The sequence below is a fragment of the Lolium rigidum genome, chromosome 3 (assembly GCF_022539505.1).
Source record: "Lolium rigidum isolate FL_2022 chromosome 3, APGP_CSIRO_Lrig_0.1, whole genome shotgun sequence".
Taxonomy (NCBI): Eukaryota; Viridiplantae; Streptophyta; class Magnoliopsida; order Poales; family Poaceae; genus Lolium; species Lolium rigidum.
The window spans coordinates 322,562,728-322,634,206 of record NC_061510.1 but is presented as its reverse complement, the minus strand read 5'-3'; the positions used below and the strand labels follow the sequence as shown (position 1 = coordinate 322,634,206).

At 49.1% G+C, this 71,479-nt stretch overlaps 3 protein-coding genes across 5 annotated transcripts; 1 reads left to right on the top strand and 2 right to left on the bottom strand.

Annotated features, from left to right (window-relative positions):
- Nucleotides 1-24,299: 24,299 nt before the first annotated feature.
- LOC124699974 (disease resistance protein RPM1-like) lies at nt 24,300-27,098 on the bottom strand. Its single transcript, XM_047232185.1, has 3 exons — nt 25,433-27,098; nt 24,680-25,339; nt 24,300-24,619 (listed from the first exon to the last, which is right to left on the bottom strand). The coding sequence occupies exons 1-3, from the start codon at nt 27,096-27,098 to the stop codon at nt 24,300-24,302; spliced, it is 2,646 nt and encodes an 881-aa protein (XP_047088141.1).
- Nucleotides 27,099-27,797: 699 nt separating this feature from the next.
- Nucleotides 27,798-31,356, bottom strand: LOC124696974 (acidic leucine-rich nuclear phosphoprotein 32-related protein 2-like). Its single transcript, XM_047229631.1, has 2 exons — nt 30,385-31,356; nt 27,798-28,047 (listed from the first exon to the last, which is right to left on the bottom strand). Exons 1-2 carry the CDS (start codon nt 31,354-31,356, stop codon nt 27,892-27,894), a joined length of 1,128 nt encoding a protein of 375 aa, XP_047085587.1. The 3' UTR covers nt 27,798-27,891.
- Nucleotides 31,357-31,418: 62 nt separating this feature from the next.
- On the top strand, nt 31,419-35,817 carry LOC124703812 (protein WHAT'S THIS FACTOR 1 homolog, chloroplastic-like). Of its 3 annotated transcripts, XR_007003314.1 has the most exons (5): nt 31,419-31,528; nt 32,191-33,540; nt 33,941-34,011; nt 35,247-35,412; nt 35,600-35,817. XR_007003314.1 is itself a non-coding variant. In XM_047236048.1 (2 exons), the coding sequence occupies exon 2, from the start codon at nt 32,279-32,281 to the stop codon at nt 33,431-33,433; it is 1,155 nt and encodes a 384-aa protein (XP_047092004.1). In that variant the 5' UTR covers nt 31,419-31,528; nt 32,191-32,278; the 3' UTR covers nt 33,434-33,823. The 3 variants fall into 3 exon arrangements, 1 of the variants encoding a protein (XP_047092004.1); XR_007003315.1 differs by lacking the exon at nt 33,941-34,011; XM_047236048.1 differs by lacking the exons at nt 33,941-34,011; nt 35,247-35,412; nt 35,600-35,817 and having other exon boundaries at nt 32,191-33,823.
- Nucleotides 35,818-71,479: the final 35,662 nt, after the last annotated feature.

Here is a 71,479-nt window from a genome sequence, read left to right as displayed (position 1 = left end):
GACCTCGTGGTGCCAGGCCTACACGGGAGTGGGCCAGCGCCTGCCAGGAAAACCACCCGACGGAGGAAGAAATCTTCGTTAACGGTCAGGAAAGGGAGAGGGAAACGTGTAGGTTCATCATGAGGTTCATGATTCAGAATATTAGGGGGTTCTGTGCACCGGGGAGGCGCACACAACTCACTGACATCTTCAAAAATGAACGTGTGGACATTATTGGCCTTCAAGAAACAATAAAACATGATTTCTCAGACCAGGAGCTTAGATGGCTTGAGGTTGGGGGTCAATTCTGCTGGAGCTGGGTACCGGCAGTTGGACATTCCGGGGGAATGCTCCTGGGGTTCAGGGACGAATCCTTTGAGGTTGGATGCTGGAGGAAGGGATCCTTCTTCATCAGTGCGGACATTTGGCAGAGGAATATAAACAAGAAATGGAGGTTCATGTTGGTTTATGGACCAGCAGACCATAGTAGGACTATGGAGTTCCTGGGGAACTGGAGGGTGAGGTGGCTGCCTGCCAGCTACCTATTGTTGTGGCAGGCGACTTCAATTTGGTTAGACGGGCGGAGGATAAAAGCAATGGTACGGTCAACTGGCCCAGAGTGCGGAGGTTCAATGACGCATTGGCTGGTCTGGCGCTCAGGGAAATCTCTAGAGCAGGGGCTCGCTTCACCTGGACCAATAATCAGAGGAACCCGATTCGGTCTGTACTGGACAGGGTGTTTGTCTCGCCGTCATGGGAGACTCTCTTCCCCCTATGCTCGCTTACGGCCATCACTAGGATTGGCTCAGATCACTGTCCTCTGATTTTTGATAATGGCGAGAAGGGGCTCAAGAGAACGCAGAGATTCTTCTTCCAGACATGGTGGTTTGGGGTCCCGGGCTTTGGGGAGCTTGTTAAAGGGAAGATCTGTGCGGGGTTGAACGGGTCAACAACTCAAAGGTGTAGCATTGATCGCTAGCAGGGTATTGCCAGGACTACCCGACAGTTCCTCAAGGGGTGGGGAGCGAACTTGGGTAAGCAGCGGCGGGCTCTTAGGGTAGAGCTGCTCGACCAGGTGGCGAACCTGGATGGGATCGCCGACTCGACCGGTTTGGATGAGGACGGCTGGGCCCTCCGGTACCATTTGGAAGATCAGATTATCCATCTCGATAGCATGGAGGAGGATTATTGGAGACAGCGCAGCAGGCTCAAGTGGACACTCCAAGGGGACGCCTGCACGACTTACTTCCATGCCTTCGCCAATGGGAGGCGTCGAAAGTGCATGATTCCGCGCTTGATCACGGATGCCGGGGAGGTATCGGAGCAGCAGGACCTGGTGGAGCACATATATGAGTTCTACCAGGGTTTGATGGGTTCCGTGGGGGAGGATAGGGCGTTCTCGTTGGCCCAAGACCTGTGGCCGGCTGACAGGAGGGTCTCCGAGGAGGAGAACCTGGGGCTGGAGCTGACCTTCACTCCTGAGGAGCTAGACGAGGTCCTGGCAGGGATGAAGCCGGACTCGGCCCCGGGACCGGATGGGCTTCCGGTAGCATTCTTCAGAAAGTTCTAGGAGAATCTTAAAGGACCTATTCTTGCGATTCTTAATGATTTCGCCCTAGGGAGGGTTGATATTTCCAGATTAAACTATGGCATTATTTCTCTTATTCCCAAAGTTAGGGGGGCCGACACAGTTACACAGTTTAGACAGATTGCCCTCATTAACGTCATTTTTAAGTTTGTCGCTAGAGCGTACGCTACGAGACTTTCCCCGATTGCCCATAGGATGGTGGATCGCAGCCAGACTGCTTTCATTAAGGGGCGATGCCTGCATGAGGGAGTGCTGGCATTGCATGAGATTGCGCATGAACCGCGGGTCAAGAATCTGAAGGGAGTCCTCCTGAAGCCTGGACTTCGAAAAGGCTTACGACGGGGTGAGCCGGGAGTTCTTGAGAGAGGTTCTGCCTGAGAAAAGGGTTCTCAGCAGGAGTGGTTCATCGCCTGATGCAATTGGTGGTTGGAGGGAAAACAGCCATCAACATCAATGGTGAAATTGGGCCATACTTTAGGAACGCGAGGGGAGTGCGACAAGGGGACCCACTTTCCCCGGTCCTTTTCAAATTCATGGTGGATGCCCTTGCAGCTATGCTGGCCAGGGCCAATGAAGCTGGCCACATCCAGGGGCTGGTTTCCCACTTAATTCCTGGGGGGGTGACGCATCTTCAGTATGCGGATGACACTATGATTCTGGTTGAGCCAACACCACTGGGAGTGGCCAACCTCAAGGTGCTTTTGCTGTGCTTTGAGAATATGTCAGGGCTCAAGATTAACTTCACCAAGAGTGAAGCGGTGGTGACGGGGGTCACGGAGGAGGAGAAGCTCGGGGTGGCGAATAGCCTCAACTGCAAGCTGGGCTCCCTCCCCATGTCGTACCTCGGGTTACCGGTCTCCGACAGGTCTTTATCGGTTGCAGACTGGTACTTCCTCACGGAGAAGGTGGGTCATAGGGTTGACCCTTGGCAAGGGCTATACCTTGCCTCGGCAGGCAGACTGGAACTGACGAACTCGTGCCTTTCGATCCTTCCGATGTTTGCCATGGGGGTTTACCTACTTCACGAGACTACTCATGGTCTGATGAACAAGGTTCGGTCCCGGTTTTTCTGGGAGGGAGTAGGTAATAAGCGGAAATACCACATGGTGGACTGGGCCACGGTGTGTAAACCGCGGGAGTGTGGGGGATTGGGAATCCTCAACACGAAACTTATGAACATCGCGATGATGCTCAAATGGATCTGGAAGCTTTACCAGAATGCGGAGGGTCTGTGGGCAGATCTTCTCAGGGCCAAGTACCTGGGGGACGAGGAATTGTTCTCGCCTTTGGTGCCAACGAAAGGATCACAATTTTGGAATGCGATCCAGAAGGTGAAATGGTACTTCAAGTTGGGAGCAAGGTACCTTGTCCACGATGGACGCCGCACCTACTTTTGGCTCGACTGGTGGACGGGGAGGGGCCCATTACGGGAGAGATTCCCGTTGCTGTTTAGTTGCTGTGACAACCAGTTTATCACGGTGGCAGGAGTACGAAGTGCCGAGGGATGGCGCATCCGGTTTAGGAGAACCTTTGGGCTAGCTGAATTGGTGGAGTGGCACAATCTTTGCAGGATCTTTGACCTACACCCTTTTGATCCTGCGAGAGATGAGGTGTCGTGGGCCCTGGAAGCCTCGGGCCAATTCACCACAAAATCAATCTACTGCCGGCTGTCGCAGGGGGCGGCGGTTACACATTTTAAGGAGGTTTGGAGGGCTAGGGTGCCCCCAAGATCAAAGTCTTTCTTTGGCAGCTCATTAGGAGTAGGCTACCCTTCGGGGTTCAGCTGGCTAAGAGGAATGGTCCTTCTAATGGGGCCTGCCCCCTCTGTGGGGACACGGAGGACTGCGACCACATCTTCTTTGGGTGTCACTTGGCAAAGATGATGTGGGCGGGTATTAGGGATCTCCTATACTGCGACTGGAATCCAACAGGGGTTGGTCATTTCATCGCCATTGTCCATGGTCTCTCGGGGTCTCTTCATAGGCTAGCTTGGTTCGCCTTCGCGGCTCAGTCTTGGGCGCTTTGGAACATACGGAACAAGTTAGCGATAGAAGGGAAACTCATCAACAACCCCGCTGATGCTATTTATCATATGCACATGTACATGCAGAGATGGAGGGTTCTGGTCAGACCGAGGGACCGGCCGCTGCTGGACGCGGCGATGGGCGAGCTTAGGAGGCTTCAGGCGACTATCAGGACGGAGGCGGCTGGATGAACATGCCCCGGGCGTGCTTTTACCTTCGCCTTGATGTTGTGTGTTGTAATCCTTTTCATGTGTGTTGTGGACATGTCTGGACTTGTTAGAGCTCGGGTTTCAGTTATCGTGTTGTGCTAGTGGACTTGTTAGAACTCGGGTATCAGATATCGTGTTCGGCTAGTGTGCGTTGTATCGGATCTTATGGTCGTTGGCTTTATATATAAAGCTGGGCCTGTTGGCCTCCTGTTTAAAAAATTAGTGGAGAAGACAGGGGACATTCCGACGGCGGCGTGCGACGCGGCCAACCTCGCCACCCTGGTGTCACGGTTCTGCATGATAGACAAGCGCCCTGCGGACTGCTGCATGGCAGTGGTGCCCGCCGTTGGACTCACTGGCATCCCACCCTGCCTCTGCCGCGTCGCGGCAGAGCCGCAGCTCGCCGCAACGGGCCTCAACGTCACCGGCATCCTCGCGCTCTACGCCGGCGTCTGCCGAGGCCGGCAGCCTGTAGGCCCGCACCTCGCCGACAGCTGTAAAGGTTGGCACCTCCCGGCCCCTGTCACGACGGCTGCCGTCCTGCCGCGGCCGCGTGCCACGATAGCGGCATCGGCGTCGTGCAAGCCCGAGGCCCTCGCTCAGTTGATGGTCTTGTATGTGTACAAGGATCGCACCGTGCAGAGATGCAAGGACCTGGTGGCCTCCGTCGACCTCGGCGGCGGCGTCCCGTGCCTGTGTCGCACAGCGGTCGAGTACTTTACCATCAGCGCGGGGCTCAAAGCCACGGACCTCCTCGCGATATACAATGCCTGTGGAGGACTCCGCCTCGGAGGGGCCGACCACAAGGCCGCCGCCGCATCATGTGAAGGCATGCTATCCGCTCTGCCCGTGCTCATGTAGGAATTAGGATTCTGCTATGTTTCATCGACTGAAACTGTTCATTTGTTTTGTGTCGTTCCGGTGCAGGCGATGCCATCCCGACGCAGGAGCACGGCGGCGATGCCATCCACATCGGGCCGGACGCTCTGCCGGAGACAGCTACGGCTTGATTTCGTTGTGTTTGGAGTAGGGATCCAGGCGGTGAATTTAGGATCCAGTTCGTAGTTGATAATAATGCAGTAAGGCTCTTCGAGATTTGATTTCAGACCGTAAGTGCTATGTGTATGCCGATATGTCTCCTGGATCATAGTTTCTGCGGCATACCCGTACGTCCACGGTTTGTGGTCTGATCATGTGACCGATGCCAGCCGAATATCCAAGGAAAACATTCCATCTTTTGGTTTCTCTGGCAGCTCATCCTTTGTATGAACTGAACGCGTGCAAATCCCGTTCTTGCAAAGTGGCGCAAATCACAAACTGTATGTCCCAAGTAAAACTTTCGTTGCAACGGACTCCATGTACGAGAATCATATGTTTGTAACCACTACGGTTCTCAACATCTGATCCATCCATTTTAGGTTTGACAGAATCATATGTATATATGTAACCACTGCGGTTCCCAACATCTGACCCATCCATTTCCAGTTTGAGATCCGATATTTAAGTTGAATTCTAAATTTTGTAACTTAGTATGCAATCTACGCATTTTTGTACAAACTACAAATGTTATTATACATTATTTGATTTTCAACATTCCCATACACACTTCTAAATATATGGCGCTTACACTTCACCAAAAATATTTGGCGCTTACCAGCCTTAACCATGGACACATCATTTTTAGTGGTTTCCTAACATCACACTTAATTCTAACTCCAAAAAAGCTACCAGATAAATCATTGGACCTATTCCCTGCAGCTATCACTTCACCCACCTTCGATGCCAAGGATTCCAACATCGGTTTGAAACCATATGGCATGTCATGTATCTGAATCCATATTTTGAAGGTGTTCAACGCAATCTCCGAAGGTTTAGTGAAGCCATCATATGGTGCAAGGAGCACCGGGTGTCCCCTAAAACTCCATGGAGCTCTGAACTTAACCTCCTAGGCAAGATCTCATGTTGTTCTCATATTCTTGTGGTACCAAAAGCCACTAAATTCATGACCAGTGTGAACCCTAGCAATGGCGAGCCACATAGTGGACTCAACTGGCGGCGGTAACTCATCTTCCTATAACGCATCATCCAGATCCTCTTCCCGCAATCCTAGTTTCTTCATTAGATCATCCAGATCGTCCTTCCCCGAAGCACCGAAACCAGATGCGTTTGGATCAATCGTAAACCCCCGTATCGGCCTGTGCGACCAGACAGTCACAAGCGATCACCAAGGTTGGGAGACACCACGAGAGAGCCCTATCACAGCCTTAGCGCGATCTATTGGAGGGAGAAGGCGGAAGCCGGCGGTGGAGTGCTCGACGCCAACAGAATCGGCGCCGGGAGGAAACGCTAACATAAGGGAAAAAAACTGCAATCCACTCGTCTATTCTTCAGTACTACAGTTGAACTTAACACTATCATGGCAATGCTAAAGGTTGTACTCCCTCCGATTCATATTAATTGACTTCAATATGGATGTATCTAGAACTAGAATGTGTCCAGATACATTCATATTAGAGTCAATTAATATGAACCGGAGGGAGTATCATTTTTGTCATTTGCATCTTGGTTTGTTGGTCGATCCTAAATTGAAGAGCGGAGGTTGCATCATCTGCATTCTTGAGTGCCATAACTAGTTTGGGTAGTTGACAGCGCCCGATTCAAAATTCATATTACCCCTTATATCATATTTGAAAACTCAAATGATGCAAGCTTGACCAAGGTTTTACAAAAAATCAATAACATATAAAATATAAAATCATCGATACATCATCAAGTATATTTTCATATGATATATGTAGAATATCATATTTGTTGCTAGACTTCTCTAAACGTTCGGGCAAACTTTAGTTGCTTGACTTTTTCAAAATTAGATATAATCTTTGTTTATTAAAATGGGAGTTGGTATAGTACATGCTAAAGTTTCTGTTTCATGGAAAGTTAGTGAGTTCACGACTGAACTGCTTACATCAATCATGATAGAGTGCTGAAGGTGGCGGCAGTTGCGCTTACGTTTCATCGCGTGCCGTCTGTTTTCGCTGCAGACTCACAACACGTTGTGCGTGCCGGAGAGCAATCGTACGAGTACAGTACAGTGAAGATAAATGCGTGGATGGAGAAAGGATTCGTTGACCAAAGCCTCGAACAAGATTTCAGTTGGCTAGGAATTCTCTCCCTGGATCAGTTGCACCAACCATACAATAGACTCGATCCCCATGATCTTGCACAATCCCCGCATCGCCCCTGCTGGCGACACGAGGGTGAACCCTAGCACCGCCAGCGGGGCACCTCCATCTTCCTCCCTCTCCGTCGCTGCCGCTAGCCCCGACCGTTGTTGCAGCGAGCCCTATCCTAAAAGGGATGGGATGGGGAGGGGAAGGAGGGGCGGGGGGACTTCGGCCGGTCTCATGATGTCCCTGATGGCGAGGCAGTGGTGGCTGCGTTGTCCACTCGGGCAGCGTTGCCTAGGCCTGGAGATGATCTGCTCCGGTAGGCGGTGCGCACGTCATACCCGCGACTAGAGGTGTGGGAGCTTCTTGGCGTAGGTTGGCGGAGGCCAAGTGTTCTACTTCTGCCATATATATCGGCGATCTACCAATTGTTGTTGCCCCCCCCCCCCCCTAGATTTGGCTGCCGATGATTTCCGAACTTCTCCGCGGAAGATCTATTGGATTGGCTCTTAGCTCCACTTGATCTCTGGATTGGATGGGTTCTGGTCGTGCACGTCCATGTCATTCAATAGGGCGTGCATGAAGCTCTCGCGGTCGACACTACATTTTCATGGTGACTGAGGCGGAGAATGTTATGAAAGATTCAATTAGAGGGGCCACAAGGTTTTCATGGCTCATGTCGAGTTCAATACTGGTAAAGGGGGTGGGAGGTCTTGGTTGCGATGAAGAGATCCTGGTGTTCGATGACTCACATTAGCGGAATCGACAAATGGGGACGCCATCATTGGATGACTCATTTTTTCGGTGGTTCTCATCCAATACCGAGTCTCGATTTCTAGGGTGATACCCAAGGTCTCACCTTTCATCCCCACGTGACGGGATCTCTAACTGATGTAGATCGGCGCCCCTGGACGGCGAGGTGCACGTAGCGGAGATAGACATTGGGGCGGCGGCCCCGGTTTTCTTCGGCGACGTTGGCGACCGCTGTGGCCGCGAGGATGGCACAATGCCTGGTTGGGGGGACTCGGCGCGGCTAAGGCCCTCATCTCCGCGTTGTGCGGGTGGTGCTGGTGTCTGCTGAGATCTTCGGCCTGTTGTTCGGAGCCGACGAGCGATGACATGGGGGTCGTTGTTCTACCTAATAAAGGCAACATTCCTAGGGTTCATATTGCGCAGAGACGAAGATCTGCTTGATGCTTGTCCTTCTTGATCTGATCGGAGTGTCGAGTTTCGAAAGGCTCCGTCGACGAACTCCCTTGGATATCTCATGCTTGGATATTGCTGGACCAGATGGGACTCGGTCATTCGTAGCCATGTTTTTTTCCAACCGTTTGGTTCCAATAGGGAGCAGCAAAGCTCTGTTATCTGTTTGCATAATGGAACATGTCTTTTTCGTTCCATAGTGAAGTCTGATATGGAAAATGACATGTAAATCAAGATCTGAGGACTAGTTATGGTGGTTTGAGTCTTTGCGGCGACGTGGAACTTGCTTGGTGATTCAGGATTCGCAGCAGCAACATGCTAATGAGACCTTAACTGGTTGTGTGTGGCAATGTCCTTATTGAATGCATTATTTTTTAGAGCAGAGACTTTCTCCAGGGTGAAACCTAAAATCTTTGATTGGGCGACTAAGGCATTTGTGTTTCTTGGATGCATCATATTTTGAAAATTTGGACTTCACGTTTGTCTTGGTGGTATTTGTGTTGCTGATACAAGGACTAAAACACTATAGCGAAACCTTTTTTTAGCTTTTTTTTTCTGCTGTTGTATGCATCCATACTAATATTACGGTATTCGTTGTTAGAGATGCCGTGTGTAATTAATATCTTCACGATATTTAATATATTCCTTTTAAATAAGTGCTCTTTTGGAATCAGAAGGGTATAATTCTTGGTAGACTGTTGGTAATGCTGGGCTATTTGCCATTACCAGCAGGGAAGCTCGTTTGTGGTACTCCATGTAGAGTGGTCATTTGGATAGGAGGGAGTAGAAAATGTAACAGGCAGATCTTCGAAAACTAGCCCATTTACTAAATCGTTAAGTTTCAGGGAAGTTCACACATTTCTCTTCGGAGGTGGGAGTAGGATGCTCACACACTAGTGCTCTAGTAAAAAGTACGTTCACACATTGCTAATGCATTCATCCATCCACGGCGGTCCATGTACATATACCCATGCCGAGCAAGCCGATAAGCCATGTACTCTCCCGAGTCCCGAGGCACTGTCAAGCCACAATGGACCTCTCTCGCCTTCTCCTCCTCTGCCTGGTCGCGTCCGCGGCCGTGACCACCTTGGCGGCACCGCCAGCATCGTGCGCGCCCCAGACCCTCGCTTTCTTGATGGTCTCGTACTTGTACAAGGATCCCACCGCGCAGAGCTGCAGGGACGTGGTGGCCTCCGTCGACCTCGGGGGTGGCGTCCCGTGCCTTTGCCATGCGGCCGTCGAGCACGTTACCATCGGCGCGCAGCTCAAGGCCACCGACCTCCTCGCGATCTACAACGAATGTGGAGGACTCCACCTTGGAGGTGCCGAACACAAAGCCGCCGCCGCATCGTGCGAAGGTAATGTATATGCTCTGCGCGACTGCGCCTGTTCTTTGATTCTTGTACGTTCTCATAGCCTGAAGCGTATGCGTCATGCGTGCATTTGGTTTGCGCCGTGCAGGGTATGGAGTGCCGCTGCCGCTGCCACCGACCGGCAAGGCTCCCACCACCCCGCTGCAGCAGAACCACGACGGCGGCGCCATCCGCGTCGGCCCGGACACTCTGCCGGAGACAACTACGGCTTGATCTCGCTGTGTTTCGTGAAGGTGAAACTGCGATTTAGTAGTTGGTGAAGCAGTAATGCTCTTTCAGATTTGATTTTAGACCGTAAGTTGTAGTACAAATAATTTCAGCGGCGTGCGTCCATCGTGGTTTGTGTCGTGAGTCGTGACCCGATCTCGGCGTCCATCTTGCCGGACACAAACTGTGGTCGAGGAGCACATTGTATCTTTTGCATTCTCTGGCAACTCAACTCTCCTACCAACTGAATGCGTGCAATTTCAGAACAAAAAGTTTGGTGCAAATCACAATTTGCTCAAGCGGTCCTCTGGCAGTCGTACTGTTGCCTACCAAATGCTCCATGTGCTGCCTTGAGCAGACCAATTAGTTACAAAAAAAATTCGAGAGCACGGCTGAACGCGTGCCTTAATGTTATTATAGAAGGCAGAAGGTTATATACGAATGGAGCTGACCACACGACAATCGAAAACCCTAGCCCCTTAGCCGCTCCCGCGGGCGGCCTGGGGCTCCCGGCGGCGCCTCCCCCTCGTCTCCCTCCTCCCCCTCCCCTCCTCCTCGCCGCCGCCTCAGCGCGTCGCCGGGCGAAGCCCGTGCGGCGCCGGCGCCGGCGGGGCCACTCTCTCCCCCTCGTGCGGTGGCGGCGGCGCAGGCTGGCGCGGCCAGCGAGGGCGTCGTGCTGGCGTGGGGTGCGGCGGCGCGGTTCCTGCAACGGCGTGGCGGCTGCGTGGCCTGGGCGTGCTCGCGGCGGCTCTCCCCGGAGTGGTCGACGGCGGGCGACGCGAGCTCTGCGTGCGTGCGGGCGGCCTGGTGCTGCGCGGGGGCGTCGGGTTGAGGTCCAGCACGGCCAGGCGCGGTGGGCGTCGGCGCTCGTCCAGCCGGCCATGGAGGAGACCAGCATGCTCTGGGCTGTATGGATCCAGATCGGGTCTGGCCGCCTCGATTCGGGCCGGGCAGGGGCCCGGGCCCCTTCGAGCCCATCCATCTCTGCCCAGATCTGTGTGCTCCGGCCGCCTCGGGGGCGGTTTGGTGGTCGATCTAGCAGGGGGTGCTCTTTCCAGTGGGTCGGCGGCGGTGCTATGGCGGCCCGGAGTCCTTGGTCGGCATCTGCGGTCCTCGCAATGGTGTCTTCCGTGCGTAGCAGTTTGTTGTGCTCAGAGTTGGGTGCCGGGGCGGCGGCCCTGGTCGGTGGGAGCCATTTTGGTTGGCGGGCGTGCCAGTGGCTCAGGAGCTGGCCGGAAACCATGGTCGCGGGGGAGACGTGGTGGCCGGCGAGCAGCGTGCGGTGGCAGTGGATCGACCGCTCCGTCGGTCGGTGTCCTGTGTAGAAGGCGGGGAGAGTTCGTCGAGGGGAAACCCTTGCCCGCCCGTGCCACGACGGCGACGTCCGCGGACGCCGTTCCCTTCTTGAAGGCGTTGTTGAGGCTTCTCCCTGTCCTTCTACGTGCTCCGGGTGAAAGCCCAAGATCCTCGGATCGGGCGGTGGCGGCGCTCTCGTGCCGTGATCTTCTTGAAGACACCGCCTTGGAGTCCACAGTGTGCAGCTCTCCGTTGGTGGTGTGGCTGAGGCGCGATATTCGTCGAGCAAGGTGCTCCGGGTGAAAACCTAAGATCTGCGGATTGGGCGGTGACGGCGCGCTCGTGTCGTGTTCTTCTTGAAGACATCGTCTTGGAGTTTACCAGTGTTCTTCGGATGTCGTTGGCTCTTCGCTTGGCGACCTTCGGCAAGGCTTGCGTCCTGCCCTGCTTCCTCGTCGGGTTTCCATGGTGCTGCTTGTGGGGGTTCGATCGGTGGTGGTCGATGCACAGTGGTGGTCCGCCACTGGTGGCGCTTCCCGCGGCGGGGAGTTCTGTTGACGGCGTGCGTGTTCGATGGCTCGCTCTAGGGTGAGCTCTGGCCCGACACTGTTGCTGTCCGGTGTCTTCTCCGAATCTTCGTAGGCTTCGTAAGGGTCGTGATCACCGTTCGAGGTTCCGGTTGTAGCCATGTTGGCAATTCGTGTGGGTGTGTGGGTGTGTGTTGTAAGCTGGGCTCAGCTCTTTGTACCTTGTCGCCGTTGTGGCGTTATTAATTTAACGTCGGGCCTTTGGCCTTTGATTAAAAAAAAAAGGTTATATACACAAGATTGCCCTTGCTGTAGACAACTCGGACAACCTAGAGTCCTAGATTCAAGAAAAACAAAAGAGAAAGAGGAAAAAATAAATACTAATATAGAGCTAACTCCTCGCGATATGATCTAGGGCTCCGGCTCTAGCTCCTTTTGCTCTCATGGTCAGGTTGAACTCGACTTTGGTGACGAGCCTGTCCGGCGATAACTGCCTGGCAGGGTTTCTAAACGTCCGCGCATTCCTGTTCTTCCATAGCTCCCACCACATCAGGCTCACCAAGGTGTCAATCGCACGCCGATCCTGACGAGGGAAGCGTCGGCGGGCCAACAACCACTAGTTGGTCAGTACCAAGCCCTGCTCCGGTAGTGTGAAGGCGATCTGACTAAGATGTCTCTGCTGTGTCTCTTCTTGCTCGCAAACGAAACAACTCGCGGTCGTCTGCAGCCTGTGTCTCTGTTGGTGGTCAGAAGTCCAAATGCAGTGCTCGCCGCCAGCCACATGAACAACTTGATTTTGGGCACCGCTTTGCATCTCCAGAACGCCTCAGCCAGTGGGAACCTGATCCCGCCCACCATGAGCTTCCTGTAGGTGGAATCCGCAGTATAAGCACCCGATTCAGACCACGGTCATGCAAACACGTCAGGTGCATTGGGATTCAACGGGATTCCTGCCGTGGCCACCCAAAGCATGAAGCATTCGCGCGCCTCGGCTTCAGGAAGTGGCGCGTGCACAAACAGGTCCTGCGCCCAGCCAAAGTTGCGCAACCCTTGCTCCACCGTCCTGCTGTTGCGGGCTCTAGTTGTGACTAGCTTGGAAAGGTTTGGCGCAATGTCAGGCGCCGCCCTGCCCTGGATCCATCTATCTCGCCAAAAAAGAGTTTGTTTGCCATCGCCCACCAAGATACTGACGAGACTATCGAAAACCCGCCTCGCCTCCATGTCTTTGATCATCGGAATCCCCTGCCATGGTCTGTTGGGGTCCGTGCGCTGCAGCCACTCCCATCGTACTCTCAGCGCCATGCTCTGAATTCTCATGTTTTTGATGCCCACGCCACGGAGCTCATGAGGCTTGCACACATTGGGCCAAGCAACCACGCACTGCCCTCTGTTTGCTCTCTCCTCTGCAGCCCAAAAAAACCCCGCAAAGTCCTTTCTCTAGAATGGAACTTCGTCGTCTCGGCTCTGGCATGTAAAGAGTTGCATATCTCAACGCCTTCTTTCTCTGTCATAATCAATGGACGGTTATTTGACCATTTTCTCAGTTCTAGAGGAATAAGGCAAGGATGCCCTCTTTCTCCATATATGTTTGTCCTAGCTATAAATGAATTGTCCTTACTTCTTCAACAAGCTCTTTTAGAAGTTGCCATGGCAGGTATAAAACTTGGACAAAATTGCCCCCCCCCCCCCAATTTATTTCTTCTCTTTTCAGATGATCTTCTCATTTGTGGACAACAATCCTTGGAGGAAGCCCAACAAATAAAACAAATTCTTCAAAACTTCTGTAACCAATGAGGTCAACTTCCAAACAGGGATAAATTAGGGATAATTTTTAGCAAATCAGTGGATGTTAATACCCAACAAAAAATTAGGAACCGAAACTTTCATACATCTTGGTCACCCACTAATCCTACCGGCTAAAAACAGAACAAAAGCTTACAAATTTCATCTTGGAAAAGTTCAAATCAGAACTCTACTTACAAGGCTAATTCTCTTTCTCACGCTGCGAGGATTGAACTTATCAATTATGTGTTCTCCTCCATCCATGTTTATTACACGCGAATATCATTTTCTCCAAAAATTTCCTTGCCAAAATCACTTATATTATCAGGAATTTTCGATGGACTGGAGTAAACAACGATCAAGCATAAATACCCTTATACCTAGCAGCTTTGAAGAGAGAGGGCTTGGTATTTGAAATCTGACGATTGTCAATAATGGGCTACTTCTTGCCTCGACATGGAGAATTGCAGAGCAGCCCAACAACCAGCAGCACCAAAACCTAAAATCAAAATACTTCCCGGACACGTCCATCTAGACCACCCAAGCCCAACAAACCATAATCAACATTGTGGACCTCTATTCTAAAAATCTTTCACAAGACAACTCTTTCTATCAAATCTCTCAAGGTAAAACTCAATTTGGAGCTCTTCTTGGTGCGCTACTTGGAAAAAGATTCATGATCATCTTATCATCCAACCTGCTGGATTCAACTATCCAGCTCTGATCAAAGACCTTTGAATACCCAACACTAGGAACTGGAACATCCATCTCATTGACTCTCTTTTCCTACAACCAACTGCCTCAGTAATTAAGCAAACCACAACCATTTCAACTGATGAAGAGGACATCCTCTGTTGGAAACCAACCCCAAATGGGAAATGTAATTCTAAATCCACTTACAAACTTTGCTTGCAAGCTCTTTTTGATGCATGATCTCGAAACCAGAAGCACCGGATGGCGCAACTATGAGTGTCCTAAACAAAGTCTAGGAAAACCAATAGTTACTTCCAAGGATAAAAGCTTTTGCTTGGAGATTAGTAACGAAAGCAATGCCTACATGGGAAAAATGGTAAAGGTACTCCAAACATAGAGAGAATTCCTTATTTGACACTACTTAAAGTTTCAGTTACTTATTTGGCCCTTGAATTTTTTTCTTCCCTATTTGACATGTAAACTTCATTTTCTTCCTTATATGACACTACCGTCAATTCTATTAACTCCCGCCGTTATCATTGTTTCTCTTAGACTATTATACCCCTGTCTCAATCGACACCAAACTAGCGAAAAAAGGAAACACTTGCGGTAGTCCGTGACCGAGTCGAACTGTCGTCCCTCGCCGCTAGCCAGCTAGTTAATACTGTATCTGCGTACGTTGCTAGTTTAGATTTTTTGCTTCATTTCAAAAAAAAAGTTTAGATTTTTGCTTTTTCCAAGCGAGGTCCGCTTGCCGCATGCATGGGCGCACCTACCATCTACCTTCTATTGCTTTTTTTGGCTGCATGCACATGAATGCTCGCAGGCGCAGCTAGGTAGTTGCATGGACGCGCAGCTTAGCCCTTAGGAGCATTTTTTCTGTTTTAATTCACCCGTTATGCCTTTTTTATGTTTTTAATTGCTCTACCAATACTGCTCCCCTACATGCACAAGTGCAGATCAAGAACCGGATTCAATCAACTTGAGCCAACTCTCGGAGAGTTCTCCGCCAGATCCTGCTATTTTTGTCATGTAAAAAAAGCGTATTGAACTAGGGGTAGAAATGTCATTTTACATCCCAAATTAACACCGTTAGTGCTCACAATGCACTAGAGTGTCATATAGGGAAGAAAATGAAGTTTACATGTCAAATAGGGAAGAAAAAAAAAATCAGGGCCAAATAAGGAACTGGAACTTTAAGTAGTGTCAAATAAGGAATTCTCTCCCAAACGTATCTCCAAAATCTGTTCTATGTGGGGACTTCAAGAAGATGACATCCATTTATTCTTTACCTGCACATATGATAGAGGTTGCTTGGTTCCATTCTCCCTGACATCTTAGAATAGATCCCATTATTGGGAACACGTATAATACTGCCACTATCATCTCAAATTTGCTTGTTATCAATCCAGTCTCAACTGTGCGACATATTTTCACTTTCCTTTGGTGCATTTAGATAATGAGAAATAAAAAACTGTTCTCCAATAAAGAAAGTTTGCCAAACCAGGTTACTATTAGAACACAAGCTCAGCTAAATAGTCAACAATTGGAAACTCCTAAACCTACACCCATTAAAACTATTATTTTTTGGGAGGAACTGGCATATGCATGACCAAAAATCTTTGTTAATGCAGCATGGAGGAATCAAACTCAAGGGCGCTCATCTAAGGCATGATTTGGAATCTACATTACATGGCAACATAACTCTCAATTTTTTTGATGTTTTCATTCATGCTAGGGCACCTCATGTCTCATCACCACTTCAAGCCTAAGCAGAGACACTCGTCATGGCATCACAAATTGCTTCATCTTTCTTGCAGGAACCCATCTTCTTCACTGATAGCCTTGGACTCGCAAAAGTTGTAGCTGCATCTGGAGCAAAGGACCCATCATTTTTATGGGAAATAAGGAGGCAAGATCTGAAATTCCAGGACCTCACTCACCCGCTCAAAGCAAGAACCATTCATATCAACAGACAACTCAATGAGATAGCTCACTCATGTGCACAAGAGGCAATGCAAGCTTCTATCTGTTCTTGCAGGAACACAACTCGTAGCAATCTAGCATGTCCTATAGCTGTAGAAGTTTAGAGGTTACACCTATAAGGAATTGTAATCCTATATGTACAATGTCTATGAGTTGAATGAAAATTAGGGTGCCAGACACCCTACCCTTTTTCAGAAAAATTCCATCACATGAATGATTCTGCAGTTGCATATTGATACATACGACAAAGAGAAGAATTTTATTCATCATATTCCAACACATTGCCACTATAAGAGAGAAGAATTGCATTGCACATTGGAGAATCTTCTACACACATTGTCACTGACCAAAATCCTCTAGTAATCAAATCAGCTGCACCATAGATAATTGCACATATAAATACAACTATGACAATACCTAGTTCCTTCTTATTCCTTGTTCTCATCTCAATTCTGTGAATCTTCTCCGTCCTTTCCTCCTCCCTTTTCATCGGTTTGGCCTGCAGCTCCAATTCTGTCACTCTTGTCTGAAGAAATTCATCTCCAGATTTTGTTACATCTCCTCCAGATTTTGTGTGCAACACCTTATCTGTAGACAACTTCTTCTTTGCAGCTTCAGTGCTCAATTCCTTCTTCACAACATCGCCAATGATAGTGGCATCACGGGCAATCCATGTAAAGCACCTCACCAGTGACCACCCAACACTCTTCGTCACCGCCGCTAGCAATAGTGGCAACTCTCCTCGCTCCATGGAAGGCGAGCTCAGCCTGCAACCCCATCATCCCCGCTCCGCCTCCTGCACCGCTCAGCCTCCGGCCTCGGTCCATCCCATCCCACCCCCCTCTCTCTCTCTCTCTCTCTCTCTCTCTCTCTCTCTCTCTCTCTCCCTCCCTCCCTCTCTCCCCCTCTCTCTCCCTCTATCTCTCCCTCTCTCTCTCTCTCTCTCTCTCTCTCTCTCTCTCTCTCTCTCTCTCTCTCTCTCTCTCTCTCTCTCTCTCTCTCTCTCTCTCTCTCCAGATTTAGAAATTAGAAAAATCACCAAACCGGGTCCAAATTGCCACATGTTAGCCAACAGAGAGCCAAAACAAGAAAACAAAGATCAAAGTTATACCCCATTTTTCATATTTTTCTTAGAAACACCTTGATATACTAATACAAAATAAAGTTATACCTTATTTTGCAATGAACGAGGTGAATTGGAGAATATCAATTGAAAACATAACTTCTTCGTAAATACATAGGTGATGCCCTCGGATTTGCGAGGGCCATCTTGCTAGTTTATCGATATTTTTCCATACACCTGGTCAAAGTTTGTAAAGTATGACTTCGACTGTGACTTAACAATCCCAGATCATTTTTCTCACACAGCTGACTTTCCTGACTATCACATGAGGGACGTACATACCGACTTGGATGCGGAAAAACATAAACAAGTCCTGATCTAAAAAAAACCTAAGCAAGTCCGTCGACTGTGAAGGGAAAAAAATACGTTTTTCCAAATGCCAAAACTAGCTGGTGGTGTGTCGTTCGAAGAAGCTCCCTAGTCTTGGCGGCGGCACAACCTTGCCAAGCCGAGACATGCACTCAAATTGTGCGGCTTCCAACATTGCACAAAACGCAGATCATCAAAAACCGTCTAGGTTAAACCGTTAAATCGTTAAATTCAGGTAGGGCCGTAGGGGGAGTTCACACATTTTTCTTCAGAGGTAGGACGCTCACACACTAGTGCTCTAGAAAAAGTGTGCTCACACATTAGTAATGCATCCATCCATCCACGTACGACGCTGCATAAATGGATCCATGGAGAGCAGGCCAATCAGCTAGGCACTCTGTCTCTCGGGAGTCGGGAGGCACGTACAATGGGCCTCTCTCGCCTCCTCCTCCTCAGCCTAATCGCCTCCGCGGCCGTGAGCACCTTCGCGGCGCAGTCCAATCCAGCGCCGCCAGTGTGCGACCTCAGCATCGTCGCCCCAAAACTGGCGCGCCACTGCCAGTCCGACCCCGACGTGCCTAGCATCCTTCTCAGTCCCACCGTGCAGTGCTGCGACCTGCGAGGCACTGGCCTCTCTACCGGGGCAGGAAGAGATGGCCCTCCCGTGCCTCTGCCGTGCGGCGGCCGACCCACGGCTCGTCGCCGCCAGGCTCGACGTCCCCCGCATCTTCGCGCTCTACCGCCGCTGCGTCAAAGGGAGCTTCCGCAGAGGCCCCAGCTTCGCTAACCAGTACTGTGAAGGTATACACTCGTCACTTGCCATCACTGCTCCCTATCGGCTCCGTTTCCTCTGCTTTTGTTAGCCCCGCGAGTTCCTCATTGGTTCACTTTGCTTGGTTTAATCAGAGGAGAACATTGAGACGGAGAAGTGCAACGCCGCGAACCTCGCCACGCGGGTGTCCCGGTACTGCGTGATCAACGGCAAGATCACCTCGGCGTGCTGCCTGGCGGTAGTGCCCACCGTTGTACACCGCGGACACCCGTCCTGCCTCTGCCGCGTCGCGGCACAGCCGCAGCTCGCCGCCGCCGGCCTCAACGGCACCGGCATCCTCGAGCTCTACGCCGCCTGCGGAGGCACCATCCCCGTAGGCCCGCACCTCGTCGATGCCTGCAAAGCATGGAACCTCCCGACCCCTGCCCTGGCACCTCCTGCCACCACGACGTCGGCGACTGTCCTGCTGCCCACGATTGCGGCATCGGCGTCGTGCGCGCCCAAGGCCATCGCTTTCTTGATGGTCTCGTACTTGTACAAGGATCGCACCGCGCAGAGCTGCCGGGACTTGGGGGCCTCCGTCGACTTCGGCGGCGGCGTTCCGTGCCTGTGCCGTGCGGCCGTCGAGCGCGTTACCATCAACGCGGGGCTCAAGGGCACCGACCTCCTCGCGATCTACAATGCCTGTGGAGGACTCCGCCTCGGAGGGGCCGAGCACAAAGCCGCCGCCGCGTCGTGCGAAGGTAATGTATATATACATGATCTGCGCCTTCTCTTTGATTCTGGTACGTTCTCATCGCCTGAAGCATATGCGTGCATTTGGTTTGTGCCGTGCAGGGTATGGACTGCGGCTGCCGCCAAGCGACAAGCCTCCCATCACCCCGCTGCAGCAGAACCACGACGGCGGCGCCATCCGCGTCGGCCAGGAAACTCTGGCGCCGGGGACAGTTACGGCTTGATTTCGTTGTATTTGTAATAGTTTGTAATGCAGTGGTGCTATGCGAGGTTTGAGTCTGGACCGTACGTAGCATAGCATATCATATGTCCCCTGAATCAGAGTTTTTGCGGCGTAAGGCAATGTAAAGGTATTCGTGGCCCGACCACGTTGCCCTATGCCAGGGGAATACTACAAAACTGTGTTCGAGGAGAACATTAGAGCATCTCCAGCAGGCGCGCTATATCGCGGTGCGCTAAACCTCAAATTCTGCGCGCTGTAAACCGTTGCCGCGCGCCGGAGCGATTTCTCCCCTGCCGGACGCGTCATTTTGCAGCGCGCGTTGGCGCGGTAAAATAGCACCTCTGCCGGACGCTCCATTTTGCAGCGCGCGGGCGCGGCGCAAACAAGAAACACACACAAGTATGCATCCAACAAGATCAAACAATACATAAAAATTCACATAATAAATTGTACCATCGAAATACAATACATTGTTCACAACAATACTTCACACCAAATACAACACGTCCAACATACAACAATACAACATGGTTTTGATACAATACAACACATAGTTTTCAAACAAATACAACAAATATGCAACTATTGTTGTCCATTCCAATTCCACCATTCTTCCATGAGATCTTTTCGAAGCTCATCATGTGTGTCGTTGCACCGAATGGCATGGTATGAGGCAATGAATCGGGCAATCCTATGTGCGGACCTCCTCACTTGCACAGGAACCCCCATCAAGTCGTAGTGGGTATGATCCACATCTTTTTCGCATCCTCTATAATCATGTTGTGCATGATTACACACGCGGTCATGATATACCAAAGGCATTCTTGATCCCAAAATCTAGCCGGTCCTCTAACAATGGCAAATTGGGCTTGCAAAATCCCAAATGCTCTCTCTACATCTTTCCTAGCCGCCGCTTGTGCATTATGGAATTGGGTTTGCTTCTTACCTTTTGGTTGAATAATTGGCTTCACAAATGTTTGCCACCTTGGATATATTCCGTCGGCGAGGAAGTAGCCATAGTTGTACTTGTGGCCATTTGCTTCAAACTCCACCAATGGACCTTCCCGCATTGCAAGTCTTGTCATTAGTGGTGACCGTTGAAGAACATTGATGTCATTGCAAAATCCGATCATTCCAAAGAAAGCATGCCATATCCAAGTCTCTTGGTCGGCCACCGCTTCAAGTACTATGGTGGCATCCTTATTGTAGCCTTTGAATTGTCCATGCCATGCCGCTGGACAATTCTTCCAACTCCAATGCATACAATCAATGGAACCAAGCATACCGAGAAACCCCCGGTTGGCGTTGATCTCCAAAAGCCTTGCCGTGTCTTGAGCATTGGGGGCTCTCAAGTATGTGGAGCCAAAGACATTGACAATTGCAACGACAAAGCGCTTCACACACAAGATAGAAGTGCTCTCTCCCATGGCCAAATGATCATCAATAAGATCCGCCGGTATACCATATACCAACATACGCAAGGCGGCGGTCACCTTTTGATATGTGCTATGACCAAGTTCTCCGGCGGCATTCCTCCTTTGCTCAAAGAAACGATCATATTTGGTGACCTCCGTTGCAATGTGCCTGAACAAGTTGAGACTCATCCGGAAACGCCGACGAAAATAGCTTTCGGGGAAAATCGGATTCTCATTGAAATACGACCGCATCAACTTCTCATGCCCTTCAATCCTTTCTCTCCACAACTTCGTCTACCGAACACCGATCCACCAAATTTTGGCCTCTTAACGGCGCGGTATGCTAATAGTATCGATATGTTCTCCTCTTCTTCTTGGTCGAACTCGTCATCCGATGAATCATATGATGAACTCTACAAACATATGTATGAATTACTTCACTATGAACTATTGTAGCTAATTGGCGAGTAATAGAGGCCGGCCGGCGGAGGTTCATACCTTGCGAGCAAATGGGCGAGCACCATGGGCGCGCCATGTTGCTAGCAAGCTCGAGGACGACGAGGACGACATGTCTACGCCTGCGCGGAGAAGAACGCGACGCCGGCGCGAAGGGGCCGCGGAGAATGACCGCCGACTACAACTCGCGGCGGCGGCCGCGCGAGCGACACGATGCGGCGGAGCGTCCGCCGGCTGCCAGGAGGAGGTGCGGGCGACGCGGATCTACGACGCGGCGGCGCGCAGAAGCGGGGGCGGCGGCGGAGTCGACCGGCGGCGGCTGGATTTCGCGCCGGCGGTAGGTGGGGAAATGAGGGCGCGGGGGGAGGAATTTTCCAGCCGTTGTATTTTTCGCGCTTGGACGAGCGATGCCGCGCTGTGTAGCCGACGCGCCAGATATGCCGCTCCGGATTATGCAAAACGCCGCGCGCCCTAAATTTTTTACAGCGCCGCGCCGTTTACCGCGCCTGCTGGAGCGCCACATTCTCTCCCGCGCGCGTTATATCGGACGTTTTTATGCCACGCGGCCTATATAGCGCGCCTGTTGGAGATGCTCTTATATTGACCCCTTTGCTTTCACTGCTAGCTGAACACAATCCTACAGCCTGAACGCGTGCAAATTCCAGTGTTCTGCTCTTTTCGGAATTTGCCTTCTAATTTTGGGATTTCCTTCTAACGAAACTCACGTTCAGCTAGCAAAGTCTTCTGCACGGCAAAGGAGCCTCCGAAATGCACGCGGCAACTGCAAGCCTGCAACCTTCGCAAGGGAGTCCATCGGGAAGACCGACCAACCAACCATAAGCATTCCTGGAACCAAATATCCTCTTGCTTGGCAGGGCAGATCAGGTAAAGAATTGAGAATTGATTTTAGGTGTTTTTTCTAGAATTTCTCAGAATTCCTTTAATTAATAAGGAAAATCTTTATATGAATATTTTAAATTCCTTTTTAAGAAAATGGAATTTTAGCTTATATTTTTATTTTTAAAGATTTCTTAAATTCTTCCTATTTTTGTTACTTAGGAATAATGCCTTTAACTAATTATTAAAATTATCTTGAATTAAGAAATTGGGGGTTTTAAACAATGTTCAAAAATAACTTAAAGAATTATACTATAGTGCATAATAATTCATTTTATCATTTTTCCTAATTCTATTATTTTTGGTTTTATTTGGGATATTTTAGGATTTATCTAATTTCCATGGATTTTGGAAATGTCCAAAATGCCCATGGGTCCATTGGTCAGACCAAACGCAAAGTGTTAGGCCTGATCAACCTGGTCGCATTCCCCACGTGCCGAACCCTAATCCCCTCTTACTCTCCTAAAATGCTTGGTCACTTGCGCCATCGCCGCCTCCCTCCAACGAGCTCTGGCCGCTCTGGTCATCGCCATAGGGCCGCGTTCGACGCGCCTTGCTCCGATGTTTCATCTGGTCTGCGTCAAATTGATGCGTGCGTCCTCCTGCACTGGCTAGTGTTTGGTGCTAGTGGTGGCGCTCCTCGTCGCCGAACATGCGATGGCGCTCGGTGGTGCCGTGCTTTGCCCACCGGCTGGGTTGCGGCTTGGCGTAGGCCGCGCCGCCGTGCCACCGAGGTCGTCGCCGTTGCTCCTCCCTTCTCCTTCCCTTCATGTTCTCTGGCTGCCCTAATTATTGCCTCCTGTTGACCCTCTCTAGTGGTTCATGGCCTCGTTCATTTCCTAGGGTTGCTCCCGTTGGTTTCTACCGCACCACGATCTGGTTCATTATCATCAAACCTCTCATCTTCGCCATCTAAGTTTGTAATCCACAATTATTCACCTGTTTAATACTTCTAACACAAAATTGTGACCGAAATAATTTGGCAAAAAAAAATTGTGATCAAAATAATATTTGAACCACCTCACCTTGCGAGGCAAGAAAAAAAAAGTTTCCTGTTGGAGAAGAAATGGTTCTTCAGAGGAACTTGCTTTTCTTTTCCTACCAAAAAACAGGAAGTTTGCGTTACTATTGTTGATAGCACCAAAGAAGAGCCTGTCCCAGCAATACATTATGGATAAACATTCCATAACCATCAATGAGAATCTAAACTTTGTTTTACTCACATTTCAACTCCGATGAGGTGTATAAGACCAAGTTTTTTCGATAACAGGAGCATAGCTCAGCTCCCAAGTTCATTAGGAAACTGGATATTCATTAATTTACAGCAACATCGTATCCAGATTGAGTGTCCAGCAGCAATTAGCATGCTCTCATGAGCAAAGTTCACCATGCCAAAGAAAGTAGGCAGGCAATAGAAACATAAACTGACTGATGTGCAGAATATTCGTTGCAGAGCCTCTCATGTTCTCCCCTTCAGAATGGGGCGCCGCAAGGCACACGAACTCGTAGTTAAGTTTCTTCTTTGCAGCTAAGAAATCCTCAGGGCATGGAGATATATATTTTTCTATAAGAGTCAGACCCACAACATGTGGTCTTCGATCGAAACAGGAATAGCCCAGATTTAACAACTCATTGAGCAACGGATGAACCAAGTGCAACACCTCATGACATGCCTGGATTCAGTTCTTCTCACCCCATCGGAGCCTTAACACATGAGGTGATCTGTTAAAAGAACTCCAAATTTCCAAAAGGAACTCCTCCATGCTATCGAGAAATGCCATTTGCCTTGGAACTCTTGAATTCTGTGTTGTGAAGCTCATGAAAAGATGACAGAGATGGCACTGTTGCCTTACATTGCAGGACCTGATTATAAGATCCTGCAATTATAAGATCGGCAGTGGAGGCCATTTCAGCAGGCCAGAACATCTTATAATTGGGTACAGAGGGAGTAAACTCATCCTCTTAGTTTAGGACAAGTATGAAAGCACACATATTCTTCAACAAACTTTAAGTGAAGACATGCACACACGAGGAAGTAGAACATACTTATACTAACAGAGAACAAATATATATCTAATTGGAGCCCAGGGGAACTTGAAACCCGAGTGGCGGGAAGCAAACATATCCCAACTAACAACAATAGTATATATTAATATGAGGAAGAAGATACATACGAGCATAGAAAAAAGGAATCACGTTAATCAGATTTAGTCGACAAATTCGCAACAAATTCGCATCAGCCAATACTGGCTACCAATTGCTAATTTAATTATGCCAATATATAATATATGCACGAAGGTTGAAACAACGAACCAAAACCTTTAAGCAGCAGCAATCACCTAATCCTTTCCAGAAGTCCTTTCTGAGTCAGTGCAACTGTAACATACCTTATGTGGCTAATCTTCATTACATCTCCGCTGCATTCATCTGAATCTCTCTGCCGCCGGAGCTTCTCTACCAGCTCTTCTGATGTGTCATGCAGAAGTAATTTCTCAAGGGCTGTAAGGTGTTCGATGCCGTCAGGAAGAAACTCTAGCTCAGGGCACAATCCAAGCCATAGCTCGACCAGATTTTGCATCGCGCCTTCCTCTATTCCGATTCGGTTGAGCTGTTTCGCGCCCCCTACGAGTAGAAATCGAAGTTTAGGGAATGATCCTGCGTAAAAATCTAAGCTCTTCCCTTCAAAGGCCTTCATTAGCTCAAGAGAGCATAGACCACGTAACAAGCACAGACAGGAAAAGGTTCCCTCATCAATGTTGGAGAATGCCAGTTGCAAGCGAGTGAGACCACTAAGGTGTGACCAAGAAGAGAAAATCTGGGGCGTTGATGTTTTGTCTAGCTGCCCAGCTAAACCAAGCCAAGAAAGGGTTGGAGGTAAATATAGCCCTTCCAGCTGCAGCACCTCACTCTCAGCTTCAGCGGCAATTACAAGATGAACAAGATGGCTCATTTTAGTGACAGCATTGCTCAAGTCAGCAGAGTGTTCACTTCTCACATTGCACACTGTGAATTTTCTTAACTCTGTCAAAGCTGTAACTTCACGCAGAAAATCTGGAGTGGCTTTGACACAATCAAGAGCATGCAGTCCTGCCAAGTGTTGGATGCCATTAGGCACCTTGACTCCACGTACCATGAAAATTTCTAATGCATCTAATGCGCCAGGAACACCATATGCGTACAAGTATCTCAACTTCTGAAGTTTTACAACACTGTTTGGCAAATATGTCAGCTTAGCGTGGGAAGCATCCAAGACTTCCAAGTTTTGTAACCTCCCCACAGCTTCAGGTAGGCTTTCGATATTGGTATCTCTAAGGCCCAAATAACGCAGATTAAACAAGTCAAACACTTCCCTTGGCAGCATTTTGATACGAGAACCTTGGAGATCCAATGTGGACAGCAAATTTGAAGATGTTAGGATAGGCTTCAGCATATCAACATTGCTATACCAGTCAAATACATGGAGCGCACGGAGATGTGTTGCACCAGATCGCCTCAGTTGCTCAAGGTTTCCCCCCTGGACTGATATGCGACGTGCACCCCCTACAGAGAATGCCACAGTAGCAGAGCCATTATAAACGTCACCAAAGCATTCCTCCTTGGCCTTTTTGAGGGCAAGAAGGCGTATGACATCATGCATCCGACAGTGTTTCAGTCGTCCAGCATAATTCCTTTCCACTACCTGCAGTAGACTTCGGTTCACAAGCTCATCCAAGTATCCCTCTGCTACTTCCTCCAATGTTCTGTTCTCCTTTTCCCTGATAAACCCCGCGGAAATCCACTGCCTCATTACCGCCTTCCTCCTTAATACATAATCTTCTGGGAACAGTGCACAGTGCAAGAAACAATTCCTCAAACCGTACGGAAGGTCCTCCAAGCTGACCTTTAGAATCATATGAGCATCAGGGATCACGTCATTCGCCAACCGCGAATCCAAACCACTGTACACATTCTCCCATTCGGCTGAAATTGGGGGTTTGCAGGAGAGTAGGCGGCCAATGCATGCAAGAGCAATAGGCAAGCCTTGACACTTCGCTATGAACTTCCGAGCCAATGTCTGCAACTCCAACGGGCACTCTTTGTGATCATCATTCCAAAAGGCCCCTTTGCAGAACAACACCCAAGAGTGATGTTCTTGCAGCGGTTCCAAATGAATCGCAGCCTCCCTAGTTGCCAACAGTGACACTTCATGCTTCCTTGATGTGATAACAAATTGGCCAGTACAACCAGATGTTGGGAAGACATTCCTTATCTCTGACCACACTCGCGCAGTCCAAACGTCATCCAGGACCAAAATGTACTTTTTACCTTGAAGGTAGTTATGGATGGACTCTGCTAGTACCCTCATCTCAATGTTTGCAACATCGACTGCGATGCCGAGCTCGGCGGCAATCTTCTTCAGCAGGTCATCAAGCCGGTAACTCTCCGATACGGTTACCCACGCCGCGGCGTCGAAATCCAATTTCACGGTGCTGTACACATGAGCAACCAGAGTAGTTTTGCCAACACCAGGCATGCCCCACACTGTGGTGACTTTGCTACTCCTCTGCTCCAAAACATCACCAACGCCACCGCCGGTCAGCCACCGTATTAGCACGTCCCTGTTCTCCTCAATGCCTACAAGGTCCTCCTTCCTGGTGAAATGCAGAGCTTGACCTCGATCCATCGATCTGGCGGCGGAAGCAGATCTGTCGATTCCTGCAATGACGGCGTAGTCCTTCTTCCTCCTCTTGGCATTCTGCAGCTTGCCTTCGATTTCTTGGAACTTGGCCGACAGGCGGCGCCAGGTCTTGATATGCTTGAGCCTCTTCTTGATCTTGGCGGCAAACCCTCCTGCGTGTTTAACCTCCTCCAGCTTGTAGGTGAACTCGTCCACGGCATCCTCGATTTGGAAGGCGAGGGCTCTGATCTCGCCGACGAAGATTGCGGTGGTCTTGTCGGTGTCCTTGAATCGCTCCGCCTCCTGCAGGTAGGCCTGCATGCTCTCCAGCTCCACCTTGGACGCGCGGATCTTGCCGAAGAGGCCCCTCAGGACGGAGGCTTCCTTCCATAGCAGATCCCAGCTGAAGGTCACCGCCTCTTTCGCCAGCGCCGCGCCGAGCGTTACCACCAGCTGCCCGATCACAGCCTCCGCCATGGTTGGTGAGGCTTTGAGCTCGGAAGTGGACGAATGATTGACTCTTTCCTTCTTTTCTTACGGTAGAACGTGGTGCCCTCTTCTTCTTCGAAGTTTCTCTATTTTCCTCTTCCAAGTTGACGCAGATACGACAAAGACAAACGGTATATTTTTGGAGTCCAGTCCAAAGATACGCTGCTGCAAGCTCCAAAGTCCAAACCATGACCGCGGTGATGGAGCCGTCGCAGAAGAACGCCGGGCCGGCCGTGTCCAACTACGTCTTCGGCTGGTGACATGGTGGTGAATCGTAGTTGTTCAAACTGCCATGGTCCTCTGATCTGACTGATATCTGCACCTCCTTCTCGGAAAATCGAAAGCCCTCCTTGATTGTCGGGAATTCCACAATACTTGGATTTGGAGCTCCTTTCACTTTTACATATTTGCACAGTACGTCCAGTACAAAACAGACCATTGGCGAGCTTTAGGGAAGAAGGCAGCGGGGCATTTAATTACCAGCCTACAAATTTGGAACTGACACAGGCAACATGGAACGGAATATCTTCATATCATGTTACAAACATGGTGATAAACTCAAATCCACAAAATCAGAACCAACATTTCAATTTGTCACACCAGAAAATTTTCACAGGAAGGAGCAGCACAGCAGGGAGGATCCCCTCACTAAACCTAGAGAACTTCCAGAAAATCCTTTGGAATTTTTCTTCTAACAGAACTACAAAGACTTCTACACCGCAAGGAGCCCCGGAAAAGCATGTGGCAACTACAACCAACCATAAGCATTCCCGGAAGCAAATTATTTGTCTTCATTGCCATCATCTTCGTTATCCCTTTTCCTCTTGCTTGGCAGGGCAGATCCTGTAGACTCTTTGTTCCCGTTGGTTTCTTTGCTTTTGTCATCCCCCCCAGAATCTGGTTCATTGTCATCAGCCTCATCTTCTACATCTTCAGCCTAAAAAATGGTACAGTTGAATTAGCTGACAAGTACAAACAATGTACAGTTTGAATTAGCTTATATTAGGAGTACCCGCAAAAAAAGCTTATGTTAGGAGTATAGAGCAGTAGGGAAAGCGTAATGTGCATCATGCTGTCCAAATTATGGGACCAAAAAATTAAGTTCTTTCGCAGAAAAAAAGGTTCAAACTGCGGTCTGTTAAACGTGTATTGGGTCACTCAATGACGATGCAGGGAAAGGCAATGAAGAATTGCACAGAAATGGTTCTCTATCACAAGATACCAATTTTATCCTGTATAGAGCCATGGTAGATAACTTTTTACAAGTCACAAATGAACATGACCGAGCTACAAGTGTGTAAACTGAGACCAATTTACCATCTTTCCAGAAGAACAAATAAGCACCATGATGTATACTCGTGTTTCTGTCAGACCTCAAAATGCACAAGACAAGGTACTAATAAAACAATAAAATGAAAGTGGCTACAGGGCAGAAGGCTTTCCAGTAAATTCTGTAGTCTCAAAATATGGAGCGCGGCGCGGGAGATTCTTTTTGAGACAAAAAAACAATGTAACAGGTCATGCAGATCGTAATGCAAAACATTGGACAAACAGAAAATTAACCAAACATGTAGAAACTTTACAGATAACCAGTGAACTGTGAAGTTGTATGAAAGCACAAATGTGTTAACAAAGTAACAAGAAGAGAAGGGAAATTCTAGGCTTATACTGCAGATTGACAAACAAAATGAATGCAAAAAATCAGGTCATCTGTTCCTATTCCTACTTTGTATTGAAATCAACTATCAAATTGTACTGACAAACAATAGACTAGTGGAGCAACAATACAGTCTTCAATAAAAAAAGTATAGATTCCATAAGTTTTGGAGAAGGGACGCAGCACCCCCTCAAGTCTAAAACTGGGCACATAATCCCCCGTGGTTCCAAAAACCGGACAAAACACCACTTGGACAAAATTTAGGTGGTTTCTGCCTGTGGAATTGTATACGTGGCCATATAGAATAGTCAAAGGAAAACCGGTTAGTGGTCACGTTGGACAAGAAAGTAAAAGAAATCCCATTCCCCATTGCGGGGCGTTCCACCACGGCTTCATCCCCGGCCACCACCATGCTCCACCCCTCAACATTCTGAGGGGGTGCTGGCTTGGGGCGGCGGCGGTTGGCCGGCATGTGAGCCCGGGCGAAGAGGTATCAAGACAGGGACGTTGCTGCTGCGTCGGCTTGGGAACAGGCGGAGCTCAGAGATGAGGGCCATGGCGGCAGGAAGCTGTGCATCTCTAGAGCTGGTGGGCCAATGCGTCGGCTCGCTGGTTGCGAGGTGTTCACCTAGATCCGACCTTGCTTCTCCCATGGCAGCAACCATCGAAGTCAATTAGAGACAGGGAGGTCGTGACAGCAGATTGGGGAAGATATGGAACTGTGTCAGAGACAAGAAAAAAAAAATTAGATAGGAGGAAAATTGTGATTACAGACAGATGGGTCCAGCGACGAGGTGGCACGAGTACTGCTGCCGTGTGTGCAAAATCAATAGCCAAAACTTCTTAAGACGGGGCTACGTGGCTGTATGCCTGGTATTAGATACTTCAGGGGATTAAGTGTGTTGTTTTAAACCTCAGGGGGTTCTCTGTCCGTTTTCTGAAACTTCTGGGGGTATCTATACTTCTTTCCTCCAATAATTATGCAACAAAATTTTTGGCTTTCAGTCGCATTTGTAAAATAGTGACCAATTTGTTGTCACTTCAGAAATTCATTTCATACGACCTTACTGAATTTTTAGAAATCAGAAGAATTGCTAACATCTATTTACGGTCTTGGCATGAAGCCATGAATACTACTCCCTCCGTCCTGTAATATAAAATGTTACTAAAACGTTGTAACTCATGTATTGGTCGTAATAACATCATATATTATGGGAAGGAGGGAGTAAGAGACAGTTCTAAACAAGCTAAAAAAGATAAGTAGCTCAATTTACAATTAAGAGAAGCAATACAATTGCAAGAGCCTACTGGTAGAGCAATATATATAGACTACAAACCAAATTATGACTAACACAGTGACATCAAGCTATGAGATTGTACTAAGAAGTAAGGCGTTAAAGGCTTAACAAATAACCATGGATCATGTGTTGCCCGATGACTATTGCTACAACTATCATTGACTAAGTGAAATCCAGAGCCTGCAATGCACTAGCATACCACTACCAATACAACTCATTAGGTATTTTTCGATGCAAGGGTAATTACAACATATGAGGAACATCTTAATCGAATAGCAATACTGATTCCACAAGAGTACAAGAATTAGAAAAATCTCACCTCATCACCTTCTTCTTCTTCATCTCCTTCCTCTTCCTCCCCATCCTCTTCATCTCCTTCCTCTTCGTCCCCGTCCTCTTCATCTCCTTCTTCCTCTTCACCCTCTTCACCCTCGTCATCCTCCTCATCCTCCTCGTCATCCTCATCCTCATCAGTCTCCAAACGATCGTTACCCTCAGCATCAACGCCATCGAGGTACTTCAAACTAGGAACCAGCGCAAACACTTTCTCCCTGTACCCCTTGACCTTGGTGACAGGGCACTGGTACAGATCCAGCGCCTCGACGGCGAGCGGCGCGAGCGGCGCGAGCTCCTCGACCTGCGCGAAGCGGTTGTTGCCGAGGTCGAGGTGGCGGATGGTGCCGCCGCAGGACCCCGCGACGGCCGCGAGGGAGTCGGCGCCCGAGAGGCGGTTGTCGGGGAGCGAGAGGCGGCGGAGCGCCGGGAGGCGCGGCAGGCCCGCGAGCGAGGAGAGGCGGGCGCCGGCCACCGAGAGCTCCTCCAGGGACGGGAAGCGGTCGAAGAGCGCCGGCGAGGGCAGGCGGCCCGTGGAGGACTTGACGGCGCCGTCCAGGGTTAGGGTCTTGGGCGCGGAGAAGGGCGAGTTGGGCGCGTTCTTCACGGACGCGTTGATGGCGCGCTCCCACGCCGCGTCGTCCTCTCCGGCGGCGGCGGCGGCGGCGCCGGCCATGGCTGCGTCGGGGGTTGGGGACTGGAGTGGTAGAACCCTAGCTAAACCCTGGTGGAGCCGGAAGCACGGAGGCGGAGCGGACAAGTACGGAAATGGATGGCGTCCAAGCGTTGGCAAATTGGAAATGGGCTTATAATGGGCCTCTTGATTCGGCCCGGTATAAAATCCAATAGTGGCCCGCGAAGAGCCCAGCTCTCCATCTCCAACCTCGGATGGAAAGCCCAGGTTGAGGAAACGCAACTCCCTCGCCGCCGCCGCCGCCGCCGCGCCGCCCGTCTCCATTTCGTCAGCTGACGGCCGTCGTCCCCTGCCTCCGCGCGACGCCGTGACTGCGCCGACCGGTCTCCGCCGATCCCTTCCCTCGCTGCTCCGCCGAGGAACGAAGCTTTGCTGTTCTACCTCGCTGATTCGCGCAGCTGTAGCCTGCAGTGTTCTGCTCGGTCACAGCCACTGGGTAAAGTAATTTCTAATTCACCTCAACCTCGCACCAATTTTCCTTTTGGGTGTGTGTGTATGGGATTGAACCCTTCAATTGATTCGTTACGTACTTTGTTGGATTGTTAAGCATTGAGTTCAGAATCTACGTTTAGGTTTCCAAAAAATAGTTCTACAGTACATACTCCAGTTAATTTTACGCTGCTACAGGTAAAGCATTGAGTTCAGAATCTACGTTTTTGAACTCAGTGCTCTGCTCACTCGATTACTCTGTGGTATTCTGATGAATGCGTGCATCTTTGTTATCTGTAGCAGTGTAGCATAGACTCCTGTATTCCTCTGCTTGATAGTCCCGTCTTGCAAAGCGGCAGTACTACATTGTTTCCATCTTTTATCTACTTTATTATTGTATCGGTAAGAATGGGGTTCAAATTTGATATCAGACCAGAGACCATTCGTTATGCTTTAGTTCCGTATGGTTATTCTGTGGCGTTAGTTTCCAGAAGACCGGATCCTGGCCCTCACTTACTTCCAAATTACTACAGTGCATCGTTGATCTGAAATGAGAACTGTTGATACACAGGTTTTGGTAGCACTTAGTTATTATGAATTTAATTCCTTAGCTGCAAAGCTTAGCTTGTCTTTAAAATGGCTAATGGTATTTCGGCCTTTTCAATGCAGAATTTGAACTGCGGTTTTCTGCTTCTTTATCCCGTGCTCCTGAATACTTGGACCTGCGGTGCGTGCACGGACTTTCATTCAGGCACAAATGATGAAACTAAGATTGGCTGAACATGTATCTCCCATTCGCGGAATTCTTCCCTTGATACAACTCAAGGCTATGTCCTCGTTTTCGGCTGGTCATGGGCGCCGACCGAAGAAAAAGCTTTATCACCGCGAGCCTGGCCTCGACAAGGCCATGGACCTCCACAAGAAGCCCGCTCTCCTCCTTCGACTCCGTGAGCTCATCATGGCCCAAAAGTCTGGTTCGCTACTCGTGCGCGACCTTGAAAAGGAGGTTGGCTTTGTCCAGAAATGGAACTTTGTTGCACTTATCGAGCGCCACCCCAATATCTTCCGTGTCTCTGGTGGAAGTACATCACGGGAGCCCATTGCTGTTACGCTTACCGAGAAAGCCAGAAATATTTCCAGTGAAGAGATCCATGCACAAGAGCTAATGGAGCCTGTCCTAGTAAGAAATCTGAGGAAGCTGCTAATGATGTCGATGGACTGCCAGATCCCTCTAGAGAAGATTGAGCTTATCCAGTCTGAATTGGGTTTACCAAAGAACTTTAAGAACAAGTTGATTCCTAGTTACCCTGATTTTTTTTCAATCCGTGATGTGAGTGGATTGGACCACCTGTGTTTGGAGAGTTGGGATTCTTCACTAGCAGTCACAGCACGAGAAGAAAAACTGAATTTCGATGGATTCCAGATGGAGTATAGAGGGGTTCCTAAAGATGGAAATATACTGGGTCCTTTTGCTTTCAAGGTAAAGTATCCAGCAGGATTTAGGCCCAACCGAAAGTACCTTGAGGAGTTAGTCAGGTGGCAGAAGATGGCATTTCCTTCACCTTATTTGAATGCTAGGGAAGTGGAGCCTGCAACTCCACAGGCTCGGAAGCGATCTGTTGCTGTTTTACATGAGATTTTGAGCTTGACAATGCACAAAAGACTGACATCTGATAAGCTTGAAGTCTTCCATAACGAGTACAGGCTGCCATGCAAGCTACTTCTTTGCTTAATAAAAAATCATGGTATCTTCTACATCACTAACAAGGGAGCAAGAAGTACTGTCTTCCTCAAGGAGGCCTATGATGACACTGACCTTATTGAGAAGTGTCCTCTGTTGAAATTCCATGATCAGTTTTCATCTTTAATTGGCCGACCATGCTCTGACTCAAATACTGCACTGGCAGTATAAATGGAGTATTGATTTATTGGGAGGCCAAACCACGGTTGGCTGGCTTGTGCATCCTCTTAGTTGATTGCTAGATGCTCACATGAGCTCATTTGCACGCAACCAGCTATGTAAGTCCTTTGTACAATGGATGTTTCTTGCACCTTACCTGTTAAAGATAGAATTGTATACACCAACATCCCATCTTCAAATGTAAAGCCCCCTAGGAATCAAGTGATGAATCAGCAGGACGAGACATCTGTGTTTGTACGCAAGTCACATGTTCAGTTCCCAGTTCCCATCATTGTGGATTTGGAAATTAGGGGATGCTAGTGGTTAGGTTCTCCAGTCGTGTAGCTTGTAATTCCAAAAAAGAAGTTATAGTATCAGTTCCCCTTGTACTGACATACTTAATGTTGAGTGTGCTTCTCCTACTTAAATGGCTTTATGACTTTTTCTCGTAAATAGTACAGATACTCATTTTTCTGGAACTCTGTTGTTCAATTCAGTCACATGTTATTTTGCTTGCAGAAGGATATTTGTTGCTGTTCTGCAAGTTAAAACGTGTCATACTCACACAGTTACACCACTAGATTCTATTGGTAGGTCGGGTGGCTTTAATTTTATTACCAGTGCTCGTCATTCCTTGCATGAACTTACTATTGGTATTGGTTTTAGCACATTAAAAATCCCAAATCTCAGTCAGTCCTTGTTTTGTTGTTTCTGCATCCAATAACAGGCAGAAAGCACCTGTAAGATGCTCCAGATGCTGTTAATGACCGAATTTCCCGTCATGCTTATCAGATTTGTTTACAGTGCTTATCTATGTTTGGCGTATCCAATTGTGTTCTCATGCTCGTGTCACTAGTGACTTCAATTTTCCACATTGGACTTACACGGTATCATTATCTTAGTTTTTGATATTTTCTTCAGGATGGTGTATCATTTCCGTCTCGGTCCACTTATTTATTTTTCTTAGGTGTCCTGAGTAGTGAATAAGCAGCAGGACATCCCTACAGGTTGTTTGAGATACTAAGAACGAGACATGATTTCACATGTAATTGTACATCTTCGGTAACTTAATATCTAATCGATCGTCCGTGAGTCGATTATTATAAGCATCTAGAGACATAAACTTACTTCTGGTATATAATATTCTTCATTTTCGTGACAGATTGGCAACATAAGTTACTGACATTTGTAGTAACTTGATGTTTTCCTATATCATTGGTATAGTCTTAACTTTATATACATGAGTATTCAGGATGATTGAAACACAACACTGGTTAGCTTTTCTTTTCCAACATCTTCATGTGTTTCAGATGTCAGATTTCTTGTTTACATGGATTAAAATTGGAGAACGAACATGTCTTTTTGTCCCAGTGTGGTGCATACGAAATTTCATGACTTGTGCTCAAATAGTGAGCATGTCAAAACATGTTCCAAACCATGTCTTTGTACTCTTATTTGATTTTTTTTTTGGATAGTTGGTTTTCTCCATGGTTATTTGCATAGCTCTCTTGATTTTTTTAATCTCAAAAGTGTGAAATACTGCACCTGCTTAATTCACATGGTGATTATTTTTTTGAAACAATTGATAGTCATCTTAGATAGCTTCAAAATATATACATTACTTCAGTTTCCATGTTCAACTACTCATGTTGCATTACCACATTCATCATATGCCTTTTGGGCCACTGACAGAAAGAAGTATGATCAGGCATATTCCTTTGCTTCAGAAGAAAATTTTAGTTCTGCTAAGGATAATACTGTGGTAGCACGTGATTACACCTTACAGCCTGTGCGTTTTGACAGTTACCGCATTTTTTTGCTGCAGATTGCCCATTTCTGTTAAGCAAGACTTATGCCTGGGACTATGGTCCCCATTTCCCACATGTTTGTAATCTACAGTGTCAATTGTTCAGCAGACGAAATCATAGAGTGTGAACTGTAATCCAAGATGGCATATCAATTACTGTGCGATCTTTAACCAGCAGGGACAGGTATACATCAAGCTGAGCATGAATTTATTTTTCTTGTTAGCATTCAGTTCAAATATAGCAATCCAGCAGTCAGGACCAGTCTTTGTAGCATGGGTTTGACGTTGTCAGATTATTTTGCGCATAGTCTCTAGTACTAATAATATTTTTCTGTAATTTGGCTTTGTGTCAATATCGATATGTTTTGCAGTAGTCAAGTACAGAGACATTACAGTGGAGTGCTTTGACGGATTGAGCGAGGGCTGAAAAATGGCATCCTCCAGAATCCTGTAGGTGAAGTGGTTGCTTAGTCTTGAATAATGGCTGGTGAAATTGGGTAAACACTGCTTTGCTGTTGATGCCGGACCGGATTCTACATGTGCAAAGTTTCATTGGTTGTTATGCCAATACCTGCAACAGGCTGCTGATGGGCAGGTTGGACCCATTTCCGACTATCTTGAGTATTTATTTTCCGATTGATGATCCTGTATTGAAGTGGTTGTTCACACAGAAATGTCTTGTTGGGAGATGCATATATACTCACCTGCAGCGGTAGGCTAAACTCTCGGTGGGATCCTATTGATCGGATGAACATATGCTAAGTAAAGAACAACCGACAAAATTATGCATGGTGTGGACACATGGAGGTGAAATGAGGCCAACTATGATTGTGCTGCTCAATTATAACCCGTGAAAGTGAGGAGCATAAATAGGAGCAGTGACTGGGACCAGATTCTGCATACACTAAGGGAGCACCTATGATGGTGGTCATGAGCCTGGTTAGATGCACTCAAAGCTAGCTAGATTTGGATGGGTGTTAGTGGCTGCTAGTTTAGGATGGCTTACCCAGAAAAGTCAAGCAAATACAATGGATGGATGGAGACTGCATGTCGTTTTCTGACCCTATTTGTTTCTCCCTGTAAGCATTTATCTGTCCCTGTGCAGTAGCCTTCCCAAACGATGTTATTTCCACAACTTGCACTGTGAACCTTGCATTGGCCTCTCTTTATTGTTAGCATAGATTATTGGCCACCAACAGCACATGCTTTCCTTGCCATTCAGTCACCTTCAGACCCATCCCGATTTCCAATTGATGCATCTTTCTTGTACACAAGTCTGTGCTTGCCTGTCCCTGTCCTTGAGTAGCAGCATTACCTGTTCCATAAACAACTTTTGTGTGTGGCTGGGGCCTGCCTTTCTAAGCTGCCAACTTCCACAAAAACCATCAGTTATCACTGCTTCAAGGACCAGCTTGCTTCCACGGTTTGGTGTCTCTTTCTCCGGACCCTGCCTTGACTTTAGGAAGCTACCATTATCTTTACCTGTTTTTCACTTGGATTCACCTAGTTACCACTTGATTTCGACCTAAACCTTAGTATTTTATTTGCTGGATTAGGTAGAATTCCAGTTTCTTGCAGCTTATTGATTCAAGTACATCACTGGCCTATTCATTTCTGATGAATGTCTCTGTTGGTTCTTAGCTTCTACATTGAGTTTATTTTACTCTTTTTAGTACTGGGTATAGTAAGTTTTCTACTACTACATTGGGTCTTTGACTTCAGAAAGCTACCACTATCTTTACTCGTCCTTCACTTCGATTCTCCTTGTTACCACTATGTTTTGACCTAAATCTTATATTATTTGTCGAATTAGGTAGAGTTCCAGTTTCTTGCATCTTATCGATCCATTGATGTCATTGCTCTCTTCATTTCGGATGAATGTCTCTATTGGTTCTTAGCTTATACAGTGGGTGTATTTTACTCTTTCTACTCTTGGTTATAATATGTTTCTGAACTTCAGATAAATTTTGGCGTTGAGACGGTCCTGTGAATTGTGCCGTTCGACGTCTTTTTTATGTCGAATGTTGCAATTAGTGTGGCCAGTCAATACCACTTGCGTTGCTGTCATCATCTGCCTGGTGTCTATCCGTTGGGAGGAGAAGGCGCCCCATTTAGGTCATGTAGTAACAATCTATCTTGATGAGTTGGATAAACGAACCAGTGCTTTGCAAGCAAAGAATCCTGATTTGAACATAAGAACCTGCCCGGCCATCACCATCCCTCTGCTCGGACAAACATTTGGGCGATGTATCAGCATCACGCATTAACTCATGCTGGAGTCCTGTTCCTTCCTGCTCCTGCATAGCCTAAACTCTAGTAGTAGCAAGTCATTTTGCTAGTTGTCTCATCTGAAGAAAGTTACGTATGCGTCAATATAACTATCCGTGGAGGTGTAGGGGTCTACGCCATGTGTGATATGGTTGGTTCAGATTTCGCGATCATGGCGTGTAATGAGAGTGCCTGTCTGCCTGTCGCGCTGCGTCCGATTTCCGTGTTGCTGTTTTGTTGGCAATGTCTCACTGATCTTTCTCTATCCTTGTCATGTCACCAGGTAAGGATGTATCGAAGGGAGATTATTCTAGCCCAAGTACTCTAGAAACGATTTTATTCCATGTCAATCAGACAGAGCATGGGCATGTGGACATGGAAATGAACCATTCCGTGTTTACCTCGTCACCAAGGCGCCGGGTCAATCAATTTTAGGTAAGCACTGGCCATGCTATACTAATTTGTAGCAGTTAAACAATCACATGCATATTTCACTGGTCTTATTAGCAGCCCCTTTCTTCAACTCTAGGCCATATACTTATTTTCTTCTCTGACCACCAACTCTAGGGATAGAAAAAAAATGCAACTAGCATGCATGTTGCCCCATCCATGGATTATGGAACACGAGCTAAGCAAAGTTGTGGCATTGTAACATGGAGTGCCATCTACTAGCATACAGTTGAGCATAGTACAATACATGCCAACATTTTGTTAAGTCTGACATAGCTCTTCTCTGTTTGCGCATAGACGCGGAGTACCATCTAATTCTCTTTTTGCCATGGACCTCTCACCTCTTAACTGCTATTTTGCCAGCCCGTCCAGTGGTACAGTGGCTTGTGGAAGCTGCATTGCCACTCTTGTCCTGTACTGGTTGATGAAAGCCACACCACACCTGCATCTTTCTGCCAACAAATATTTCTTGGAGCCATTTGCGTATGTTTTGTTGCCATGCGTTTGGTCTGTCCCTCATCTTTCTGCTACCTCTCAATTTCTTTTTTCGGTGGCGGTCATCATGTGAGTGTGATGATGTCTGTTCTCATCGCTCCGGAGAAGAAAAATGAAAGGCGATGGTGGTAGCAAGGAGCCAGAGAGGAGGACTGCTGCTGATGTAGTATGTGGGGATGGGATGGCAGGCCTGCACGGTTGGGCACGGCACTCGCATGAGCACACCTGCCTATCTATCCACGCACGCACGATGAGTCTCAGCACCTATGTAGGATAATAAAAACAGGTCGTTGTCGTTGCGTTCTCTTCCATCCAAAGAAGTTTGTTCCCTGGGTGTTGCGACCTGGCCGAGAGCGAGGGTGACGCGAACGGTAGGCGGCATCCTGGTGCACCAACTGTCCCCCTCCCCTCTTTCGGCACGCACCACACCCCCTTTGGCTTCTGCGAGGTTGCTACCCGGTAGCACGGCTGCTGCATCGAACCGCACCCTTGGGACACTTTGCCTTTTTTTATCTGAATCTAGATGCCCCCGCGGCGCGCGAGCACCTGGCACCGGCGTGCCGCGGGCGGGTGGGGTTGAGTGGAGACAAAGCACACTATGAGTGTGGACGCCGTGGTTGGCCTACAGGAAGAGCCAAAGGACGAGGAAACAACGACTCTGGAGTCTGGACTGTTGATTGTTGTGAAGTGTATAAGTGGATTGTAGTAGCCGTTCCATCGATTCGGACTTTTGGTTGCGTTAGGCTAGTGCATGAACCTACCTTGACCAGGGTCTCGAGTTCGAGTCCCGTCTTTCACAATTTATCCTAAAATTCTTGTTGCCTCCCTCTTTGCCCACGTATATGCTCATTCATACGTGTGTTCTTCTTTTATTCACATCCTTTCCATTAGTTCAGACTTTTGGTTGCGTTGGCTAGTGCATGAACCTTGACACTGATCACGAACTTGGCAACACATACATAATCAAACTGGTCCCCAAGCTGGCTTAACTCACTAGTCAGTAGTCAATATGGATGGTGCATGTAGATGCATCGCGCGTCGTGGGGTGCACTTGAGGCTGTTGCTTCGTGTTAAGCCAAAGCATGCACTGGAAACTTTGACAAACTAGCACCAGCAGCACACTATTTGTTGATCTCCTCTGCTAATCGGTTAAGGATCCTGCGGCACCCTGCAGCGCTCCAATCACTTGACCGATCAGAACAATGGTGGCGGTGACAAGTCCAGTATCATGCATTGAGGAACACGCGGCCGGCATCTCAGTTATGTCCCTGTGCGTGGATGTTGAAGAAGAACGTCAGACACATGATCGCCGTAGAGTGGCCAACGACTCTATTCTCGTCCCTGTTCCCAGCTACAAGTCGTATATGGAGGCCAGGTCAGCTGGATCGGGATATTGTAAAATATTACCAGCTCCTGTGGTCGTGCCAAAAGGGTCCCAACTTGCTACTGTACTTCATTTTGGTGGAGCCAACCTGAGCATCTGATCTCTTACAGCAACACCGAAAAAGGAGGGAAAAATGGCTGAGGATTGATAGGGATTCTCACCAAATAGGGGGGATCGGATGGAGTAGCAATCATCATCTGTGCCAAAAGGCAAGCTACCTGTCCACCTCTGACTTCACAAGTTGGATGGGACTTCTTTTCAACAAGGTGTGTTTGTGTTTGTGAGTGAGCATGATCTCAGGACAATAATATGATTTTGTTTGATGCCAGATCGCCGGCCCCTAACGCGGAGTGCATGCACGAGCGCGAAGTAGTAATAACAGTTTTATTATTTCAGTGATTCTTCGGCTTTTCGTGAGCTGGAGTGCAGGCAGGAATCCAGTGATCTTCACAACCACTTTGGAGTCGAGTCAGATGACAGATCTGCTACCTCTTTAGTTTATAACCTCCCTTTTTTTCTTCCCCTTTACAAACAATTCCTAGTCTATTAAATTTCCCGCACCCCCACATTTGTGTAATCGTGATGAGATTAGTTATCTTTTTTGGTAGCTAAGGGAAGTGGTGGATGCATGATACGGTTGGGGTGCAGCCAATAATGGAGCCATGGAATTTTGCGAAATTGAGGAGGAGCAACGAGACACTGTCACATTCTCACTTTCGTACTTACGTGTCTGCAATCTATCTACACATGTTGGCGGAGGGAGGGATCTGCATGATTTTACCTGCCTTTTAGTTTCTCTCTCTTACTTTTATACCCACTTCGTTAAATTCCTGTCCTTTTTTGTTCTTTCGTTATCCCAAATTCCTAATTCCCGCTCCCATCTCCCATGGCAAAGGCTGAAAAGAAGAAGCGGTTCCTGTTTTGTTCTATGTAGGGCCACACGAAGCTGCAGGCAACTAGTATCCCTATAGCTACATCAGACCAGCCGTTCGATCGATGCTGTCGAGTGTGTCACCCCTAGGGTCTTTGCGTTGAAATGATTGATGATAATCTTAAAGCACAAGTTTTTGTTAGCCCTCTTTCAGGTCACTACTTCAGAGTCACAGGGCACTAACAAGTTTTAGCTATAGTGTGGGAAGCAACGCTGGTTACTAGCCACCATATAGACATGGTTTTTGAGTCGCCGAGTCAAGTCAAGTCGCCGAGGCTGCGACTCAGTGTATAGTCGACCAAAGTCGCTGTATAGTCGCCATAAGTCGCTGTATAGTCGCGAGTCGCCGTGATTTTTGGAAAACGACTCGGCGACTATACAGCGACTATTCAGCGACTATACAGCGACTCAAAAACCATGCATATAGATATGCATCTCAGCCATGAAAAATGAAAAAGATGGATAGGATAAGTGGTGCGCTGTGCTGTGGTTTTTCTCCATGACCCCGTGCTCTCACAAAGCAGCAGCCCGATCTGCATTTGGCACAACGAGCTAGCGCATTGTTGATATGCTATAATATTTGTGGATATTTTTTTGGCTTTTTCGTAAACACCATGCGTGTACCAATGGTAGCTTGGTAGATCTGAAAAGGCCAATCAGCATAGTATATGGACAGGAGAACAATCTTTGCCAGCTTTGTTGGGTCTTGTCCCTTGGCTAATTGGCTTCCAGGGAGGAATAATTAAGTTCCGCGTAGTAGTAGTAGTGGTGGTGTAGAAGATATATATATGTGGTGCTCTTCTCCATTTGTGCAGAACAAAAGGCTCGATCAAGTGGTCATATCATTAGCTGTACTGCTGTAGCACTATGTGTGGGAACTAGTAACAAAATATATTTCTTTCTTCGTGGAGCAAAATTCCTCACATCAACCCCTTTTGTTGTCAAACGATGTTCCATCTCTTTCCTTAGGGCATCTCTTTCCGTTTTGGTCCACGCGGACAGGAGGACACCAAAAACCCAGCTAAGCGGCTCGACGCAAACGGACCGACGTGTCCGCGGCGACCCGTTTGCAGCACAAATTTAGGCAGTAAATGAGTCGGCGCAGACATCACGTGGACCGCGCACGTGTCCTCCTGCTGCCTCCCCGTGTCCGCTTCGCTTCCCTGCGCGCGGAGGGGTGGGATGATGTCCACCTCCCTTGTTAGCTTTTATTTTCCGACATCTTCATGTGTTTCAGATGTTAGATTTCTTGTTTGCATGGATTAAAATTGAAGAACAAATAAATCTTCTTGGCTTTGTATGGGCCTAGTAGTGCCCAGTGTGGTGCATGTGAAATTAATGACTTGTGCTCAAATAGTGAGCACGTCGAAACATTGTCCCAAAGCATGTCTTTGTACTGTTATTATTAATTTTGGATAATTAGTTTTCTCCATGTTTTTTTCTCAGAAGTGTGAAACACTGCACTGCTTAATTCACATGGTGATTTTTTTTAAACAATTTATAGTCATCTTAGATAGCTGCAACATATATACATTACTTCAGTTTCCATGTTCAACTACTCATGTTGCATTACCACATTCATCATGTGCCCTTTGGGACACTGACGGAAAGAAGGATGACCACTTGACCAGGCATATTCCTTTGCTTCAGAAGAAAATTTTAGTTCTGCTAAGGATAATACTGTGGTAGCACATGATTACACCCTACATTCTGTGCGTTTTGACAGTTACCGCACTTTCTTTTTGCTGCAGATAGCCTTGGACTATGCTCCCCATTACCCACATGTTTGTAATCTACAGTGTCAATTGTTCAGCAGACATAATTCATAGAGGATGAACTGTAATTCAGGTTGCAAGCGGTGCGGGATATCCCGCTACGCCGCGTCGCCGCCCCGCAAGATATACCCGCAAAATGCCGCCGGGATTACCGCTTTACTTCCAGCGGGCTGAAGCGGCGTGACCGCCTTGTACGCATCCATCCCGCTGGGCTCGCATTAGCCCGCAAAATACCTCAGTATAGCCTCCTCCCCGACCTCCCTCGCTCGCCGAAATCGCCGGGATCTCCCTCTATCACCGACGCCGCCACCACACCGAGGCGCCGACCTACTCTTGTCGCTCCCCTCCCCTCCCCTCCCCTCTCGTCCTTGCTCGGTCGTGCGAGAACCTGCTCTTCCTTTCCCTCCCCCCTCCCTCAGCAGCGCCTCCCCGATGGGGAAATTTCTTCCGGCGGCGCCGCTAAACTGAGGGTCTTCCTACGCCAACCTGCAGCTTCAGCCTACCGGTGACAGATCTTATAGCCTCTTCGAAGTTCCTGATGTTGGGGTCGACGGCGGCGGCAGCGCCATATCCTCATCTGGAGTGCCCTTCTGGGATTCCTCCACCGCCTCCAATACAAAGTTTCCTTAGGGAATGTCGCTGCAGCTAAAAGTTGGAAGAACCCAAGATACTCTTCAAGGTACGTGCTTGATTCTTTGGTTTCTAGTGAAATCATGATTATGTGCTGTGATGTATCATTTTGTTCAAGTAATCACTGATCAGTTGGTTCTTTAGTTTCTAGTGATAATTATGTTTACACTAAAAATAGCTAAGATATCTCAGCCTGTCACGCTCACCTCTGTCATCTAGTGCCAAGTGCAGCCATCTCTTCAGATGAAATTTCAGGGTGATATATCACCCTGACAATGTAGTTGTTACTGCAGCCATCTAATGACAATTTGTTACTGCAGCTCCAGGTTTCTAGTCATAACTTGAGTAAAATTGTCTCCCTGCATTATCTAATTCTGTTATCTCACAGTCCCTTAGTTGCTACTCAATACTCAATGTGTATTTTAGAAAAGGATTTTTCTGACCTTAAATAGTTAGTACTACTCTTTTGCATCATTCGTGAAATCCTCTACATTTGTATGTCATACTACTCTTATTTTACTCTGAAATGGAACATACAAATGTAATCTGTCCAGTGATTAGAGGGGAGTAACATATGATTTGAGATATATGCATGTGAGGAACATCATATAACTAATTTTATTTTGTGTCATTCCAGGAACTACTCATGTCAACACAATAATAAGTGATGTTACATATGGAACACGTGCTGATATGTATGGGTCAAATAGGGATTTTTTTTACCATTGATGGCAGCATTAGGCAAGCATAGGTCAATGATTCACCTTGATAGTCAAGCTTCCATCTTTCAGATTTGTGCATGGTGTCCTGGTTATCCTACAGACTGCAGTAATTACTTTTTACAAAGATGATAGTGCTTGATAATGCTTTACAATTGAAATGTAGTCCTGTACATTTCAGAAACCCGCACTAATTTACATTCCAAGGTACATGCTTGATCCTCTACTAGGCAGGGTGTTGGCCTACATTTGACAGCTATCTAAAGGAATATTGCCCTGTAGTAGTCTTCGCCGGATGTGATGGAAATGAAGTCTACAGTTTCGGCAAAGATGAAACCACACCTCAAGCTCACCGGCGCGGTGACACAATCGAGTAGCAGTTCCCAGGTGGGCCAGGATCCCGGCAGTAGGTCACGGCGTAGCTGTCGTGGCCATGGCCATGGTTATGGCCGTGATACACTCTTTTTTGGAATCACTTATCTGTTTAGTATTCTTGCTTTTTTCCTGTCAGTTCTTATAGTGCGATGTCAGTGTGCTAGCATCTTGATTCACTTCTCTTTTCCAAATTGCTTTGCAGGTTTTAGTGCAAACTTAACATCTCCCTTGGATGTGATCAAGACAAGACTGCAAGGTGAAGGATCAACAACTAGGTACATGGCAAATCTTATCTGTAATGAGCGAAAAGAGTTCTCCAGCGCAGCTCTTTGGTTTCTTGAGTTGGTTCATAACTTTTGCCCCCTTGGTTGATAATGTTGTAATAATTAGCTAAATATCCGTGGCCTGAACACATTTGCCCCCTTGTCTTGAAGTGATAACCAGATCACTACTGCAGATTGAGTGCTTGAGTGGTCGATGGGCCATGTTATATACTATATGTACCAGTAGTTAAACAATCACATGCTTATTTTATTGGCCGGGTTCAGTAGCTCCCTTTCTTCCACTCTAGGGCATATATTTAGAATTAGCATGTCGCTCCATCGGATTACGGAACGCAATGGAGGAGAGCTAAAGCAAAGTTGTGGCAAGGTAACATGGAGTGCCATCTACTACTCGTAGCACAACAGATGAGACGAGTATAGTACAATACATGCCAACTTTTCTGCTGTTGCACAAGATGATGACCACCCTAATGCTCCTTTTGCCAACCCATCTGGCTTGTGTGCAAGCTGCATTGCCGCTCTTTTCCGGTGCTGGTCGACGAAAGCCACACGCGTACGTTTTGGTGCCATGCATTTGGTCTCTCGTTGTCCATCTTTCTACCACCTCACAAATTTCTTTTTGGGTGGCGGTCATCTTATGAAAATCTTTGTTCTCGTCGCTCCGGTCCGGGCAAGAAATATAAAGGAAAAACAAAAGGTGATGATGGCGTGGAGCCATAGAGGCTGGCAGGCCTGCACGGTTGGGCACGGCATCCGCATGAGCACATCTACATATCTCTCTATCCACGCATGATGAGTAGGATACAAACAAGTCGTTTTCGTCGTGTTTTCTTGATTTCTTCCATCCAAAGAAGAAGTTTGTTCCCTGGGTGTTGCCGAGAGGGTGATGCGAACGGTGGGCACCAACTGGCCCCCTCTTTCGGGACGCACACCGCATTGAACCACACCCCCCATTCCCAGAGGCACCATGTTGCGGCGCGGCCGGGAGCGGACGGCACCGGCGTGTCATATCGCGGTCGTGGGCGACGCCGTCGGTGGCCTAGGGGCTTTGGGCTACAGATAGGCTACAGGCATAGCCAAAGACTCTGGAGTCTAGACTTCCGATCGCGAGGTCGATCGGCAGCATGCAGGTACCTAATTAACTTGGTCCCCTAGCTGGCTTAGCTCGCTACGGATGGTACAAGAGCACCGATAAGCACATCACGTACATGCATCGATCGCTTGACGTGGGGTGCAGATTGCTTCGAGTTAAGCCACCGGAAACATGGCGGACTAGTGTTAGCAGCACATGTACTATTAATTGGTTCATCTCCCCTGCTAATCGTTCAGGATCCTGCACAGTACACCACTAACCAAACCAATCACTTGACGGACCACAAGGCATCTCAGTTAGACAGTTACATCCCTGTGCGCGCGTGAGGTGGGCTGCAGACGCACGATCGCCGGAGAGAGCTGCTATCGAACCCATGCGCTAGCTAACATAACAAAAAAAAAATCTAAACTGATAGAAATGGTCAGGCAGCCTATTCTTACGGTGGCCAAGGATTCCATTCTCGTCCCTGTTCCATCCCAGCTAAATGTCTTCTATGGAGGCCAGCTCAGCTCGGGATATGTCGTAAAACATTACTAGCTAGCTCTAGAGTGATTCTGGGCAAAAGGGTCCCAACTTGCTGCTTCATTTTGGTGGAGCCAACCGAAGCATCTGATCTCAGACAGACAACACCACGGAAAAAAAGGAGGGAAAAAGATGGCCGAGGATCGATGGTGATTCTCACTAAATAGGGTGGACGGATGGATCAGTAGAGGTCATCATATGCGCCAAAAGGCAAACTAGCCGTCCACCTCACAAGTTGGATCGGACCTCTTTTTCTAGGAGGTGTTTCTGTTTGTGTGCGAGTGTGATCAGGACAAGAATATGGTTTAGCTTGATGCCAGATAGATCGCCCCTAGACGTGGGGAGCATGCACGAGCGCGAATAATAATATTACTGAGTATCATTATTATTTGCGTGATTCTTCGACTTTCCGCAAGATAGGAGTGCAGGAATCCGGTGATCTCCACAACCACTTTTGGAGCCTGAGTCAGATCTGCTAGCTGCCTCTCTTTAGTTTATAACCTCCCCTTTCTCCTCCCTTTGGCAAACATTTCATAGTCTTATTAAACTTTCATGCATCCCCCATTAGGGTTTATCATGATGATATGAGCTCTTCTTTTTGGCAGCTAATTAAGCGAAGTGGGCGATGAGCCGATGATACGGTTGGGGTTAGGGGTGGGCATATTAACCGAGGACCGAACTATGGAGCCGGAAAACCTGAGACCGAACCGAATAGACCTGAACTGAATATATCGGTGGCTAGATCGGTTCTCATTTTCTAGGAACCGATATTAATTCGGGAAGTTCGGTCGTTGTTCCTTCCTACTCCTGCACAGCCCCTACTCTAGTAGTAGCAAGTCATTTTTATACTTGTCTGATCTGAAGAAAGTGATCCGTGCGTCGATATGACTATCCGTGGAGGTGCAGGGGGCCTACGCATTGTGTGATATGGTTGGTTCAGATTTCGCAAGCGTGGCATGTAACGAGGGTGCCTGTCTGTCGTGTGTCCCTCCGCACCTGATTTCTCTCTTGCTGTTGTTGGCAACTAGCACGGTGGCCCTCGCAAATGCGATGACATCATCATTAGATTATCGAGAGCGTTGAAAAATTACATCATTACATCTTATTTTATATTAATTTAGTGGAATAACATGTTTTATGGCTCCGTGTTCGAGGATGATAGGCGTCGACTTCATCTGAGGGATCGCCAATATGCTTGGAAGACGGTGTCATGTGTGCGTTCACAACACATAGCGTGAATGTACGTAACATGGTAGCCCCACATTTTCCGATTCAACACCGCCGACCACTAACCCGGATCGTTGGAGGCCCATCGACACCACAAACGGCGACCCCAGCCTCGTCTTGACAAGCTCCATTGTCTTTCCGGGATTGTCCTAGTCGGAGTTATTGGAGGGATAAAAAGACGTCGCGGGTGTATCATCGAAGGCTCCGCCTCCATTGTCTTCGTCGGGATCGTCATAGTCGAGTTATCGGAGGGATCAAACGACGACTTCGCGGGTGTATCAGAGCTATCGTTGGGATCAAACGACATCGCGGGTGTACCTCGAAGGGCATGTCTCCATTGTCTTCCTTAGGATCGTCAGCTCACCGAACGCCCATCGACCAGACATCCGACGACCCTACGCCCATCCCAGTAACACCATTCTCTCTCTTGGGATTGTCGTCGTTGGAGTCATAAGACAAATCACACAACATTGCCGGTGTATGCTAGGAGGCTCTATGTTCGAGTATGATAGGTGTCGACTTGATCAGAGTGGTCGCCAATATGCCCGGAAGCCGGTGTCAAGTGTGCGTTCACAACATATCGGGTGAACGTACGTAACGTGGTAGCCCCGCATTTGCCGATTGGACACCGCCGGCTACTAATCTGCATTGTCGGAAGCCCATCGACACTACAACAGATGACACCGGGCCCGTCTTGGCTGGTCCATTGTGTTCCTCTAGATCATCGTAGTCGGGGTTATTAGAGGGATCAAATGATATCGCGGGTGTATCCTCGAAGGCTCAATCTCCATTGCCTTTCTCGGAATCGTTGTAGTTGGAATTACTATATATTGCTTTTAGTATATAAAAAGTAGATTATTAAGCGACTCAACTATATCATGGTGTCTAGCGGCCGGCGGCACAGGACAAATCTTTGAATTGCACGGCAATAGATCGGGATTAAAAATAGATAATTAAGCGACTCAACTATATCATGGTGTCTGGCGGCCGGCGGCACTGGGACAAATCTTTAAATTGTCCGGCAATCGATCCGGATTATTGATTTGTATTGTAAGGCTGTGAACTGGACCAAGTTTTTTTTTTTCCTAAGAGAACGATGGAGTACGTGCACGTGAATATTATTAATAGGATCAAGTTTTTTTTCTATGAGTAATGGTGGAGGTGGAGTTAATATGTGCACGTGAATATTAGAAAAAGCACCGGTACATGAGGGAATCAGGTCGTGCCTTTACAACGTGACATTATGTTGATTTTTACCAAGTAATAAATGTGGGTCCACTAACGTGACAGTTTGGTGTGTCTAAAGTAATTTGTGCATGTACATGTTACATAAAGACGTTAAATCTTAGCCGTAAATTTTAGATCTAACTGACAAAATAATTAGAATGATGTGGCTTAATGTGGCATCTCTATTTTAAAACTCTGTATTGTACTTTTAGTATATAATAGATAGATAATAGATGTCTCACTGATCTATCCGTGTAAACTATGTTCGCGTCACCAGGTAAGGACGTTTCCAAGGGAGATTATTCCGGCCCCATTCTCTAGAAACGAATGATTTTATTCCATGTCAATCAGACAGAGCAAGATCGTGTGGACATGGAGGTGAACCATTCCGTGTTTACCTCATCGCCAAGGCACATGCCGGGTCAATCAGTCTAGGTAAGCATTTGAGGTAGCTTCTATGGCTGTCATGTTATACATGGCTCCAAAAGTGGTTGTGGTGATCACCGGATTCCTGCACTCCAGCTTGTGCGACATGCATTGCCGCTCGTGTCCCGCGCTGGTCTGATCTACATATATCTTTCTGCCCGCAAATATTTCTCGGAGCCATTCGTGTACGTATGTCTTGTTGGCATGCGTTTGGTCTTTCCCTGTCTACCTGTCTACTAGTACCTCACACGTTGTTTTCTGGGGTGGCGGTCGTCTCTGATGAAGATGTCTGTCCTCATCGCTCTGGAGAAGAAAAACGAAAGGCGATGGTGGCATGGAGCCAGAGAGGGGGACTGCTGCTGATGTAGTACGTGTGAATGGGATTTTGCAGGCCTGCACGGTTGGGCACGGCATACGCATGAGCACATCTGCCTATCTATCCAGGCATGCACGATGCGTCACAACACATATCCTATGCGGGAAAGTACGATCCAAACGAGTCATTTTCGTCGTGTTTTCTCCAAAGAACTTTGTTCCCTTACCCGGGAGTGTGACGCGAACGGTAGGCGGCATCCTGAATCGGGCACGGCTGCGGTGATGCACGCGTTGTGCAGGCAGCACCGGTGCATCGCGGGCAGGTGGGGGTTGTGGCGAGGCGACGCACATTCACGCTGTGTGGGTGGGCGTTCTGCGTCATGTGAGGATGCCGTGGGTGCCTGGGTGGTCTACGAGGTACAGGCTATAGCGAAAGATGAAGAAACATCGACACTGGACTGCCGATCGACAGTTCGGCAGCACCCCGAGCTGGCTTAACTCACTACGGATGGTTGAAGCCAAGCACATCATGTACATGGATCGCGCGACGTGGAGTGCACTCGACCGAGTCCACTGCTTCGAGTTAAGCCAAAGCATGCACTTGTAAATTTGACAAACTAGTGCTAGTAGCCAACGTGGAGGGGGGTTAGTACTTGACCGGGATATACCTGGACGGACGTATCATGTTCATGTGCTCCTACCCAAAAGGGTCCCAACTTGCTACTTCATTTTCGTGGACCCAACGGAGGCATCTGTTCTCGGAGAGCAACTCGGAAAAAATATGGCCGGCAAGGGACGGTGATCGATGGCGATTCTCACCGGATTGGCCGGGTCGAACGGAGCAGTACAGTCATCATATGTGCCAAATTAAAGGCTAGCTGCTAGTCCACCTCACAAGTTGGATCGGCCTTCTTTTTCTAGGAGGTGTTTGTGTTTGTGAGTGAGTGTGATCAGGACAATAATAATATGGTATAGTTTGAAGCCAGATCAAGCCTAGACGTGGGAAGCATGCACGAGCGTAAATGATATGATAATACGAGTATTATTATTTGAGTGATTCTTTGGCTTTTTCGCGAGCTGGAGTGCAGGCAGGAATCCAGTGATCTCCACAACCACTTTGGAAACCGAGTCAGACCTGCTAGCTGCCTCTCTTTAATTTATAACCCCACTTTCCAAACATTTTCTTTTTTTTCCCAACCGGGCTAACCTCTTTCCATTACGAAACATAATAGAAATACATAGTTCGCTACAAAGACCAAACAACGGGCAATAAAGTAAAACAGGATAAAAAAAAGGGAAAGCGAGCATTTCCTAGTCTTGTGAAACTTTCCTGCATCCCCCATTGGGGCTATCGTGATGAGATTAGCTCTCTTTTTTGGTATAGCTAATTAAGCGGAGTGGGCAATGATACGGTTGGGGTGCAATACGTCAATGGGATCAATAATGGAGCCATGGAATTTTGCGAGATTGAGGAGGAGCGACCGGACCCGTCGCATTCTCACTTTTGCGCATACGTGTCTGCCATCTATCTACACATGGAAGACCTAACCTCCTCTCTCTCCCCCGAGGCGGCGGCGCCGCCCGCCGTCCCCGGGGAGTTCCCTCCACACCGCTCTCCTCCCCTCCCCTACAGGCCCCCTTCCTCCGCCGCCGTCGCCGAGGACGCCGCGGGGCAAAGCCCCTGTGGTGAGGCGGCGGTGGCGGCTCGGTCCTCCGTCGGCAGAGCGCAGCGCGGCCTGCGGGAGCGTGTGGGGGCGGCGGCCTACACCCTCCTCCTCCATCGGCCGAACGCAGCGGGATGGCGGTGGCCGACGGATCTCCGGCGGCCGGCGGCGGATGTTGGGCTGCGGTGTGGTCGGATCCGGGCCCGAGGTTCGGATCGCGATCCATCGCGGGCTGCGTCTCGTCAATGGCACGAGGAGGCTTCGATGGGTCTTCTTCGCGGCTTGAGGACGTCCGGGTCTTCGGCCCGGGCATGGTGTTGGTGGCTGACTTCATCCACCGAAGGCAGTCAGCCAGGCTGGATGTGTTGGATTTTTGATCCCACTTTCAGCGCCGGCAGCGAGACGGGGAGGCATAGTAGCCGGTGAAAACCGAGCCGACTCCGGTCATGGCGGGCGATGGTGGCGTCTGCGCCGTTATCTTGTTGAAGGCATCGTCAAGCAACTATCGCTAACCTACTCGTTCCGGCGGCGGCGGCGAGATGGAGGAGCTTGGAAGCCGGCGATGGTGTCGCCGGTGGAGGGTTGGAGTGGCCAGCCCAGGATGGTCGCCGACGTGGGGGTTCGACCTGAATAAAGGCGGCGGTCCTAGGGCCTCTCTTGCGTGAAGAGGAGGACCTACCGGAGGCCTGGACTCGTGATCTGGCCGGAGTGTTGAGTTCCGGAAGGCTCCACCGGTGAATGTAACAATGCTTTTGCCTGCAGTTTGTTGGATCGGAGGTATTCGGTCATGCGCACCCATGTTTTTATTCCGACCGATTGGTTCTGGAGGGAGCGGCGCGAAGCTCTTTTTCTTTGATTGACATCAAGTGACTATGGATCCATGATGAAAGTCGGAAGAAGAGAATTTCATGAAGGCCGGAGAGGAGGACTAGCTAAGGGAGGTTCAAGTCTCTGCGCTGTTAAGGGACTTGCTTGGTGTTCCGGGCTTCACGGCAGCGGTATGAAAGTGGGGGCGACAACACAAGTGAAGTGCAGAGTCCTACCTTTCAGGGTGAAAACCCAAGGTCCGGCCTTAATTGGTTGTGCCTGGCAATATCCTTGGTGGAGGCATTGTTTTGAGAGCGGGACTGAGAGTACGTAATTCAGGTGTTGTCTTGGCGGTGGATGTATTCGTTGTTGTTAGGCCCGAGATACTCGTAGCGGGACTTTTGTTTCTTAGTTTTCTTTTCTTGTTTTTGGCTGTGTGCATCCGTAGTGCCATTAGGGTGGTGCGTTGTTGCAGAGGCTGGGTGTAATTGGTATCTTCTTGATATTAATATATTCCCTTTATCGAAAAAATATATCTACACATGTTGGGGGAGGGATCTGCGTGATTTTACGCACCTTTTAGTTTCGGTCTCTCTTTATATACCACACCCTTTGAGAAATTCCCCTCCTTTTCTGTTCTTTCGTTATCTCAATTCCATGTCCCATCTCCCATGTCAAAGGCTGAAAAGAAGAAGCGATTCCCGTTTTGTTCTACGCAGGGGACGCACGAAGATGCAGGCAGCTAGTGTCTCTTTCTTTGTTCGTTAATAAACTAGTACCCCCTGACCCCTGTTGCTACATCAGACCAGCCGGTCGATCGATGTTGTTGAGTATGGCCCTAGCTAGGGTCTTCGCGTCGAAATGATTGGTGATAATCTTAAAGCACGAGTTTTTGTTGGCCTTCTTTCAGGTCACTACTTCAGAGTCACATGGCATCAAGAAGTTTTAGCTATAGTGTGGGGAGCAACGCTATATATATGCATCTAAAATGAAAAAGGTGGATAGGATAAGTGGTGTGCTGTGGTGCGCTGTGGTGTTTCTACATGACCGTGCATGCGCTCACAAAGAAGCAGCCTGATCTTCATTTGGCACGACGAGGTCATTATTGATATACTATAATATTTGTGGGATAATTCTTGGCTTTATGGTAGACACCATGCGTGCACCAATGATAGCTTGGTAGATCCGAAAAGGCTAATCAGCATAGCATACGGACATGAGAACAAGTCTGTGCCATCTTTGTTGGGTCTTGTCTCTTGCCTAATTGGCCTCCTGGAAGGAATAATTAAGTTTCGTGTAGCAGTAGTGGTGGTGTAGAAGCTTCTATGTGGTACTCTACGCCATTTGTGTAGAACAAAAGGCTCAATCAAGTGGTCATAGCATGAGTTGTAGTACTAGGTGTGGGAGCTAGGAACAATAGATATTTCTTTCTTCGTGTAGCGGAAATTCCTCATCTTTTTGTTGTCAAACGATGTTCCACCTCTTTCCTTTCAACCACATATATTCACCTTCCAATTCGAATAGAAAGTGGTCCCATCTAATTGCATTAGGTTTAGATGTGACGCTTGTTGAAAAAGAAAATCACAGATACCAATGTTGGGTGAATTTGCTTTGTGCAAGGTCATTTACCTGCAACCCCTTTTTTTTTAACACAAGGAGGGGTCAACGACCCCTGCGGAGCAATTCATTGAAGAACACGTGTCAGGTACATTTTACAAGAAGGCCCCTTTTCATCACTCGTCCTAAAGAACCTATTATTTGAAGATGAGGCCTTCAACTTTACAAAAAGCACCCTAAAAGAAAAGAAGAAAAAACAAGCGAGGACAGAGACGCCTCTGCCACCAAATGCCGGCGAGCTCCAGGCGTTTCCGCCGAACTCTGAGAGCAGCAAGCTCGAAAGCTCTACTCCGATGATAAGATCCAGCCGCTGGCTACAGCCAAAAGACCGGGGACGAACCACTTGGCCTTCTAGCAGCGTCGAGCTCCAGCAATGGATCAGCAAGGCCTTCGAGACGGAGGTTGAAGAAGGGCCACTTTTTTGCCAAAGATCACGGCGACAATCGCGGTTGCCATGTGTTGCACTGGAGGAAGATCACCAGCTCCAGGACACCACTCTGTAGATCTACCAAAGACAACACCACATAGGAGCTCCTCTCTTCTCCACCACCACGGTGACTCGAAGGAGGAGGGACCGAAGCTGCACCTCCCAGATGCAGAGAGCAGCAAGAGAGCTTTATTGAGGGGGTTGTAGGAGCTCTGCCGCCGCCTGCCTCCGGCTCCTCCATTGGAGCTCCACGAGCAGCTGCATCACCACCACCAGCCACAGGGAGCAGCTCAAACTCCACCGCAGTCAGATCCCCAAGGGCATTACGCCATACTCCACATGGATAAAACCGAAACCTAGACTAGATCTAGCCCTAAACATACTCCTATCTATTCCGGCGCGTCACCTTGACCAACTCCGGCCAGCTATTCCGGCGGAGAGGGCTTTAATTGTATCGGCCCGGTCGGTGGTGGAGAACTCCCAAGCTACTGTAGCAGCTTAAGAGAGGGGAGGGGAGAAATGAGAGCTTTTTCCAGCCACCTGCAACACCTTAAATTAAAACTACCAGAGCGAGCACCGCATATGTGAGGCTAGATTTCATAAAAAAAATACGTTGCTCTGTGACATGTTTTATCTTGGTTTTCACGTGTTTAGTCTTTGAGATGCTGGCACGTGCCAGTAGATAGAAAACTGGAACAGTAAGAAGGTTGGCGGCCAAGATATATTTATACCAAAATAATTTTTCGGCCTTTTATTTGCCTCCATGAAACCATAGTACGATGCTACATCAACATTCACATATTACTCGGTATACTGAAATTGTGCACAGTATAAACATGTATAGGAGACATGAATGGATTTGGTAGATACATTTTTACATTGATAATAGGACCGTCATGTGTAAAGGTCTAAGACTTTTCAATTGCTGTATGTTGCCTCGTGTGTAAATGTATAATAGGGTCGTGTGTAGAACTAGACTTGCACACAATATTTTAGCTCTCCTTTTTCACTCCATTTAGCTAGTCCGTGGTATAATGTTTCATCAAAATTTTGAGGAACTTGTATCTTGACCAAAACCTTATCTTTGATAGTAACCTTTTGCACCTACGTGACAAGTTGTACATGGATATAGTTTACGCAATGCTTTTAGATCTTGAAATGTCATCTGCTATAGTTAAGACCAATGAATAGAAAAAAGTCTACATGGACCAATATGCCATTGGCCTCTTGTTTACAACTATATAAATTGATGGCTCATATGTTCGCATGGAGTAACTGTTTCATGTTCTAAAGGCTTATCTCGAGAAAATCTATGACCTGATAGGAACCAAGGGATGCGGCAAGTGTTGAATTGTAATCAATTTTATAAAATAAAACCAATATAAAAGGCTAGAAGGAGTTCCCGGAGGTAAAATCATAAAATGGCAGATCATATGCAGTTAATTCTTTTTTTTTTGAAACGGAGGCAAAAGATTTACCTCATCAATTAATTAAGAAGAAGGTCTTCAGTTTTTAGGAGAAAACCGAACGAAAACCTACAACAATAGGGCCAAGCCCACACCCACGAGAGAACACCAAAAGAAAGCAACCTCTAAGCTAACTAGAACCGACAACCCAAGAGCACAACATCGCAAAAAAGACCAACTAAAAGGACATGACAACCCAAAATGAGACCATCACTTAAACAGCTTCTCAAACTTCTCTTATGGGTCTCCTCCTTATCCTTCTGATAGATACCTTCTTAAGAGACTTCTCCACCTTCTTGATCATGTCCTCCGAGGCTTTACCTGCCAAGACGCAGGCAATTTCCTTGCCATATACAGGGCTAGCCGCCTCCAAACTAGCAAGCAAACCACAAAGCTCCTCTGCAAAAAGAGCATCTGAGCTAGGAACCAACACCGCTCCATGGTCCAAAGAGGCGAGGGACTGGCAAGGCTCCGACTACGGTGGAGAGGGTGTCGTGGCCACCTCAATGGTTTCAAAAGGGCACAACGCCGACGGAAGCACCACAGGAGAATCCCCACGTAACTCATGTAGCTCTTCCGTGATGTCCAACACTGGAGCCAAGAACTCGTCTATGTCCTCACACTTAGAGTCAGCCAACACAACAGGTTGCGGCGACTGGCAAGGCTCCGACTGCGGTGGAGAGGATGCAGGCACGGGTGTCAACTCTCCTGACTTAGCAACCACCTGTTCGCCGGACTCATGCGAGAGAGAGACATGTGTGCCGACAACAGGTGTCGAATCTCCTGACTTAGCAACCACGTGTCTGCCAGTCTCAGGCGAGGGACAGACTCCCGTGTCGGCATCAGCACTCAACTCATTGTCAAGCGCTTGAGCCGCAATCATGACCATGCCCACACGCTCAGAGGCAACCGACCCATTAGGCGGCGACAATGGACCACGAGGAGAGCAACAACCGTAGAGGTGCTCCTCCTCAACCACAGACGACATCTGCTTAGAGGAGTCAAGCGCGACCGGAGCCTGCGCTTTGGCGAGCCCCAAACCATCAGAAGGACGTGCCTCAACTGGCTCCAAAGAAACACCAGCACGCTCCAACAACAATTTTAGGGCAGCCACCTCTTCACGAAGAGGGCGAGACGCCTCCTCGACACGAACGTCAACCAGCTGAAACAGCTCCATGCGCATCAAGGCAACTTGGGACTGAAAGAGAGAGTCCATAGCGGCGTTGACCTTGAACTGCTCGCAAATCGTAGGAGAGGGTATTGGCGGCACCGTCGCAACCGAGAGGACCACGACCTCAGCCAAAATCCGATGCGACGAGGGACGATGGAGCAGAGCAGACGGAGAGCGGTTCCTCTGGCAAGGAGCAAAAGCCACCGGAGAACGGACACAAGTGACTACCTCTTCACTAGGAGCGGCGGCAAAACGTGCACGACAGAAACGCTCCCTGTGACCAGGACGGCGACAACGGATGCATCTGAAAGGCCCACGACATGTGCTGACCTGGTGGTCACGCTCGAGGCACCTGAAACACCTCCCTCGAGCCCAACGCTTGAAGGCGAGACTACACTCGAGACCTTCCTCGTGAAGCAAATACGTTGGCTCACGGCTGGGGCGGCCGCCCCGACCCACCTGCACCCAACCATCATCATCTCCAACAACGCCTGCAGCGCAACTCTTGAAGGCGAGGGTACGCTCGAGACCTTCCCTCGACTGCTCGAGGGAAGCGCCGTGGCCGGAGCGGCGCCCCCGACCCACATGCTCCCAACCCTCCTCAGCTTCACAAGAGGCAACAATAGCGACATCGGAGAGTCTGCTGCATGTCGACGCTGAAGAAGGACCAAACAGAGACGTCTCCATCTTCTCAGGTGCCATCTCCTCAATGCGCACATCATCGTGATTCTCCATCTTCTCAGGCGTTTTCTCCCCATCGGGCACATCGTCGGTGCATTGGGCATCGCCGGAGACACTACCACCTGTGACGAGCAACGACGGAGCTTGGGAAATCTTCTCAAGCAGCGGCAGCGATAGGAACCCGAGTCCCTCGACCATCACGGCAGGGTCACGCAGCTCATTCGAGGGAGGGTGAGAAGCAACAGGACATGCCACTGCAAGCTTGCAGAAGCGACGACCACGACGCATATGCCCACCAACGGTAGGGTCCGACCTGCGGCGAGCGAGGGTGGCCGCAGCAAGCACAACGGCGGGATTCAGAGGCAAGGTTGGCCCAGCGGACGGGGCCGTCGGTGGCTGCGGCAGCATGCCAGCCGGCCAAACAAAGGCGCCTGGAGTTCACCCAGGGTCGCCCATGGCAGTGGGCGCGGGGACTGGGTCGAAGGCAGGGGCAGAACCGGTGCCGACGACGAGGCAGCAGCCCCTGCGATTCACCCCGTCCACTTCGCTGCTTCAAACTGCTGGAGGAGGCGGGATCTTTGTCCAGGGGGCTCGCAGCTCAGGGAAGAGATGGCCAGCAGCACCGCACGGAGCAGGGCCGGCCGCTTCGACTCCGGCGACGGCAGCGCTTGAAGACGCTCGTGGTCGGGGCGGAGCTTGAGGGGCGGCGCCGGAGATGAAGCTGGGCAAGGCGGAGAGAGGGCGACGAGGGGGTGCCGGATCTGGTCGTGGAGGCGCGAGACGAGGCCGGCAGACAGAGATCAGGCCGCCGCCGCCGGCAGGCCGACCCATTTCGCCATGGTCGCGAGAGCCTCCCTGTCGTAAGCTGTGTGTATGTCAGCCTTATACAATTAATTCCACATATCAAGAAAACATGGTGAGATGCCTCACAAAATCTAGTAACAAAACAACCTTTAAACATATGCCTAACTCTTGCAAACTTGATTCGGTCTTAGGTCCTGCCCCCTTTACTTTACTATGCACATATAGCGGAATCGACAAAACCAGTTGCACACTCATGAGCTGGAATAACCGCCTTTGGCAGCCAATCCACTCATCCAACCACACGGTGAACCACCGAAAAATCTTGGGAGGAACAAATTAAAGCCTTTAGCACCAGTATGGGGGTTCACCTTTCTGCCTCCATGGCCTTTTATACATTTTCGTCACACCAGATTAATGGAGGAGGAATGACGATCTGAAGTCGATAGAGGAAAAGTGGAGACACAAGAGAAAATGGTGGCACCAGTACCACATCTCGGTTAAATTGAGTGACCGGCCTTGGATACACAATTACACATACACGGGATGATGCCTGATGGCTAACCATATTCGAGCTATCTTTTCGCCGGTTGTGCGCACGAATCACATGCGCCCGTGCTAAATGGGACAAATGTTCATGCTTGGACCCTGTAGCCTCTCGCAATTGTGACACCTAGAAGAGTCTGAAAGGCGACCACAGAAAAGGACAGCTTCCCGGTACGTACTGCATCGTGTCTCCGTTTGTGCACGCTGGTGTCCAAATCGATGTTTATATCCTACATGTTGATGATGTGGACATGCTGATAATATTTAGTTTTGGTTAGTCAACAACATTTCCATTCTAGCTAGCTATTGGATGAAGATGGAAGCCAACCCATATGACACCAGGTGTGCTAACCACTCTATTATGCGTGTACTCTGTCAAAAGAAAAAGGACTATGAAAGGAAGACTCTTGATTAATTAGATGATCGTGTAGTAGTAGCACGAAACAATATTTTCACTGTTGGAATAATGGAAAATTTGAAGAAATGGTTCCAGTTATTTAAGAAGCTGATATAATCTGACGTTGTTTTACTATGTATCTTCAAATAATCAAATCGTCGGAAGTGACAGTTGAGGAGTACCATCATTTCTCGCCGAAAAAAGTAAAGAGGGGATGATCACGGAGTACCATCAGTTTTGGCCGTCGACATAACAAATGGTCCTCCATGAAACTTTCAGACTACACGTCTGTCCCGATACCGAAGCAACTGCGCTGAAATTTAGGCACCAAATCTCCTTTTCTTTGTCTCGAGCTGATATGCAACTTAAACAACTAAAAGAGAAAAACAAATCGAAGTCAATTGCCCTGTAAATAAAGCTTTTTTTTGCGGGTAAATAAAGCTTGATATGGTATGGCTGTACTCTGGGATCAGCTAACGGTTGCTGCCAATTTAAAGTAAGACTTGAATCTCAACTCAATCCACTATATTTAAACAGCTGCAGGCTATCACGCATCCATACCCTGATGGACTGTTCGTTTAATATAATCAAAATAATCACGAGGGACAACAATATAATCGAATTTCGGTGTTGAGATGACATGCGACGATGTGAAGATATAAATAAAGATTAAGGAGAGGTAACACAGTTAGTCGCTGTTAACCCTATTCTGCAGCTCGGTCGATCTGGCGTACTCCACATCTAATTCTCCGTGATACGGTACGACCAGGAAATTGAATTAAATTTAAACAGCGCAGAGTTTGATGCGCCAGAACGGTCCAAGGAGGCCGTCCAGATGGGATGAACTCTCCAATTATCCAATTATATCCAAGCTTAGCCACTTCGACGACATACGTATACATGTCAGCCTGCTCGTGAATCGTACTATACTATACTTTGGGCAGGCAGATGAGTATCATCTTGATTTACTTTTGGGTTTTCTCTCCGTCCCTTTCTCTAACTCTCTTTGTGGATTTTTTTTTTAATCTCTTGTGAGTAGGCGCATAATTAATTTAGTCATAGTACATAATTTCACATAAATCAAACTTAGAGTAATAATAACTTGTAGGCTTTTCTCACAATTTTTGGTTACTTTGATAAACCCAAAAATGTTTACGTTTGTAGGGACAAAGGGTGGTATCAGTATAGTTTTGTGTTGGTTCCTATTTTTTCTAATATTATACCAACAAATAATATGCACACTTGTATTTTAACAACACATATTTTTATTAAAGCAATATTATGGTGAAACCTGGATGTTAGAGTCGTGCCATGTTCAAAACATCATTAAGCAAGACAAGATGAGATGACATCAGTTCGTAAACCGTAGAATTTAGGGTCATTAGATGAAAAACATCATTAAACAGATCGAGCGTGCGCTGTGGAAGTGCATGCTGCCACTGAACTGAGAGGGGATTCAGGGTCATTTAGATGTACAGGTAGTATTTGAACTGACATGCCCGGAGCAGAATGGAACACCGATCCACCTTCTCCGGTTGGGTGCTGTATGGCATCTGGATATTCGTGTCTGCAAGAGGCGCACCGCACAGCCGCACAGGCACGGGGATCGTCGGCACTCGATCGGATGTCACGTCGAAGACGAATGGGCTAGCTAGCTCTTTCGGTGGTGACCGGCCGGCCGCCCGTCGTGCCGTACGTACACACCGATCGCCCTTGCCCATCGATCAGCGGTGCACTGCCGCTCGCGATGGGTGACGTCTCACGTCATTGGATGGAAGTTGAAACAGGGACGCGTTTGTGCATGACATGGACACGACAACAGTACGTCCAGCCATCCATCGATCGCGCTCAATCCGGCCGGGTGCCCGTGCGACGCGACGCGACGCTGGCTTGTCCAAAATCCGCGATCAGATTACTAGCTAGCTAGCTATATATAGATCCATGCAGATCAGGCAGGCGGCATCCCTGCCTGCGCCCCAGATGGAGCAAACAAACAGATCGACTGATCGATCGATCACCAGTGTAACTGGACATATGGATGGACCGAGCGCTGCGTACGTACGTGCGTGTCGCTGTACCGGACGGTGCAATGGATGTATGTCACACGTGATGCGGTGCGTGCGTGCACGTGAACACGGCGAACTTATCATGGGGAAGACCAACCAGCGGTGGTAGCTGTCTAGCTCCATCGCCAGTACGTACGTACGTACCGGCAGCTAGCTAGCATGAGAAATGCATGGACGCGCGCGCGCACGAAGGTAGGTTATGGCGGAGAGTTTGGGAGTTGGACGGCACCGAACGGAACGGAGTGAGAGCCAGCGATGGCCGCCCGGTCACCCCGGCGCGTGTCGATTTCAAGCGCGCCGGCCGTACGTGCAGCCGATGTGGGCAGCTGGGAGTAGAGACTCCACACAAGGCACGCGCGTCGCCGGGACAGCCATGCCATCCATGGCCAGCCGGTGTGTTCGCGTGTACTGCGCACTCATCTACTAGCCAGTCCATGCAGAACGCATGCACCTGCAGGCTGCTAGCTAGCCGATGCATGATCCATCGGCGCGCGGCACCAAATGCCCACGGGGCCACGGATGATGCATATGCTATATGTTTCCTTCGGAAGATATGAGGAAAATCAAATGGGCATACGTTGCAGAGGAAAAAATGTGCCTACCATATGCATTCGCAACGATTGTTATACTTGTCGCGATTATCGTACCAACGTTCTTATTACTCTTCCCCATGCTCTGCCCACATGTCTCGACACCTTCTGTCGTTCTATCCAGGAGAGGCCCGAAAGGTGTTGGCTATATGGACAAATCAAAGGGGCGGAATCATCGTTGCCCAGGATGGGAAGGGGAGTGCGAGGAGGAGGAGGAGGAGGAGGAGGAGGAGCACATGCTCCGGATTTAGTTAGTGTAGGTTTCAAAATATAATCTAGCTTTTACAATCGTAAATCATGCATGACAGTTGTTTCTTTCAGTGAAATCTATTTTCATTATAGACAATTATTATACACAAATATCCAAACACCTTCTACGCTCTACAGTTTCTAATTGTTTTACAATTATCATAGACAATCATACAAAATATCCAATCTGCCTGTATCGACGATAAACAACCATACACTCCACAAACATCTGCTCGCACCTATTTATAAGCTTCCTAGAGGTGTTACATATTAATATATATATCAAGTCATGCAATTTGTCGCATTTATTTACGTTGTCAAAACAAGGGAACATGATTCAATAAAGAGTGAATTCCAGTTTTTACCCTGTAGTTATGTATCTGTGACACATATTACCCCATTTAGTGAAAATTCTACCAAAATATCCTATTTAGGATACTTTAAGCATGGTTTAGACCCAATTTATCATTTTACTTGTTATTGTTAGATATAATAGGTATGATACGTCGATGTGGAGCGATAAAGTATATAAATATAGAAGGGCCTCATGGACGATTTATGCCCAAACTTGTTTAATCCATATGTTCCCTTCATCTCTAACGTTTTGATATTTTTAAACCCCGATCATCACCTAACATCTTGCCCAATGGACATACACCAAAAAATAAGGGCATACAACCTTTAAAATGGGTAATCTACACAAAATTTCACTCGGCGGGGTAATTAGTATCACAAATACAAAACTACAGGGTAAAAAGAGGAATTCACTCTTCAATAAAATGTTTTCTTATGAGATAATAATTAAAAGGATGGCATAAATTTCGCTGCAAATCATACGGTCTAAATTTGATAGAAATGTTTGCAACACAAATGTTATATTATATAAAAAATAGCATGAAGCTTAGCGTAACTATTATGCAATAAATTTCATTAAGTGTGATAGAAAAATATAACTATTAGCATCATATATGTTAAACAGTTGTTACGTACTGTAACTAGATGATCCCGTTGCTAGGTGATCTATAGACTTCTTGGCTTGTACTCTACGATAGCTGTAGATAAGCACCATGTTAGTTAGCTAGATTTGAAGTTATCCCTGTTGTACTTTTAATCTGTTATCCGTCCAATGTGGGTGAAGCAAGCATACGAGTCTGCATCGGGTGAATGCCATAAGCGGATTTATGCTTTTTGGTATGGAAAAACTGTTTGAAAGTGTCGGTATAGCCTACCTTTGACCTGCTACCTTCCAAATCCTCTGACACTCCTTTTTAGCTGCTATTTGAATACATATTCAGATGCAAACGAGCTCGACTTCGAGTATGGTCTTATTCTTAACTGCTTGAGAGAACGCACATATCCCTTTTGTCTTGCTAAACCTCCACAAGCCTTTCCATGCTCGCTAATTGCACCGTCCGTCTTCATCTTAATCCATTCGTTTCCCGGTGGTCAACACACAATAGAATATGTTTGTTTTTTATTGGATTGAGACAAAAGTACCATTTGGCGACCCTCTGACATACTATCCATCGAAAACATAATTTAACAGGGGAACTACAAACCACTTTTCTCTAAAGGAATCTTGCAGTGATCAAGAGATAATTCTTGACTAATGTACCCCAGGAGAAATGATTTACCACTTGATTTAGCTCATTTTATGCACTTTAGCCTTTTTCCGTACTTTATTTTCGGATGGAAAGCCAGAAATACACTCCATGAGTGGGGGTTTGGGGGCTATCTGAAAGAAATACCCTACTGAATTCTTGCCTAATATATACAAAGAAATAGCCCTTAGTTTGGAGCGGTCTTGCTCTTGTTGTTCCGCTGTTGCACATCCTATTCTGATATTTAGGACCAATAGGTACTGGATTCTCTTTCAGATAGGCCCTGAAAGGAGAAGAAAGGCTGAAATGCCAACATACATCTGTCTATTCTCTAATTCACCCGATCCCTGTCTACTTTCCAAAAGGAAGAATGGGTATTTGCTCATATAATATCACTAAAGAAGGAGCCATTTTCATTGTTACCGTACCGGCTGTTAAAATTAGGTCCGCTTGCCTAGGACTTGATCTTGGTACCAATCCATAACGATCAAAGTAGAATCGCGAGCCTGAAGCAAATTCAATGAAACAACAACAGGTACCATATAGAATAGAAGGGGGCCATAAACAGGAGAGTCTTGACCAATTCGAAAGATCATTTGGTGTAGTTGAAATAACAGAATTGGAATCTCGCTGTGATAAAGCGCTAAATAAATCCTTGTGGTTACCACGACGATTTAACGAACGCGCAAATAAACGCGAATTAGCTACTTTCTTGAATTTGTATTCCTTCTTAATTGGAAAGAGAACAAGTTACATAAAGAACAACTTCTTCCTTACTTAAGGAATGGAATGGAAACAACTAGTGATTAAGGGGAATGGTTTCCCCGATCGGACTATCGTCCTCTCCCCTTCCCCCTTCCCCAATATTCTCTTTGCCTTTTTTGTATTCGATGATGTAATCGAATTCCAGTAATTTCAGTAAGAACTTATGTTGAATTCCCTCGGTAAGAATAGCAGATGACCAGCTTAGACTGTCGAGTATTAAGGTAAGGAGAGCGAGAAAGGAAGCCCGTGCCCCGCGCCGCCGATGGCGCCGGCCTCCCGCTCGCCCGGCACGCCTGCCGGCCCCCAGGTTCCCCGCGGCATGGCAACAGCGGGTCGTCCGGACCATGACTCCGAGGTGGTCGCGGCCTCCTCCGCTGGATCCGCTGGTCCGTCCGCGGCCCCTTCCAAGTTCATCCTCAGATCCGGTAGATCCAGTTCCTCCCCGCCCCTGCTACCTGCTGCTGCTCCGGCCACAGTACTCGATGAACCCCGACCACGCGTTCAGTCCATCATGGTTTGCGACGCCTCTACTAAGGTCAATGCCTCGCTCGATCAAAACCCCCATCCTTGGGAGGTGGTTCTCCCGAGGCGTGGCCGGCGTGGGCGCTCCCCACCGCTTCCGGCTGAGAGGCGTCCCATACCTGCTGCCCCACCTCGCCGCTCGGACGCCATGGCCGATCCGGCGCGTGCGGCCTTTTTAAGGCGCTTCCGGGGCCGCTGTCTTCGGTGTCTGAGCAAGAAGCGCCGGCGGGCGGATTGTAGAGATCCCACACGCTGCATCGACTGCTGGGCCTGGGGACACACCTCCGGCCGCCGCTGTCCGCTCTTCCGCAAGGCTGCCCCTCCTCGCGGGCCGGTGCACGAGCGGCTCCGCTTTCTCGCGCCGCCGCCGGTCATGGATCGGCTCATCTCCTCCAAGCCTGCACCTCGCCGCGCATCGCCACCATCCAGCCACTCCATCATCATCGCCTCCCGCGCCATGGAGCATCAGATCTTCAACCTACAGAGCCGGGGCGTCCTCGTCACGGCAACGGAGGCGCGCCACTGCGCCAACCATCACTTGGTGGGGCAGGCGCTGGAGAAGGTGCTACGCCTGCCGCCACACCAGCTGCGGGTCACCCGCCACCATCCGGAGGCCTTCTTCGTCCTCTTTGACATTCCATCCCACCGCGACCACGCCATTGCCCAAGGTCGCCTGCACGTCGACGGCTCCACCTTTCTGCTCTAGGCTTGGCGTGAGTCCGATCACGCTGTCCACTTGACCTACAACCTCCACGCTCGTATCTGCATCGAGAGGATGCCGATGCACATGTGGTCAAGGGAGGGGGCACAGGAGGTGCTCGGCAACCACGTTCTCGTCGACCGCCTCGACAGCCGCACGTACTCGCAGGACAACACGGAGCTTTTCAGCTGCTGGGTGTGGTGTCGCAACATTGACCGCATCCCAGGACATCACGGGTTCTCTGTCTTTCCGCAGGATGCTGGCCGTGTCGTGGAGATGAACGGCTACTCGCCGCCGCGCCGGGAGGTGGCACCGCTGCCGGAGTGTCTATGCTACGACGCACTCATCCACATCGATCTCGTCGAGGACTGGACGGTGCGCGAGGCACGCACACCTCCTTCGGGCCAAAGCGGGGTCCCTTCGTCCACATCATCGGAGGAGCCTCCCTATCCGGCGGTCCAGCCATACACCTGGCGCTTTGGGGTGCCGGACCGCGAGGAGAGGAGCTCCGGCGGCCACCGCTTGGACGGATGTCGCAACATTCCCGTCTACCAGCGCCGCGACGACGAAGGCAACTCCTCCGGACAACAACGGAACTGGCGGGATGTCGCCTCCGCCCTCGCTCGCCCCAGGGGCCCTGCTTCATCCTCCTCTGGGCGTGACGGCGCACGCCAACGGAGCCGCTCGCCGGCAGGCCACCGTCAGCGAGCTTCCTCCCTTCCTTCTCCAACAGCCACCACGATGATCGTCTCCGACGAGGTGCTCCCGCCCCCACCGCCGCTACGCAAGTCTGGGCCGCTACCGCAGCGTCTCTTTGAGGTGGCCGTGGCGGCGGCGGCTCCGGCGGTGGGTGATCCAGCCCCGGCGACGGTCAATGCTTCCATGTCACCGGCCCCTTGCCACGTTGCCCTAGACCCTCTTGCTGACTTGGTGTCCACGGCGCGCCACGACGACATGGAGTGGGGCCCGATGGGGGTCGACCCGATGTGCCTGGAGGTGGAGGCAGCATGCGCTGCATCCATATGCCAACCCCTGTCCTTCGCGGGCAGTCCTTCGGCCATCTCCGACATGCCAATGGTACCACATCCATGGGCGACGGCGGACTTCGGCGTGGCAACGATGGAGAGATCGGAGCAGATCTCTGTCGTGGCCTCGCAGGTCGACGACATGCGGCTGGCAGGGGATCCAGCTGTGGGTGAGGAGGTGCAGCGGGAACCAGCCGAAGATTTCCTGCAGATGCTGTTCAAGGTGCCACCAACGGCGATCCTGGGGTCTTCCCCCCTCAACCCTGCGTCCCCGATCCATGCTGCCACCACTCCCAAGCGCAGTCTGCGCCAGGCGAACACGACGAACTCCATCCCGGTGGCACAGCGGGCCACCATGCGTCTGGCCAAGGAGCTGAGTGTGATCTCAGGCGACGAGCGCCGCGTCGAGGATGCGGCGGCCGGCCTCGTCGAACGCTTCAAAGAACCTCTCTCGGAGGTCGACATCGATGGCCTGGCGATCCTGACCCGCATCGACCGTGACGCAGTTCACCGCGCCGCCCAACAGGCTGTCGCGGGCAGAGCTGCTGCGCTGCCAAATTAATCTCCAATGTTTAGCACCTTAGTTATGTTGCAGCGGCCACCGGGCTTCACCTGGTGTTTTCCCTTTAGTTTGGGTAGGTGTGGTCCGATGATATGCGGGACGGCTTGTTTGAGGTTGGCTAGATGGGTGCCGTCCCATCCACTTGTAAGCTCTGGTTGTGTCTCTTCGCCATGGTTTGTTAGCTGCTGCTATCTTCGTGTCTCTGGTGCCTTCTGCTCGTCACGGCTACGCTCGAAGAGTTTCCGCGATGAGTGAAACAATCTGCCCCATCATGTCCTGGAATCCCCGGGGCCTCAACATGCCCGCCCGTCGCACCGCAGTGGCGGAGCTTGCCTCTGCCGCCAAGTCTTCGATCCTTTGTCTACAGGAAACAAAGCTCGCCCACATCGACATGTCGTTAGCAATTGAGATCGCGGGCGCCTCGCGTCAAGACTTCGTCTTCCTCCCTACTGAGGAAACCCGCGGCGGCGTCGCCATCTTCTGGGACTCTTCGGTGGTCTCGCTGTCAAACGCCCAAAACCGTAATCAATCTGTTACGGCGACGGTCACGATGATCTCTTCCGGCTCCTCTTTCCTGCTTACGGTTGTTTACGGCCCCTCCATCGACGCAGATAAACCAGCCTTTCTTCAAGAGTTGGCTGCGACTCGACCCTCGGTGGGCACGCCATGGCTCATCTTAGGTGATTTCAATCTCATCTATGAGGCAAGGGACAAGAACAACACAAATTTCTGCCGTCGGCTCATGGACCAATTTCGGGCCGCCATCGATGCATCTGAGCTCAAGGAGATGCGCTACTCCAACAGCCGCTTCTCTTGGTCCAACGAGCGAGTCGATCCTACATTGGTTTACCTCGATCGCTTCTTCTACAACGTCGCCTGGGACGCGCTCTTTTCCCCATGCACAGTCCAAGCTCTTTCGTCGTCGCACTCGGATCATTGCCCCCTTCTCCTATCCTGCATTACTGCACCGCCGAGGAAGCCAAGGTTCAGGTTCGAGAACTTCTGGGTGCGGCAGGAGGGTTTCATCGACACCGTCAAATCGGCTTGGACCGCGGACATGCGATCGACCAATCCCTTCACTCGTCTTCGAGTCAAGCTGGGGCGAACCGCTCGTGCTTTACGGTCCTGGAGCAAAGGAAAATTCGGTGACGTCAGATTCCAGCTACATCTTTCCAACGAGATCATCCTTCGGCTGGACATTGCACAGGAGAGCCGTGCCCTCTCAGACCTGAAATTCCACCTCCGAAAAACCCTCAAGGTTAGAGTTCTGGGCCTTGCAGCGATCGAGCGATCTCGACGACGTGAAGCCTCTAGGATCACATGGCTGCGGGAAGGAGATGCCAACACCCGTTTTTTCCACGTCAAGATAAACTCCAGGCGTCGCAAGAACTTCATCACAGCCCTAACGACGGATTCGATCATCGCCACCACGCACAAAGACAAGGAGGACGTGTTGTACGAACACTTCAACACCGTCCTGGGCACCTCGTTTCCTCGGGAACGCTCGCTGAACAGGGAGGAACTAAACCTTCCCACTATACCTGCGGCCGGCCTCGACAACCCCTTCACGACCAAGGAAGTGTGGGAGGCAATCAAGGATTCGCCGACCGAAAAAGCACCCGGCCCGGATGGTTTCAACGGAGTATTCTACAGGAGTTGCTGGGGTATCATCAGGCCGGAGATCATGGCAGTTTTTCAACACCTATTCAACCTCGCCGGCGGGGATTTTGCCTCTCTCAACCGGGCTTTCGTCTGTCTTCTCCCCAAGTCGGCGGGTGCGTCGCGGGTTGGTGATTTCAGGCCGGTAAGCCTGATTCACTCGGTGGCCAAGCTTTTTGCCAAGGTGCTCGCTCGTCGTCTCACGCCGGTGATCGGTACAATGATCTCTTCGGCACAAAGCGCCTTCCTGAAGAGCAGAACCTTGCACGACAACTATGTCTACGTCGGGAACACGGCCAGGATCCTTCATCGCCGCAAACGGCCATCGCTCCTCATCAAACTTGACTTCGCGAAGGCTTTTGATTCGGTCTCTTGGGAATACCTTCTGGAGCTCCTGCAACGCCTGGGTTCCTCCACTCGCTGGCGTGATTGGCTCTCCTTGCTACTTTCATCGGCGGCCTCAGAAATCCTTCTCAACGGCACAAACGGCAGGCCCATACGACACCGTCGTGGACTCCGACAAGGCGACCCTCTGTCGCCCCTCCTGTTCATCCTCGCGCTTGATCCGCTGCAGCGGATCCTACAGCTAGCTACACGGGCCGGAGCCATCTCTCCTCTTCCCATTCGGGAGGCCAAGCTGTGCACGAGCCTCTACGCAGACGACGATGTGCTCTTCCTAAACCCTGTGTGTACCGACGTGGAGGCCATCCTTCAAATCCTACACGATTTTGGCCTTGCTACAGGCCTCCGCATTAACATCGCCAAGTGTTCCATCGCCCCAATTAGATGCGACAGTATCGACCTTGACGATGTCCTATCTCCCTTCACCGGCGAGCGCGTCGCGTTCCCCATCCGATACCTGGGTATGCCGTTGGGCCTCGGCAGGATACGCATAGTTCACCTTCAGCACATCCTTGACCGGGCACGATCTCATCTGGCCTCCTGGAAGGGTCGTTGGATCAATCAGGGTGGATGCAAGACTCTGGTCACCTCGGTGATCAGCACGCTTCCGATCTTCGCCATGACATCGCTCAAGCTTCCCCCAAAGTTCTTGAAGGAGTTTGACAAGATTCGCAGAAACTTTATTTGGGATATCGAGGACGAAACGAAGGCGGGAGGCAAGTGCAAGGTACGGTGGAAGACTGTCTGCTCGCCGCTTGACGTGGGCGGCCTTGGTGTGCCGAACCTGGAGCTTTTCGGACGTGCGCTCCGGCTTCGCTGGCTATGGCATGAGTGGAGCTTACCGTTACGACCTTGGGTTGGCATGCCAACCCCCTGTGATGCACACGATCAGGAGCTCTTCCATACAGCCACGAGGGTGACTTTAGGAGATGGTGCCCGGGCACTGTTCTGGCGATCATCTTGGCACAGAGACTCGCCCGCTCTACATGCAATTCCTGCGGCTATATGGAAGATCAAGAAGAAAAAACAAGACAGTTGGCGCGGCGCTCAATGGCAACAGTTGGATTCATGACCTGCGTCGGAACTTTCCGCCGGAGCTGCTGCCGGAGTTCCTTTCCCTCTGGCGCACCTTGCAGGCCATAGTGCTGCGACCTGGAACTCCGGATTCCATCCGATGGATCCTCACCTCCAATGGTTGCTATTCCGCGACGTCTGCTTATCGTCTCCACTTTGAGGGACAGGTCCGCTCGATCGCACCCGCGATGATCTGGTCGACCTGGGCAACGCCCAAGTGCAGGATTTTCGCCTGGCTGTTGCTTCAAAATCGCCTGTGGTGCGCCGATCGTCTGCAACGTCGACAGTGCCCCAACTCGTACTTCTGCCCTTTGTGCATTAGAAATCTGGAGACGTCGTGGCACTTGTTTTTTGAGTGTCCAATCGCCAAGTCGATCTGGGCGACGGTGGCCACCTGGACACACTGCTCGGCGCTGGACCCGCTGGTTTGGGAGCACACCAAGTCCATGGTGGAAACCTGGTAGTTGATGATGGAGCGCTGCCATCCACCTGATAGGAAAGGGATCGCATCCCTCTTCATCCTCGTATGCTGGGGTATTTGGAATGAACGAAACGCCAGGATATTCCGCGGAAAAACATCGACGCTGCGCAGCATAATATCTTGGATCCGTGACGAGGCGAGGGAGTGGAGCTTCGCCAATGCCAAAGCCCTGAGACGGCTCATGTTCGAGCCCCCTTGAGAGGGGCAGCCTTTTGCTCCTTTTCTTCTTCCTTATTTCTTTTCTCTCTCTACTTTTCCTGACCATCCGATTCGTGATTATGTGATCGGTTGGTCTTTGTAAAGCTATTCCCTCTGCTAGTAATCAATGAAAGCCAGATCCCTGGTTATTTCAAAAAAAATTCCCCCGGTGAGCTTTTGAGTGGTCATAAACCTGAGGCTCTGCTGATCTGTTTTGATGATCAGGCGATTACCCAAGAGATAGTGGCGCTATAAAGAACCTGACAACGACCCTAAAGGTACACCAAACCAATCTAGATTTTCAATATGTTAAATGGGTTGTTACGTATTGTAACTAGATGATACCGTTGCTAGGTGATCTATAGACTTCTTGGCTTAGATAAGCACCATGTTAGTTAGCTAGATTTGGAGTTATCACTGTTGTACTTGTAATCTGTTATGCGCCCAATGTGGCTATATAAGGAACCTGACAACAACCCTAAGAGGTACACCAAACCAATCTAGATTTTCAATATGGTAGCATAGCAATTTTCTTCCATGTCAAGCGCTTCCTCGCCACATGATGCCTCGGTGGCAGAGACGCTTGGCCGGGATAACTCCCCGCTATGGCAGGCGCATGCCAGGCCGCCGCTTCGGGAACGACATCTCGTGGTTTCCTC

Bases quoted from the DNA above. Each gene is read 5' to 3' on its own strand.
- LOC124703812 (XM_047236048.1), top strand. From the start codon at position 32,279: ATGATGAAACTAAGATTGGCTGAACATGTATCTCCCATTCGCGGAATT.
- LOC124699974 (XM_047232185.1), bottom strand. From the start codon at position 27,098: ATGGCGGAGGCTGTGATCGGGCAGCTGGTGGTAACGCTCGGCGCGGCG. The intron at 25,340-25,432 runs GTGCGCTCCATG...TGGATCTCCAAG, and splicing joins ATCTGGTGCAACACATCTCC to GTTCTCGTATCAAAATGCTG. The intron at 24,620-24,679 runs GTCTATGCTCTC...ATTTTTACGCAG, and splicing joins CTGTCTGTGCTTGTTACGTG to GATCATTCCCTAAACTTCGA.
- LOC124696974 (XM_047229631.1), bottom strand. From the start codon at position 31,356: ATGGAGACGGGCGGCGCGGCGGCGGCGGCGGCGGCGAGGGAGTTGCGT. The intron at 28,048-30,384 runs GTGAGATTTTTC...ACCATTTTTTAG, and splicing joins AAGAAGAAGAAGGTGATGAG to GCTGAAGATGTAGAAGATGA.